This window comes from Quercus lobata, chromosome 8, assembly GCF_001633185.2.
Source record: "Quercus lobata isolate SW786 chromosome 8, ValleyOak3.0 Primary Assembly, whole genome shotgun sequence".
In the NCBI taxonomy this organism is placed as follows: Eukaryota; Viridiplantae; Streptophyta; class Magnoliopsida; order Fagales; family Fagaceae; genus Quercus; species Quercus lobata.
In genome coordinates, this window is record NC_044911.1 from 2,918,829 (window position 1) to 2,990,917 (window position 72,089).

At 34.3% G+C, this 72,089-nt stretch overlaps 2 protein-coding genes across 5 annotated transcripts; both read left to right on the top strand.

Annotated features, from left to right (window-relative positions):
- Nucleotides 1–18,104: 18,104 nt before the first annotated feature.
- Nucleotides 18,105–22,569, top strand: LOC115955126 (disease resistance protein RPM1-like). Of its 3 annotated transcripts, none has more exons than XR_004084038.1 (4): nucleotides 18,105–18,218; nucleotides 18,549–21,648; nucleotides 22,121–22,168; nucleotides 22,274–22,569. XR_004084038.1 is itself a non-coding variant. In XM_031073176.1 (3 exons), exon 2 carries the CDS (start codon nucleotides 18,787–18,789, stop codon nucleotides 21,601–21,603), a length of 2,817 nt encoding a protein of 938 aa, XP_030929036.1. In that variant the 5' UTR covers nucleotides 18,105–18,218; nucleotides 18,549–18,786; the 3' UTR covers nucleotides 21,604–21,648; nucleotides 22,274–22,569. The 3 variants fall into 3 exon arrangements, 1 of the variants encoding a protein (XP_030929036.1); XR_004084039.1 differs by having other exon boundaries at nucleotides 22,126–22,168; XM_031073176.1 differs by lacking the exon at nucleotides 22,121–22,168.
- Nucleotides 22,570–61,820: 39,251 nt separating this feature from the next.
- On the top strand, nucleotides 61,821–71,704 carry LOC115957968 (disease resistance protein RPM1-like). Of its 2 annotated transcripts, XR_004084428.1 has the most exons (7): nucleotides 61,821–62,988; nucleotides 63,075–63,183; nucleotides 66,864–67,017; nucleotides 67,201–67,257; nucleotides 67,402–70,293; nucleotides 70,752–70,799; nucleotides 71,299–71,704. XR_004084428.1 is itself a non-coding variant. In XM_031076328.1 (6 exons), the coding sequence occupies exons 4-5, from the start codon at nucleotides 67,216–67,218 to the stop codon at nucleotides 70,246–70,248; spliced, it is 2,889 nt and encodes a 962-aa protein (XP_030932188.1). In that variant the 5' UTR covers nucleotides 61,821–62,988; nucleotides 63,075–63,183; nucleotides 66,864–67,017; nucleotides 67,201–67,215; the 3' UTR covers nucleotides 70,249–70,293; nucleotides 71,299–71,704. The 2 variants fall into 2 exon arrangements, 1 of the variants encoding a protein (XP_030932188.1); XM_031076328.1 differs by lacking the exon at nucleotides 70,752–70,799.
- Nucleotides 71,705–72,089: the final 385 nt, after the last annotated feature.

Here is a 72,089-nt window from a genome sequence, read left to right on the forward strand (position 1 = left end):
TTGAAAAATCAGAAAAATACAAAAACAATGTGTGTGTTGTGCACATTGGTACTTGTGTACCTTGGATGGCCATTAAAACAAAGTCTTCTAAACTTTGTATCATTTGTAGCTTAGATGAGCATCCTATGCATAACTAAGCAAGTGAGTTTTGTGGCTCGTGTTTGTGATGAGTACGATTAAGTTGTCTCTTAAACTTAACACTCATATCACTCTTTTTGACGGGAAGGACTAAAAAATCCTGAGAGAAAGGCATAAATAACTATCTCACCATTGTTGCCCGCCAATCATAATATGACATCTGTATGCTTCGGCATCGTAAAAGTGCAGTGTCAATGACATTTGTGTGCTTAGGCATAGCAAAATTAGAATGTCAAATATCATTGAGTATTTCTTTTCTCTCTCTAATATGCCCATGCATGATATGTTTAAAAGAAAAAATATGCAAAGAAAAATCAAAAGCAAAAAGATCAAAAATGCTTTAAATATGATTGCAAGCATGTATTCTAGGAGATGTGAGAGTTATAGGATGTACCTCAACGGTGATAGTCCCCATCAAGCAGTTATGATTGTGTGTGAGTTAAAGTGATTTTCTCATATCTCAAATCGTCATAACATGTATACACTTATGCAATCTTGCGATATTTTTCATACACAACACGTAATATTCTTTGCTATTCTTGATACATGTGCAGGCATAATGTGATTTGGCCATCACGAGGTTTTACATGTGTTAATGTATGCTCACTAAACTGTCTTCACTTGTTTTTGAAATATAAAATTGGTTAGACTTGTTGTGTGTGTGTGTGTTTTTGAAGATCCACGTGCTTAAATTTTATTTGAGAGATGATTTTGAGAGCTTAATATGTTGATTGGATCATTGGTTGAGTTGCATGTTGGATTGCATTCATGTCTGTGTTTTTCACATCTCGAAAAACTACTTTTAAAAACTAGCTCGACACCTCCTCGATAGCTGGCTATTTGTTAAGCTTCCTAAGCTTTTTCTTATCGCAATCTCGCCAGCACCTCGATACCTGGTGGATAGATCGAGATTGGGTCTGTATCCTTGATAGCTTCTCGACACCTGGTGGATCGATCGAGCTTCTGTTCTTGATTCTGATGTGTTGTTCCTCGATACCACCTCAATACCTCAACTATCGACGAGCATTTTCTTGACACCTTCTCGACAGATACCTCGATACCTCTTGATACCTGCATCTGTCAAGATTTATTGGTTGTCCTATATAAGCCTCCTATGCGATCCGGTTCTCATTTCCTTCGATCCCTCTCTCGATACTTCTCTATTTTCCCTCCCAAAACACTCTCATCTCACTCCAACTTGGTTCCTCAAGGATTCCTCAAGCTTTTTCAAGTTTTTCTTCACTTGATAAGCTTTTAATCCTCCCACATTCATGCATTTCATGTTTTGAAACCTAGGTTTTGGGGTTTTTTGAAAATTTTTGGGGTTTTTCAAAATTGATGAGTTTTTATTAAAATTTTGGGATGGGTTTTCACTTAAATGAGTTTAAAACCTCATACATTGCATCACATTAGCATTATAATGATATTGTCATGCATTTAGATGTGTGCTATATGTTTGTGTGCTAATAGGTTTGGATTGGGCTGAGCCCATGATGCAATTTCTTTTGCATGTCACATGTTCATGCATTTCCCATGCATACGTACTTCTTTTCAATATACTTGATATATTTGAAACTGCTTGGGACTTTTCTAATTGTCATTCTTTCTCTCCCTCTCTATTAGTTTACGTTAGTCGTGTCTATGGCACCTAAGCATAAATCCACTCCAGCCCGGAACCCTCTTCATTCTGGTGCTTCTTCATCGTCCGATCCTACTTTATCTTATATCTGGTTCCATGATGATGATGCCTTTAAGGCATTTTCGGAGAGCTTTTCTAGACGAGGCATTCATTCGGAACGCCAAGTCATTCTGACGGATTTTGCCGACACCGACCTTCCCTTTGTCATTCACAATAGGGGATGGGAGTCACTGTGTGACGTCCCAGTCACCTGTCTTCTCGTGCTTATCCAGGAGTTTTACTCTAACATGCACAGGATTGATCGTTCAGTACCTCTTTTCTTCACTCGCGTTCAAGGTACGTGCATTCCTATCACACCACAGCTTGTTGCGGATGTGCTTTGAGTCCCTAGGACAAAGTTTCCTAACTATCCTAGTTGTGAGCGTCTGAGGACTATGTCCAGGGATGAGCTCATGTCTGCTTTTTGTGAGCGTTCTTTTGCTTGGGGTGAGCGTCTTTTTACACTATGTTGACCTTTTGCTAAAGGTCCTAGATTCATGAACATGGTAATGACTTTTGTTTTTCATCCACTCTCTCACTATAACTCCATCACAGAGCCTCGTGCTCGATTTTTGTTATCACTTCTTGAGCATCTTACCATGGACTTTCCTTCTCATTTCATTTTGTCTATTATAGATGTTCATCTAGATTCGGCGTCCCGTGATAAGCTCATCTTTCCTTTCGCTATCACAAGGATCTTACACCATTTTTCCATTCCTTTTCCCTCTTCCAACTGTTTTACAGTCATGTGTGCCATAGATTATGCTACCGTTAAACATAGTGAGGCCCAACTTCGGTCGTAGCAGTTGGATCCAGTAGCTCCTCCCTCTCGTTCAGCTTCATCTCGTTCTGCTCCATCCACATCCGCTCCTCACTCTTCTTCGGGCGATGTGACTTTGGGAGACATCATGGCGCAACTGTAGCGCATGGATGCTCGCCTAGATACTCTCTCTACAGAGTTGTATCAGGTGAATGTTCGTGTCGATCGTATTGCATGGCGATAGGCGTCCATGGGTGGTTTTGCTCCTGAGGCTACTCCTTCACCACCTTCTCCCGTGGCTTCTGATTCTGAGGATGAGGATGATGATGATGATGATGACGATGATGCTTCGAATGATGCTGATGGAGATGCTAGCTTTACCAATGAGATGTCTACTTGACACTTTTACCCTTTGTCACTCGTGACAAAAAGGGGGAGTAGTTTTGGTATGAGAGTAGTCTATCTTAGGGGGACAGTTAGTATAGGACCATTTTGATAGGGGGAGTGTTGATACATTTTGAGGGATGTAGTGAGGATAGTATGTATCTTTTCTTTTCTTTCTTTTCAGATACATTACTCTTGTACATGAGGTCTTGTGACCATTTATAGACATACATTGTACTTATCTCTTTCTTTATATTGATGTATGTTTTTCTTTCACCTACCGCTTCATGTGTTGTTTTTTTTCTCCCTTTATACACATGTTTCTTGTACTTGTATGCAATCTATTATTTCTGTTCCACACAAAGATGCCTTGATAAGTTTTGTTTAAAGTGTTTCAGAAATACAGGTTGTCAAAGTCTACTTGCCATAAACTCTCTTCTTGCAAAGTTTTTCAAGAGTTTGTGTTAGGATAGATTTTATTGTATTCAACAAGTGAATATGAGTTGAGTGATTTATGACTTCTCTCATATGTTCATTTGTTTGTTGTGATTTTGTCACGGATTGCCAAAGGGGGAGATTGTTAGGACATATGTGTTTCACATGTTAAGAACATATGTCATGATTTTATATAATTGGCTTATCCTTTGACAAAATGCACTTTACTTGTATTTGGGTAAATTTAGGATGTCTTTAATTACTTCAAGAAACCATGTTTCAAGATCAAGTATTGAAACCTTCAAGTCTGTTCAAGTAAACAAGTTCAGAGTGCAAAATCATTAAAGCTCGATAGCTGTCTCGACTGCTGCATCGATCGAGCTTAAGGAAGCTGTTCTACATTCGGTGTTCTCGACACCTTCTCGACAGCTGCTTGACACCTTCTATCTGTTGAGGCTTAAGATTTCAGAATTTCAATATGATTTTCTTGGGATCCGTGAATGTGTCTTTGGGCTTTCTTTTCTCCTGACCCTAGACATATAAAAGGATCAGTTTAAGAGCCGTCAAAGTGTTCACAAGTTGCACAAGCTTTGAGCAAACTCTCTTCAAGCAAATTGTGACCGGAGACGAAGTTCTTGCCCTAGTTCATCTCTTTCTCTTGAAAACGTTGCTGTGTATGTGCACCGTAGGGTTTTGTGAGCAAGCATCTTCTTGATCTTCATCGTGTGGATGAATTGAAGAACTTTGCAACCAACAACCTTCTTAGTTGGTGATTGAAGTCGCATACTGGGATCCGTGCAATTGGTTAGTCACGTACTTGGGAGTCGTGCATCGAAAATGGAACTGTCACTATAGAATAAGTCCAATTGGGTATTGGGGTAAGGGTTCAACTGTAGGTTGGTAAGGTACTTGGATTCCTTTACTTGTAACCGCTTGTTGTGATAATAGTGGAGTTTCGGGAGTGGTGACTTGAAAATCACCCGATGGGGTTTTTGCCGTTAGGTTTTTCCTATTTGTAAACAAATCACCGTGTTATTTATTTTTCGCTGCATATTTAGTTTATTGGTGATTTGTTTGTGCTATCACGCGTTTGCATAATAAATTGATTAATTAATAATTTGGCTAATTAATTAATTAATTTCTATCACAAGGGGTCATTCAGTTTGTGGCCTATCACATTTCATCCCAGGTTTTAATGGACCCAGGTCTCGGCGTGGTGTACCAAGTATATGCTCTATCCACTAAGGATTTAGCAAATTTTCTTAGACATAGTTCTCTATCTCCTACGTAGGGGCCCATAATGTGAATGAACCTACTCACATGTTCCACAGCTCTTCCATTTCTTCCGTCAAAAGGATGGAACTTTGGGGGTTCATACCCTTTGGGGTATGGCTTGCCAAGAAGTTCTGGAGGAAATGCGGGATCTCTAGAGAATTGCTTAGGGATCCTCAAAATTTTTTTCTCTTTCTTGCTCTAAGAGGGCATTGACATCTGCCAGTGTTAGATACTGGGGGTTGGTTCTCCTCCCACTGCTAAGCCTCCTTTTGGTTGAGTTCTGTCTTGGTTTCCAACAGGGGGAACATTGTCTCTGATTTCCTGTGTTCTGCCTTCTTTGAGAAGGCGAACTTCTTGCTTCAAATCCTTCAACATCGCTGTCATCTGAGCCATGGGGTCTGATTCCTGCCTTGTGTGCCTTTGTTCTGACACAACCTCCTGCTCTATTAGGGGTACCTCGCCCCTCTGTCTAGAAGCTATCTCGTTTTCTCTCACGGGCTTAGAGGCCGCAGGTGGCATATTAGTACCTTTGTTGTTCCTTTGTCTTGGAGGCATGCTCTGCGAAGGGGTTGCTTCTTCCCTCTTCTTTACCCAGTCCCCAGTGAAGTCGCCAAAATGTGAGAGTGCTTTTTTCTTTTTTTAGCACACAGGCCCAAGGATCCTGGGCCAAATAATTATAGTTTGGTGGACTGGGCTTTAGTTCACTGCAGCTAAAGGGCTATTTAAGAACTAAGTGCACAGGGTATACTTCCTACAATACACATAAACTAGCAAACGAGGATATTTGTATTGAACAATAATCAAAACAACAAAAGTAATGCAAAGCAATCAGGAAATATACAAAGAAATGGTTAGGGATCCTCAAATTAATAAGAAATACTTCAATAAATTTTCTTTATTATGATTACAGTGTGCTCACTAAGAGGTGATACAAGATTCAAGTAAGCTAAAAAGTTACAGACTTAGACGGTTATTCAAGCCTCTAAGACTTGCAAAGTTTGAATATTTTGAATCGGAGTATGTGCTATAGTGGCTGTTTCTGGGATACTAGGGGATAGTTTACTAATTTCTCTGAGTTTTTCTCGACAGAACTTTCTCAATGATTCTGTTGTAATTTTCTATTGCTTTTTTCACAATCCTCCTCTACTTTTCTAGCTGCCTTCCCCCCTTTTTATAGTGTTATTTTAAGGTCTTGGGGAACTATTGATTCCCTTGTTTTGCCCCCTGGGTACCAGAGCCCGTTTTGTGCCCATTGCCCAGAAGGTTGAGCTTTCCCTGTTTCTCATTTTTTTTCTTCCTTTTGGTGCTGTTTCCTCGAAAGCCCTTGGCTGATTATCTATTTCGGAGTGTACTTGTTTCTGATGTCACGTTCCTTATGGTTCAGCTTTTGGTCATCCTTCCTCTTTATCTTTTTTTTCAAATGGGCAAAATCCCATTCTGCTGGTTTGAAAGTTCTTTGCTGCTACTTCCTTTTTTATAGACCTTTATTCTGGTTCCCCAAGGTACCTTTCATTTGAGCTGTAAGAGGTCACTCTAGGCTTTCTTCTTTTTCTTGTTGGATCTCTGTTATCTGAGAAAGACGTATCTACCCTCTGTTTCTTATGTTCTTTTGGCTTTTCCTTCGAGCTGTCTTAATCCTCTCTTGGTTGTGCTACACGCTTCGGGGATCCCGAGCCTTTGGTAGCCTCTGGGGATCCCGACTCAGCTTTCTTTTTACGATGGTTCTTCTCCAATCTTCTGATTTGGGCTTCTTTTCTTTTTCTTCTTTCTTTTCTCATAGGCTTTCGGGATTGTCTTTTTTATGGTTTTTTGGGCTTCAAGCCTTTTGGACTTACCATCTCTTTTCATTTCTATGGCCCCTTGTGTTTATTTCTTTGGTCCTGAGTGCTGTGATTTTTTGGACCTCAACAACCATCCACTGTGCTATTCTCCCCATTAGGAGAGGCTGGTGAAGGAGTGCTTTTATGGGATGAGACTTGGTCACTAGGAGGATCTGGTGGGCTGAGAAGTACTAGACATGCTCTTTCCATCCTAGGGTACCTAGTCTCTGTGTCTTTTAGCGTCCTGCTCACATAATAAATGGGTTGCCCATTTCCATCATCATCTTCCTATGCTAGTAGGACTCCTATAGCCTAGGAATTTGATGCTAAATATAACAACAATGGTCGCCCCCGTACTAGTGCCTGTAGGGTAGTCAAATGATTCATGATCTGCTAGATTCTCTGAAAGGCTTCCTGCTATTCAGTTCCCTAAGTGAACTCAACCCCCTTTTTCTAAAATTTGGATAATGCGCTTGTTACTGAAGCTAATCCTAGCACAAACCTCCTGATGTAGGAGACCCTTCCTAAGAAACTTTTGAACTCTTTAACCATTGCTGGCCTCCTCATTGTTGCGATGGCTATGGCCGTAGTTGGACCCACACTTATGCCTCTGTGATGTACTAGGAACCCGAGAAATTTTCCAGCAGATACTCCAAAGGCACACTTCATGGGGTTCATGCATAATTTGTACTTCCTGCACCTTTCAAAAACTTGCCCAAATACCTTGAAGTGTCTTGTCTTGGTCTTTGACTTTACCACAATGTCATCAACATAATCTTCCATTTCCTTATGGATCATGTCATGGAAGATGTCTATCATGTTTCGTTGGTACATGGCCCCTATATTTTTAAGGCCAAAGGGCATCACAGTGTAATAAAAATTTCCAATTGGGGTTTTAAATGTTGTCTCCTCTGCATCTTTAGCAACCATGCAAATTTGGTTATATCTACTATATCCATCCATAAATGAAAACATGGAGTTTCCTGTGGCTGAATCTACAAGGAGATCAATATTAGGCAGGGAAAATTCATCTTTTAGACATGCCTTATTCAAATTGTGAAAGTCCACACAACACTAGATTTAGCTATTCTTTTTCTTTACGGGTACTATGTTGGAGAGCTATTTAGGATGCTAGATTGGCTTGATGAATCCAGCTGCCAGTAGCTTCTTGACTTCTCGAGTTATTTGAGCCTTTATGTTAGTGTGAAAGACTTTAGTTGGCTGAACTACTGGCTTGACTCCTGGGTCCACGTTGAGAGAATGGACCACTAGTCCTGGGTCCAGGTCAAGCATCTCATCGTACGTCTATGCGAATACATCCATATACCTCTTGAGTAATGCTACTAACTACTCCTTTTCTTGTGCTATTAACTAACTACTAATGAAGATAGGCTTTAGGGATCCCAGACCAGCCCTCAAGTTTACTTCTTCCAATTCCTCTCTGGGCTGAATTTATGCTTCCTTGTCTGGATCCTCTAGGATTTTTCCTTGAGCCATCGTACAGTCTGATGGTTCGAGACTTTCCTTCACAATGTGTTTAGGTCTCGTGTACCTTCATAAACAGTATATTAGCCTCTTTTCGGGCTCCCATACTAGCACACATTTCGGGGACCCTGAGGTGCTGGTCTCCTTCTTTTGCCTTTTCTGTCTAGGAGGTGCCTTAGGTCATGGGTACCTCCTTCTTCTTCATCTTCCAAGATAGGTGCCCTCGGTGTCTCTAGCATGGGACTCTCATCATCTGATTCTAACTCGTCATAAAATATTGTTTCTATAAAGTTCACTTTTCTTTGGCTGAAAGGGTTTGGGTTGGCAAGGATTATTATGAGTCTCCCATTCAATCTCCCTTTAACACATTGATGATACGTGGAGGGAATAAGGCGATGTTTATGAAGCTAAGGGCGTCCAAATGGCACATGGTAAGAAACTTCTGAGTTAATCACATGGAATCTAGTTAGGGCTACTATTAGGCCTACCCGTAAGGCCAGCTGCACATATCCCTCAGTCAATTGTGCTACTCCTCCAAATCCTATTATTTCCATAGAAGTCCCAAGATCCTTCTACTAGTCAGGCCTACAGCTTCTAGGGTACTTAGGGCTATGAGGTTAAGTGATGCCACTGTGTCTACCAATGCTCTCCTAATTTGGATACCGTTTATGATGGCCATTAAATAAAGGGGTCTGCGATGGTCTGGATGTTCAACCTCCATGTTTTCATCCGTGAAGGTTATTGCATTGGTTATTTCCAAGTAAGCTTTGCTAGCATGGGATTCTATTGTGAAACATTCTACCTCGAGTCTATGGCTATACTCATGAGGGACTCTGTGGCGATCCTCCTTGCTTCTAGCCCAAACCCCAGTTGATTGAACAATGATCTAAACTTGGGGTTTTTCTGAAGGGTCCTAACTCTGCTTGGATGGATGGATCCTCTAGATTCTTCTGTTTCTGTCGGGTTCCTATAGATTACCATAGCCATCACCCCTTTTCTTTTGTGATTGGGTAAGGGGTTCCTTTACACCTCGGGTTCCCACTGAGTGAGCTCTAGGGTCCCCTCCCTAAGTTTCTTGTGAAAAAGCCTATGGAGGGTCCAACAATTCTTAGTAGAGTGCTTGACATAATTATGAATTCTGCAAAACAAAGGATTCTTTCTTTCTTCCTTAGTAGGTGGTCTGGAAACAGTGAACGGCCTAATGATTCCATCTCCAATCCATTTATCCAAAACATTCAATTCTTTTGCAGTACATGGGATCACAGGTAGTTCCTTGGCCACTTTTCCTTTAGGTCTCCTTCTTTTTTCTCCTACTAAAGTCGTCATGGCTTGGAGACTAGTACGCTTTTTGTTTATATTGTTAACACTGTCCTCCTGGTCCTCTATAATAAGTTAGCAAACTGAGTTATGCACAGATTTTCGAGGATAAGCCCATAATCAAATAGCATGTTGGATATACAGGTCTCTACGAGTTCCTTTTCTTCTTGGTCTCCATAGCAATCTAGAGAGACGTCTTCAAACCTTTTGATGAACTGGACAGGGTCCTTTCCAGGCCCCTGCCTTACATTTGAAGGCTTTGATAGGTGACCTTGTCTTCACCTAGATAATACTTTGCACAAAACCTCTGCACCATTTCATCCTAGGTCTTGATGGACCTAGGCCTCGAGATGGTGTACCATGTGTATGCTCTGTCTACTAGGGACTTAGCAAATTCTTTTAGACACAGTTCCTTGTCCCCTACGTAAGGACCCATGGTGTGAATGAACCTACTCAGGTGCTCTACAGTACTTCCGTTCCTTCCATCAAAATGGTGGAACTTTGGGGGTTCATATCCCTTGGGATAGGGCTTGCCAAGGAGTTCTAGTGGGAATGGGGGATCCTAAGAGAATTGCTTGGGGATCCTCAAGAGCTTTTCCCTTTTTTGTTCCAAAAGGGCATTGACATATGCTAATGTGAGATATTAGGGGTTAGCTCCCCCTCTTATTGCTGACCCTCCTTCTGGTAGGGCTCTCTCTTGGTTGACCACAAGGGGAGCATTATCCTTGATCTCCTGGGTCCTTCCTTCTTTGAGGAGACAAATCTCCTATTACAAATCCTTCATCATTTCTACCATTTGAGCCATGGGGTCCGATTCCTGCACCCCACGCCTCTGTCCTAAGACAACCTTCTACTCCACCAAAGGTACTTCATTCCTTTGTTTGGAAGCTACCTCATTTTCTCCCACAGGCTTAGATGTCGCAGGTGGCATGTTGGTACCTTTACTATTCCTTGGTCTAGGAGCCATGCTCAGCAAAGGGATTGCTTCTTCCTAGTCCTTTGCCTGGTCTCCAGTAGAGTCGCCTTAATGTGTGGATTCTTTCTTTTTAGCACGTAAGCCCAAGTAGAAACAAGGACCCTGGGCCAAGCACTTATTGTTTTAAGGGACTAGGCTTGGTTCACCGCAACTAAATTAGGCTGATTCCGAACCAACTGGTGCACTGAACATGAATCCTACAACATATACATACTAACATACAGGAAATAATACGCATTGAACAGCAAGAAATAGCAATGGAACGAAATGATAAAGAAGGAACATAAAATAAAACGTTAGGGATCCTTAAAATAATGCTAAATACTTCATTACTTTCTTGATTACGTAATACACTGTGCTTACTAGGACGTGTTACAAGGTCCAAATAAGTTCAAAAATTATAGACTTAGATGGCTCTTCAGGCCTCTAAGAGTTGCAAAGTTTGAATCCCTTTGAATCCAAGTGTGTTCTCTAGTGGCTGTTTGAGGATACTGGATGGTATTTTCCTCCCTTTTTCTCTCTTTTTTAAATTCTGGCAGAGCTTTCTCAATGATTTTTATTCTCGTTTACTATTGCTGGATGCCTTTCATTGTTGGGTGCTTCCCTTTTTATAGTTCCTTCTTAAGGTTCCTAGGGTACCACTGATTTCCTCCATTTGCTCCCATGGGTACTAGAAACAATGTTGTGCTAGCAACATTGGTGGCTGGTCCCTCCCTCATTCCTCATTACTTTCTTCTTTTGAAGCTCCTTCTTCAAAAGGTCACTTGCTAACTTTCCCGTTCTAGGGGGTCCTAAAAGGCTGGCTTTTGTTCCTTCCTTCTCCAAAGCTTTTAGATTCCACTTTTTTAGACCCACCTTTTGGCCTCTTTTCCTTTTGTCATTTTTCCCAGGTGAGCTGATTCCTTTCTGCCAGGTTGAAAGTTTCCCAACTACTTTCCTTTATGGTTCTTCTTTCTGGATTCCCCGAGGTACTAGCCCCTTGTTCATGAATTATTGGTTCCCAAGCTCCTTGATCCCTTTTCCGCATCATTATGTGGTTGATAGGGATAAATCTATTCTTATTCTTTGTGTTTCTTGGCATACCTCCTTGAATTGTCTCAACCCCAACTTAGCTTTGCTGCATGTCCCAAGGATCCCAAGCACTTGGGAATCCCCAGGTATCTTGGTCCAGTTAATTTTCCTGGGCTCCCCAGTGATTTTTTGGCCTTTAAGGGCTGGCCTGGGCCTTTTTCCTTCCATTATTTCATGGGGCCTGAAACTTGCTCATTCATGGATTTGGGTCCTCCTTATGGACCCTTGATGGGTTTGGACCTCTCTTTTTTTATTAGAAGCCCAAATGCTTTATTTTTCATAGGCTTCAATCCTTTGCTTTGTTTTGGGCCTTGGTATAACATTGTGATTTTTTTGACCTCAACATACATAAACAATAGAAGTTTGGACAAAAAAACGACATGGGAAAATGGTCCCAACAACACAAAAGGGGCCAATATCTTACACACCAAAACAAAACTATGCAACTAACTCTAGCTATACATAGTAATGGACCAGGGAGCGAATTACATGACTAGCATAGAGACAGCAGAACAGTTAAAACCAAGACACATATAAGGCATATTACAAGTGTGAAACAACAAATTTTTGACATTGCACAGAGTTTAGTCAGGGCTTAACTAAGGATTTCTGCAAAATTCATTCCCCATTTGTAACAGAAAAAGCTTAGTGAACTTACTGTCAATAAAATAATGGCCTAGAAGATTCAATGTCGGTTGCTTGACCAACTTACAGACATTATAAATAGGAACCAAGGGGTTCCACTTGAGTGTGTGTCATAAGTACCAAGAGTGAGTAGAGTGGTGTGAAGAAAAGTTTGAAGGAAAAGTCTTCTAGTGTCTGTAGGTGTCTAAAGAAGTGAGGTGTGTGCAAGGATATTTATGTAAGTTTATGTGTGTCTTGTAAAAGGTCAAGTGGTGGAGAAGTGTAAAGGCAAAAATAAAGTTTCTATGTGTCTAAGTGACTTGTGTCTTGCATAGTATATTGTCAACTTGTCAATATTTTGAAATAAAAGTTTTCTGTTAATATCTTTAGCATGTGTTGTCCTCTTTTTTGTTCAACAATTTGGTATTAGAGCTTCCGCTAGTTCAACAGACAATTTAGATTCTTCTAGCAAAATTGCAAGCAAAGAATAGGTGGTCTTTGCTCTCAATGCAGCTCTTACAGAATACACACAAAGTATCACCAGTATATCCCTATTTAGCTAGCTTGTCTCTAATTGTTAATTTGTTTTTAATTGCCAACCATCCTATGAAAGTATGTCTAGGAATAGCTAATTGAAACCAAAGAAACTTCCACTAATCCACCTCCACCTCCAACTCTTTTACTCTAATTTCATTATAAGCAGCAGCACAAGAGTAGCAACCAGAGCTTGTTATTGTCCACTATGTTGCATCTTTATATTTGAGATTCACAAGATCTAGCTGACTTTGGTAGGCTTCTAAATCCAAACTTTGTCCCTCAAAACAGACTCTACTTTTGCTTCAGACTTGTTGGTTGCATCATAAAACACCCGTTTGTTTTTAGACCCCTTAAAACACAACCAGATTAACCTAGTTAATTAGCCAAGTGATTACTTAGTCAAATTATCAAATCTAGGTTAACACAAAACAATCATATCATTGACAAGTGCGGAAAATAAAGAACACAAAGATATAATAACCCAGGAAAACCAAATCGGTAAAAAACTTGGGGAGGATTTAATCTAACTATCCTCAAGGTAAAACTGAATCCACTATGAAAGAATTGAAGTTTACACAATAGTGACTTAGACCACTAACATCCTATTGCTACCTCGAGTAGGAAACTTACTACCACAATCACATGACAGCTCTAAGTCCATGGACTACTTCTTTCTTGAATTCCCAGCAAGCACAACCACACCCGCTTGTGTATCTTTAAGCTCTTGAATGCAGCAACTGAATCGATCACCAAGTTCTTAACATAATCTTGAAACTTGGAAACCCTAAGTATGTGTGAAGGCAACCACCTCTTGATCTCACAAAAGATTCACACACACAGCATATGGAGAAACCTAAAACATGGCTAGGGTTTTCTCTTTTATACTTAAGACAAAACATAAAACTTTACATGTCAAATGGGCTTAGGCTGAGTTGGAAAATTTTGCAGAAAAACAATCTGCATGAGCTTCGATTGATCGAGTCTAATTTTCGATTGATCGAGCCAGGCAGATTTACACAGTAAATCCTAAAGAACACTCAATTCCAACTTTACATATAAATACACTTTGAGCAAGTCTAAAACAAAGACTAAAACGTTTTGATCATGGTTTTTCAACATTACAAATTGAAGTTCTAATACATTTAAATTTAAAGTCTTAAAACCCAACATCACCCTATATCCAAATTCTAATGAAAGGGCACCAATAGGATGCCAATTGTCATGCCATAAGAATATGGTCTTCCCATCCCCTACTTCAAATTTAATGAAGCTTATAGCTAGATCCCTTAATTTTAGGATGGCTCTCCAATCTAGGTGCACACTTGTGGGACTTTAACAGTCCATGGACACCTGCCTTTCAGCAAGTTGGAATGGACCAAGGCTACCCAAAGAGAGCCAGCTTTTGTGTAAACATTCTAGCTTTTGTTCCAATCTTTCTTCTCTCTTGGGAAAGTAAACTTTTTCCCTGGATACTTTGATGCCCCCTTTACTAGTGCTTTGGCATGACCAAAAAGAAATGGTTGAAATACGTCTGTAAGTAAATTGTAATTATAATAATTTTGGCAAGCTTCCTCTAAAGTCTTAATAATCTTTTTTGGCAAGATTCCATAGATGTGTACATGACAATTGACATGACACATTGCATTAATAATTAAATTGTTATGTTCTCAACATTATCACTAAAATAGTTATTACTTTCTACCCTTGACCCTTAAGTAAGCCACCCCCAAAAACCTAGGAACCTAGTACATAGTGATAGAGAGAGAAGAAAATATTTATTTAAAAAAAAAAAAAAAAAAACCTTCATGGAATTAACATAATAAGCCCATAAAGCTTTTAACAGAATAGAGAAATAGAGAGAGAAATTTACCTTCTTTAAAAGCATCGCTTTTATTGGCCTCAGCCGTGGCTCTGTGCGTAGAGAGCCCTAAGAACTAGGAATTGGTTGGAACTTAAAACTTACCTCAACAAAAAAACAAACCCTAATACTTGAAAGGATGAGAAAAATGTAAGAAACAAATTTTTGGGTTCGTTTTTCTCATTAACCAAGCTGGGAATGAGAAGATGATATTTTATTTTTTATTACTTTTATCTTATTGGGATATTGACCTTGTAAAGGCTGAGTTTCAAGTTGGGTTGAGTCTTTTTTTCTTTTCTTTTTTCTGAGAAAGCTTGAGCTCAATTAAGTCTCAACTTTTTTTTTTCAAGATTTTTTAAATTATTTTTTAATTTTAGATGAGAAAAACTTATATCTTTATACCTATTGAATTTGTAATTCATATTGGTGTTACATTTTTTTTAATTAATTAGCATGATTATAACATACACCTATTTATTATAATTTATATTTAAGTAAGGTTCATGAAAGTTGAACAAGTTACTTACTCCAAGTTGGTATCTTATTTGTACTCTTTTATATGCTTATTATTTTTCATATATATACAAACAGTTTGTTCAGGGGCTTGATTTTAATATCTTACATATAACTACTTATCATCAATATATATATATATATATATATATATATATCTTACATAAACTACATTATTATTTATCTATTTTTGTTACAATAAAAATAAATATGATTAGAACTAAATTGACATATATATAAACATATCATGAATAACCTAACCTGATTGCAAAATTAAGATGCAGTAGCATAATCCTAAAGTCTTAGATAAGCTCTACCGTTGAAAGTATCAAAGAGACTGTGTTCAGAAAATTTCCAAACCAGCGGGTTAGTAACTGATTCTAAGACAACTCTTAAGTGAGACAAAAATTGAAAAATTCAAGCACATAATAATCCCTAGAAAGCTCTGAAACTTTGGCTCACCTCAAAAGGGCTGTAAGGGGCATTACCTTCATGCAAAAGGTAGGTCAAAGTATCACTGATGCATGTTAGAAAATGCCAAATCATGATATAAAGGTAACTATTTTCACATTCTAATAAATGTAAAATTTGTAGATTTTACGTTGAACAGATACTTGATACTAATCTACCACAGTATGAGACACAAAAGACATTGATGACACGTAATTGGAGATATGAAAGAAAATTTACCAGAGTGGAATGACATATATCAGAAGCAAACTGCGTTCGGCTAGAATGTAAGATAAGTCTTTTTTTATTAATAGTAAAAAATTGGCCACCAAGCCCTAGCGGTCCAGCTTCCGCAATCTTAAGTAACCTTCTATCTAAGAAAAATCCAACTAATATTTCCTATTCATCCTACGTTTTAGGAAAAAAAAAAAAAAAAAAAAACAAAACAAACAAACAAACGTTCTATTTTGCACCTTTAGCAGCTAAAGAACACAAACTAAATCACTGTACTTAACTGTGGAGCAACAACCTGCTAAAATAGCAGTCTGCTAGAGCAGAATTAACGTAAACAATGGGAAAAAGAAACATAATTGACATTATGATAAATCTTAATTAAATTAGTTATCCTGTAGATTTGCATCTGGAATTAGATGATCCAAAATAATAGACTTATATTCCAACTACAACAATCAGACAAAAAAAACAAATTTACATTTCCTAACATTGCTTGTGATATGAAAAAAAAAAAAAAACGATAGTATAAAATTCATATAAAATTGAATTAAAAGCATTCCAATTTTTTTTTAAAAAGGGGGAAGCAAAGGTCATTTATAAATAGGAACAATTATTGTCCTGTGCCCTTATACAATACTAATCCCATCAAGTTTTGGATTAAACTGTAAAGGCGTATTTCAAAGATAATGTTATAATAAAAACTCAGATTAAGAAGAATACCCATTTTCTTGTTGAGAACTAATAATTAGATAGAACTAAAGTGTTTCACTGCTCTTGTAGCAAAAGAGTTAAAAGCGCCTAGCCAAGGGTCATCATACCTAATGGAAAGAAGAAAAACACTGCCAATGAGTTCTAAGCCAATGGTGCATCGTATTGCCTTCCGATAGTCAAAACACTCTAAAAATTCTCAACGTTTGCATATTCTATATTCAACCAAAAGAAATCCATGTAGTTGTGTGGAAAGCATAGCAAGCAATAAAAATCAATTCCTGAGGTGTTGTGAGACCTGTAAATCACACAATTCAACTAAACAAAATCTCATCCTACCTAAATTAGTCCAATTATTTTCCTCCAAGTTTTTATGAATTTTCCTATGTTTGAACTGCCTAGTGCCAATGTGCCAATGTATCTCATATCTCTGTGTTTCCAAAAGATCACTCACAACATATCAATAAGAGAAACCCCTTGCAGTTTTTTGAGATAATTATTGAATAAATAAAAAAATCTCTCAGACCCAAAAATAAAAACCAATCACACAATTAGGTCAATACATAAGCTCAACATCAATAACCCATTTCAAAATAATTACAAAACACCCTGATACATTACTTACCAGACATATATCAAAACATAAACAATGAATAAAGATGAAAATCTTCAAGCACAAAGAACAAAATTTTCAAATTCAAAACGTTTTGATAATGCTGCGTTTGAAGACTGTACATAGAACTACGAAATGAATGGAACTTAAAACTCAGCTCAAGGTTCAAGACCTCATATTGGGAGATTTATTTCTTCTTCACTAACCAAACAGAGATTCATACGTTAAACGGCGGTGATGACTGATTTTCATTTTTATTTTATTTTATTTTATTTATTTACTTAATTGGGCTGAATTCAAAGTTGGGTTGGGCTATGGAGTAGGAGTATAATGTCTCTGGTTGAGCCCAATTATGTCCATACCTTAAATGGACAGTGTTGGCCCACTCTACTTAATTTTTTTTTTTTTTTTTTTTAAGAGAACTCTTTCTTTAATATTCTTCTATGATTGAAAGATTTATTTTGAGAAGAATATGATTGAAATATTAAAGGTCTCATACCCTTTTTTCTTTAAGGATAATTGAAATTTCAATAAGAAAGACTAGGCAAGATCAATTTAAAGGTCTCATACCCTCATATGTGTGTTTTTTTTTTTTTTCCCTTATCATAAAGTGTTAGAGGTGGTTATCTTTATTCAATCTTTTTTTTAACCATCTCAAATATTTGTCAATATTTATTTTTTATTTTTGGTAAAAGATATTTACCATTACTGCTTGATGTTTCTGGAGCAAATAGTTATACAAGTTTAATCAGAGATTTAAATAATTCCAAACAACTTATTAACAATACGATTTTCAAAGACAAATTACCTGCATATATGGGCCCCAAGGCATCATAGCAATGGTCGCTGCTAAAGACCAAATAATATGATAATTTCAAAAGTCCATACCAAGTTGAAACTCATTGATAGAATTCATATTAGTACGTTCACTCCCACCTACCAATTGGTTTTGTATAAAAGACTAAGAGCAGTAGGTCCATTTTTTGTCTCTCACATATTTTAGATTTGTGTTTACAGATTGCTATTGACCAATTGACTGAGGAAATACTTTAGATCATTTCTTTTTCCACAAACCAATGTCACAACCTGGCTCTCATCTTTTTTTCTTTTTTTTTTTTTCCCTGCATCATCTTTGGCCATAGATGTGATAACTTGTGAAACAAAATACATTTATGGGGCTCTCCGTTCCTAAGCCCCTAGCATAGTTAGAAATTCCATTAAGTGTATTTTGTAATGTAACATATGCCTTTCTCCAAGATTAGCTTATCTTAGACATTTATGTCAGGTTGAAGTTGCTGCTTTGTCTACTTGAGAAGAAAAACAGGTTCAATATAAAGATAAGGTACTTGTTTGTTTCTGATGCCTTTCATTGGGTCTACGCAAAAAAGAGTTTATTATTCCGTTTTATTTATTCTTAGCAGGAGAAAGAGACTATTTTGTATTGTAAAATTTATTCTACTTGTCTGATTTAGAAATTATCAGAAACACCATGATGATGATTTTGTTTTCCTTGCATCTTTTGCCTTATTGTATCATTTGTCGTTGCATTCAAAATTCTTCCTTAATCAATTTAGAAACTAAATCCAAACAATTCTAAGCATATAGCTTGGCCATTTGGCTTAATGAATTTATCTGACATATACTTTCATGTGTTTGTGTTTGCTTTTTATAGAAGAATATTGCTGTCATGAACCAAGGATTCTTTTATTCTATTGCACATGGTGGGCTGGTAAGGATTGATGGGGGAGTGACTCCAACTTCCTGGGTTTTTTTTTTTAGTACACAACTAATTTGTGAAGTTATAAAGGAGAGAAAGTACCTTGTCCTTCAGTAGTATTTTTGCTACATTTGGCATTGAGTTGATTCATTTACAATTTTAGTGTGGCCACTTATTTAAGAAGGGAGGAGAAATGGCAGAGACAGCAGTTAGCCTAGTTATTGAAAATTTGGTCCAATTGTTATTCCAAGAAGTGAGATTACTCAAGGGTGTCCACGACAAAGTTGCAAGCATCAAAGATGAATTAGAGATTATTCAATCTTTCCTTAAGGATGCAGATGCAAGGGTCGAGCAAGAGAATATGAGCAATGTTGAGAAAACATGGGTGAAACAGATAAGGGAAGAAGCTTACCACATTGAAGACATCATTGATGAATACATACTTCATTTAGCAAAAGGTCCTCTTTGGCCAAGGCAACAGTTCCATTTCCTCCGAAAGTTTTTTCAATTTACCAAAAAGTTGAAAGCTAAACATGTCATAGCCTCCAAAATTCAAGACATCAACGTCAATCTCAAGGAAAAGAGAGAGTTGGCTATAAAATATCGTTTCAACACTATTGAGCAAGGGGGATTAAGCAACAATGCTAGAAGTGTTACATGGTATGACCCTCGAGTGGCATCTCTTTTCATTGAGGAAGCTGAGGTTGTGGGCATTGAGTTGCATAGAGACAAATTGATAAACTGGCTGGTAGAAGAACCATCTAATCGCACTATGATTTCAGTGGTTGGCATTGGTGGTGTTGGCAAGACCACTCTTGTGAAGAAAGTGTATGACAACAAGAAAGTGGTAGCACACTTTAATTGTCGTGCTTGGATCACTGTGTCTCAATCATACAAGAAGGAAGACCTATTTAGGGACATGATAAAGCAGTTCTATAAGGCAAGAAAGGAGTTTGCTCCTAAAGAAATTGACAAAATGGAAGAGATAAATCTTATTACAATATTAAGGCAGTATTTGCATGAGCAAAGATATGTAATTGTTGCTGATGATTTATGGGATACAGATTTTCTAGAATGTTTAAAATTTGTCTTACCTAATAATGACAAAGGTAGTGGAATTGTAATCACAACTCGAAATGAGGATGTTGCTCCCTCTCACAATGAATCTTCATCTTGTTATGTGCACAAGCAACTACCTTTACCGTCAAATAAAGCTTTGGAATTGTTCTACAAGAGGGTGTTTCAACATGAAGAGGACAACTGTCCACATGAACTAGTTGAGTTGTCGTGCAAAATAGTTGAGAAATGTGAAGGTTTGCCACTTGCAATTGTGGTTATAGGTGGCCTTTTGTCAAGCAAGGACAAGGTTGTCTCTGAGTGGTGTAAATTGCATGATAGTCTTAGTTTGGAATTAAACACTAATTCACGTCTAAGAAGTATCCCTAAAATTCTATCTCTTAGTTATCATGCTTTACCCTACTACCTTAAAGCTTGTTTCCTATATTTAGGCATGTTTCCAGAAAATTACCCCATAAATTGTGCAAGACTAATTCGGCTTTGGATAGCTGAGGGTTTTGTAAAAGAAAAACAAGGAATAACATTGGAAGAACTTGCACAAGGCTACTTGAACCAACTCATTCATAGAAGCTTGGTTCAAGTGGCAAGGTTTGATCAAGTTGGCAAAAAAAGATTTTGTCGAGTTCATGATATGTTACGTGAGGTCATTCTTTCAAGATCAAATGAGTTGAATTTTTGCTTAGTCTCAATTCAGAACTACACAAGTTTTGACAAAATTGCTCGACGTCTCTCAATTATGAACAATGTAAACACTCCACTGCAGAGTATTTATAATTCTCAAACTCGTTCTGTTCTTATTTTTGGGATAGATGAAGTACCCAATTCTTTTTTTATTGCTTGTTTTGCAAGTTTCAAGCTCATGAGAACAATGGATTTTGAAGGTGCTCCAATTGATTACATTCCTAAAGAAGTTGGGAACCTACTACATCTAAGATATTTAAGCCTTAGAGATACAAAAGTGAAAATGCTTCCTAAATCGATAGGTAAACTGCACTACCTAGAGACTTTGGATTTGAAACGTTCCCTTGTGTCTGAACTACCACCAGAGATCAGTAGGCTCCATAAGCTACAATATCTTGCGGCGTACATTGTAGACAATAATGTAGAATACAATATTGACTTTAGACAAGCCGTAAAGATACCCAGTGGCATAGGGCGTTTAAAATCCTTACAAAAGCTTTCTAAGATTGAAGCCAACAACAATGCCCTTATAACAGAATTGGGGAGTTTGGGACAGTTAAGGAAGTTGGAAATCACTAAATTGAAGAGAGAAAATGGGATAGCTTTGTGCACCGTGCTAGAGACAATGTGCCAACTTCAGTCATTGAGAATCAGGGCAACAAGTGAGGAAGAAGTTCTTGAATTACAATCAATGTCTTCTCCTCCACCCCTACTACAAACTCTTGGCCTATTTGGGCGGCTAGAAAAGTTTCCAGAATGGATTCTAAAACTCCATAGTATAGTTAGAATTGTTTTGAACTGGTCAAAATTAATGGAAGATTCATTAAAGGTCCTTCAAGCTCTGCCTAATTTGATGCGACTTCAGCTTCACGATGGATACAGAGGTGAGCAATTACATATTGAGGGAGGAGGCTTCCAGAAACTCAAGACTCTAGGGCTTCGAAATTTGAGAGGATTGAATAGGTTGATAATAGATGAAGGTGCCCTGCCTCTTCTTCAAAATCTTGATATCGGAGAATGCCGACAGCTGAAGGAGATGCCCTCTAGCATCCACCATCTGAAAAGCCTAAAAAATCTGCAATTGTGGGAAATGCCGACCGAATTCGTTCTTAGTCTGCAACCAGATGAAGGCCCTGATTTTGGAAAAGTCAAGCATATTCCCTCTGTCACTTTCCGATATAGGACTCATGGAGAATACTTCAATAGCTACAAGATTGGTGATTCAGAATTGTTGAAGCGTCTAGAAAGGTGATTCATGGGGGACCAAAGTGCCCACACCACTTTCAGAAAATTATAGGTACGTCCCCAACCAATTTTCCGTTAGACTATTACATATATGGTAAATTACCAAAGTCTCTCACACAAACAATTACAGCCACCATTTTGTGTTACCAAACAGCTTCAACCCAGTATCTTTTAGCTTGTGATTGAGATAAGTTAACCATAAAATATTACGTTACAAAGAAAGATCAAAAACATCGTTTCTGTTTGGCATCACAATGAAAATTTTAGATAAAAGAAAACAGCCCAAATAGTTACTGTAATCTTTCAATCTTCCCTGTTTTTTCCTCTTTCTTATGCTACTACTATTTCTAACTAAACTGTTTCTATTGTACCAATTAGCTTGAAACTAATAAATAATTTTACAAATATCATTGTGAGTAGAATGAAGTAATAATTGGACAACAAACATTACTCAAATTTCTAAATTTGTAGAAATTTTTTTTACTAATATTATAATTCACATTACCAAGTTTTTATTGTGATAGGAAAGACATTTGAGCTATCAAGTTTTACTAGCTTGTGAATTACAGTTGGTAAGCCTGCATTTCCCCCTTTCACATATTATATACCATTTTCCTTTTTGCATTTTTATATTAAATTTTATTTATTATTTATATTGCTATTGTTCTTACTGTTAGGCTTCAAATGCCAATGTTTCAAGGATTTTCAAGTGCTCAACCAACCAGAACATCAGTAGTTGTTTCTACCCTGCATTGCTACCTTTGTTATTGTATTGTTGTAATTGTGTTATCTTTTCAGTATAAAGCATACAAACCTCTTGAACTCATGCTACTCAAAGAGTGATTTTTATTTGAATTGTATTTGTTGTCATTAGAGTGGTTTAAGTACGCCAAGTGTTTCATTGGTATGCTCACATGTAATGGTTTTGATGTGGCTAAAAAATCTATATAATGACATTAGAGTATAATTTGTAAAAGAGTAAACTATATGTAACTGTGTAAAACATCTGACCTATCAAAAAACATATGTATGCATTTTCTTTATTCATGCAAAGAAAAAACAAAATAGAAAATTGTTATGAAGAAGGATTCTTTGTTCGGATTGGGGAGTGTCCTCTATTCCCTTTAAAGACTAAGATGTTGTATCTGCCGGTGCTGCCATTTCTGTTTTGTGTTGTTTTTGCTGTTGTTGTGTTGCTGCCTAGTTCATTGCAGGTTCTGTTTTTGATGTTTGGTAAGTATTTGCTGTGTTGATTCTGTTTTAGCTTCTTATTTTGAACCTCTTGTATTGTGATTCTTGTTTCAATAAATCTAACTCACCCATCTAAATAAAAAACAAACTATAAAATTTTGCCATATGCACTATTCATAATGATATAAACTTTAGTCCACATCTAATCAATAAATTCAACACAAGTTCAATTAGTATCAAACACTACGGATTCAGATATAATGTGTCTCCCGTAAGGCCTTAATATCTTACAACCTGATTTTTGGCAATGGAATCTGAATCTTCCGCTCCAAATCCTGGAGCCTGATAAACTATATCTTCCTTATTTCTTTCTCAAAACTTGTCAATGGATGAGTTCAGAAATTAGCTTGTCATTGCCACTGCAGGGTCCTAATTGAAAATTATTTTTTATCCTTACCAAAAAAGTGAAATTTGTTGTTGTGCTGAAATTTACTTAATGCAGTGAACATCTTGACAGCTAACGGTATCTTTGCAAATTTCTTATCCATGTTGTATCCTTTCATGAGGTATTACCAAATGATCAAATTTTGGATGTTTTCCTTTGTTCCAATATATATATGGGTGCCTTTTAAACCCCATTTGATGCTGAAAAACAATTTGGCAGGTTGGATGTCCCATACTTTTCCCCAGTACAATAATTTGAGACTTTTGTGAATTTTTTTGCTTCTGCAAGTGTTTCCATTTTTAGGGCCTGTGTCTGCTATCCGATGCTTAGATTTAATTGAATAACTGCCACAGCTGACAGCTATGAGGTGTGGGGCTCATAACAATTTATCCTGAGTAATGAAGAGCGAGGTGAATTCTCCTAATAGTTCGAACTATTTGAGGATCAAAGAGATTTGTTCATTTTTAAAAATCCCATTACCACTTGTCAGGAAATCCAAACCTTACATTACAAATCCTAGAGGATAATAATCTATATCTTTCTTATTTCTTTCTCAAAACATGTCAATGTGTGAGTTATAAATTATCTTCACTTGTCGTAGGGTACTACATGAAATTTATCTTTTGTCGTTTCAAAAGATGTGAAGCCTAAAATAGTTCTGCCTGCTGAAATTTATTTTTTGCAGTGAACATCTTGACAGCTGACAGTTTCTATGCAATTTTCTAATCAAAGTTGAGGCCTTTTTTATTTTGCTAGTATTTACCCAACAGATCAATTTTTGGATGTTCTCCTTTGACCATGAAAGTGTAAATGCTAATAGATAGCAGGGTGTCATTGAATATATATAGCATTATAATAGTGTTAAGGCACAATGTGGTTTTCATACAAGAGAAAAATCAATATTAACAGTAATGAGAGAGTTGCATGCAAGTACATTCTCATAGTAAAAATAGGATAACTGAATATAAAACCACTATGCCAATGGTTTTATCCCCATGATAAATGGAGAGCTACTAAGCTTGGAGTGAGTCACTGATGGGTCCCGACTTAGCAGCCAATGTAGAGAGGTTGGAACCAATGGAACCTTTAGAGTGTCGACACCTTACCCCACATGTTGTCGGGGTGCAAAGATAGTTCTTCCACCTTGAACTTTGTTTACCTGAGCCCCCTTGATATGTTGGTGACACAAGTAAATGAGACTGCTTAAATCATCCAAACTAACTGCTGTCTTTATCTTCTGGTCCATCTACTCCAGGTTGATCTTTTGGATGCTTTTGCTCCACATTTTCATCCATATGTTGTCTATTACAACCTTGAGAATAATATAAAACTTTACCAATCAAATGAACAATCACAGAAGCTGTTAATATGAATCCCTATGTTACATTTATACGGCATGTCACAAGCTGCAATTTTATAAGATTACCACAAATTATATTTTTTGGCAAGACTATTGCTAATTTGAAACGTAGAAGAAACAGAAAAGATATGTTTTGATTGATTTGGTGAAGGGTGGTTCAGATGAAAATTTTATTTTAAGTTCTCTGTAATAATTATGCATTCTATTGGAACTTTTCCAACAAGCACAAGTACAGAGAAAAGCGCTTAAATAGTGAGCTTAATTCTTACAAGAATCCCAGTGACAGAAATAGGAAGAAAAAAATCAAATGAATTCTAGTTTAGGAGCATTTAACATAGCCAACGTTTAGAGTAACTAGCTTACCTGAAATTTACGAGTTCTCTCTTGGCTGCTGCCAATTGCTCTCATGGGGAGAAGGGAAACATTCGCCTCAATTGTTTTTTTCTCCCCCAAAATACAACAGGAAACTTCCATATTAGATAAATGGAACAAAATTTAACAACATTGTATGCGAAGGTTCTTAGAGACCATCTTGCTTGACTGATAAAAGAGAGAGTCATGTCTCTAGCAGTAGAGGCTATTGTGATGTATTTGGTTTCCCGATCCCAAAAAAAAACAATTGAGGACATTACCCATCTGTACAAAGAACCTTGTCCGTATCAGCAATCGAATTTGTAATATATATATATATATATATATATGTGTGTGTGTGTGAGTGCGCGTAGGTTTTCTAGGGGGACTATTACTGATGATAACTTCCAATCATTCTTTCATCTTCTCTTCTTATAACTTTAAGGCCCCTGACTACCATCAACATCATAATAATCACTGGGTGGTAATCTAGACCCACCATGATCGAGTTGTGGCCAAATTCCTTCCCTGAAATTTCAATTCACCATTATATACCATTTGAAATATCGAATCTCACAGAATTTTAAAAGTAAAGCAAAAGTCAATCTGGATTTATATGTATCAACAAGTGAAAATGAAAAAATGTATATAACCACCCCATATATAAACCTGTAAAAAGGTTTACACAAATTAGGAAATACAATGCTTTAATTAATCGATTGACAACAGACGTTGGTTGTCAAGAACAGGACAAATTATGACTCAGTTCATCTTATGCCGCGATGACAGGTTTGATGTTATCTGAAGCTCAGCCTAATGATATAGTGATTGTCCCAGCCCAAAGGAAGGAGGAGCTTCGACTCTCAAACGGGCAGTCCTTTGATGGATTGGATAGGTCCTGGGGCAATTCTAGAGATTGGGTCCTTGAATTGAGGGATGGGAGACATGTGGTGATTCCACCTTCCCTTTATCGATCAATGGAGAGCCTCACAGATTTCACAGGCTCAAAGGATGACTTAAACATTAAATATGGGCAAGTGACTTACTCAGGGAGGTGCCTTCTTTGGATTGGGCTGATGAATCTGAAAGTGGTGTAGCTTGAGATGCATTATCTTTCAATGGGGGATCGGAGGGTGAATTGTGGGAAAATTTAAGATAAAAAACCACAACCACGATTTGATGATGTAAACACAAATTTCCCAATTGCAGAAAATCAAACAATTGAAAACAAATATGATTCACAAATATAAATTTGTATGGATGAATAATGAGTATAATCTCTATTTCAATTCTTTTACAAAAGAATGCCCTTTGATTCTATCTTCTTTGAACTTGACTCGAATAAGAGATCTTCTTGACTTTGATTGGAGGATGGATTGAACGATCTTCACAACAAATCGCTAGCTTTGAGTTTATTAGAGATTTATTGTTCTTCAAGTCTTTGAATGTGAAGGCTCTTAGGTTGAAGTTCTTCGAGACTTTAGAGGCTTGATCCGTTGAGCTTCAAAGATTTGGGTTTGTTGAGATTTATGGAGGTTGTTTAGCTTAATTCCAATAGAACTTCAAAGAACTCGAACAAGAGATCTTCTTGACTTTGGTTGGAAGATGGATTGAACGGTCTTCACAATGAATCTCTAACCTTGAGCTTGTTAGAGATTTGTTGTCCTTCAAGTTCTTCAAGCCCTTTGAATGTTCTTCAAGTTCTTCAAAGATTCTTGAGACAGAATTTCTCTAGAGCTTGAGCCTCCTAAAAACTTGGTCCTGAAAATGAGAAGGGATGTCCTCTATTTATAGTGATTTCAGAGGATAAGTTCTACTTTGAATTGATATGTTTGAAAGTATGTAGTAGACTTTTGATTGATCCAAATTTTTCTTAGAGATAATTATCTCTACTTATTTATTTTGATAAAGATAATAATCAACAAAGATAAATAATTATTTCTATTTAATTTATTTAGTTTAATAAAGATAATTATCTATCAAATTTTGAATAGAAAATATATCTTTATCTTATTTATTTATTTATTTTAATAAAGATAATTATTCATAAATTTTAAATATGAAGTTTATTTTTATTTTGTGGGCCAAATGACACGTGGTAAATTTTGATATGTCAATGTGATGTCAATTTAGATGACAAATGTCATCATCTAATTTGATTAATTTAATGACATTAATTTAGAATTTGCCTCTAAATTTTGATATGACATTTTATAATTGGCTTAAAATTTTACCTCCTACAGATGAATCCCACAAAGGATCCTTGAAGCAACATTTATACCAAGGAGCCGAGACAAAGAACTATGACGAATACCAAGATTCCATTTTAGAAAATAGAAAACCAGAAAAGGAGTCAACTTTGAAAGTTGGACTGAATGAATTCAGAGCAACCAATGATACAGCCATACAGGGTATTTCTATGCCACTTCAGACAAGCTACTCACACCCACCAATGACTTGCAGTTCTGGGTCTGGCTAGCCAAAGCAATTTCTCTAATACATTAAATGTAGTTTGACTAATGATTCATACTCGGAAATAGCTATTACTAGAAATGTGAGTAATTGGAGTCTTGCGCGTAACAGTTTGAGTTTGCTCAAAATAGCATTTTGCATTCTTCAGAAGAAACCAAATATAGGCAGAGACAAAAGGTTTTAACCAAAAAAAAAAAAGATCATATCAAGAAGCTATAGAATCCCTTGTTTTCTAACCTCAATTTCCATGCATCTATGTAGATTCATATACCATAACTTCATTTATAATCTGAATATCAGGATTTTCTGACTATTGTTCTATCCTTTTCATTGGAGGGTGATGCATAACATAACCAGATTGCAAAAAAATGAAGCAGTAGCATAATCCTAAAGTCACAGATAAGCTCAACCATTGAAAGTATTAAGAGACCATGTTCAAAAAATTTCCAAATCAGTTCTTTAGTAACTGATTCTAAGACAACTCCTAAGTGAGACTGAAACTGAAAAACTCAAGCACATGGTTTGGCTCAACTCAAAAGGGCTTTAAAGGGCATTACCTTCATGCAAAAGGCCAAAGTATCACTATGCATGTTAGAAAATGCCAAATCATGATATAAAGATAATAATGAATCAAAGATAACACTTACTGTCCACTTTTTTTCACATTCTAACAAATGTAAGATATGTAGAATTTACGTCAAACACATAATTGATACTAGACGAGAAAAAATCTACCAAGAATATGACGGTGTTCTGCTATAAAGCAAGATACGTCCTCTTTCATTAATAGTCAAAAATTGGGCACCAAGTCCTAGTGGTCCAGCTTCAGCAAGCTTAGTGACCTCATTTTTCCATTGAAGTTCTGAAACAACATAAAAATTTTCACTAGATTAATTAGATCCAGTATGCATATTATGCCCCATGCATTGACCCTTTATTTTCACTGCATACAATATACACATACATAATGGTTACGTAGCATTATTAAAATCAAGACCTAAAAGCTCTCTTCAAAATACCAAATAAAATAGAACTCCAAAGAATGCACTTGTACATATTGTAAAACATGAAGTTCTTTCTTAAAAAATAAAATAAAATAAAATTGAAAGAGTAAAAATTTCCTGCCCAAATAATGACACCAAAGGGAATGATGAAATAAATCATAAATGAAACATATGTATTATATCTCTCTCTATCTCCATCTCTCACATCCTAATCTTCATCTTCAAAATTATATAACAAATAATTCAGGGGGCAAAAAGCATTAATTCCTTAAAAAGTAATAATCAAGTAAACAACCACCTTTAGTTGGGATTCAACTTGATTTGGTCCGAATGAGAACTTGGATCAAATTAAGCTAGAGGTTGTACCTGCTATATCTAACTCATATTTCATAGTCTTGTTATATCATCTTTGGGTTTATAAACCCAAAAAATAAAAATAAATAAGAGCCCTCTATTTTACAGTTTCAATTTGCACCTTTAGCAACCAAGGACTGCATGATAAATCATGCACTTAAATAGCTAGATTACATGAAGGTAGTCATCATGTATACCTAGTGGCAATTGAGGCAAGCAACAGCATTTGCAGTCAAAATCACCATCTTGATTGTTGTGGAAAAGCAACCTGAAAAAATAGCAGTATGCCAGAGCATAATTTACAAGAAGCAAATAAAATTTATTGAGTAAATGAAGAGTTACAATATTTGATGAAATTAATAATGGGAAAAAGGAACATAAAATACATTATGAAATATCTTAAATTAGGTATCCTGTAGATTTGCATCTAGAATAAGATGATCCAAAATAGTAGGCTTATATTCCAAAATGTTATACAACAAATAGACAAAAGAAATGTTACATTCCCTATCATTGCTTGTGATATTAAAAAAAAATAAAAAGATAATTATAATAAAATTCACATAAAAATTGAATTAAAAGCATTACAATTATAAAAAATTTAAAAATTAAAAATTAAAAGAAAGCAAAGGTCATACAGTAGCAAGAGTCATTTATAAATGGGAACATTTTTTTGTCCCCTTACAAATGACTAATGCTATCAAGCTCTGAATTTCAAAGATAAAGTTACAATAAAAACTCAAATTAAGAAGAATAATCCTTTTCTTTTTGACTGCAAGTCATCTCAAAACAGAGTGAATTAGATAGAACTACAATGTTTTCACTGCTCTTGTAGCAATATAGTTATTCATGGAAGTTCTCAAGTCCCACTGCTCTTGTAGCAAAAGAGTTATTCATGGAAGTTCTCAAGTCCCTAAAGTTAAAAGCGCCTAGCCAGGGATCTTCATTCCTAGTCGAAAGAAGAAAAACACTGCCGATGACTTCTAACCCAAGGGTGCGTGGGTTTTTTCAAAACGTCTTGATAATGCTGTGTTTGAAGACTATACATAGAACTACAAAATGAATGGAACTCAAAACTCAGCTCAAGTTTTAGAGGTCTCAAACGATAAGAGATCTAAAGACATGAAGTTAATGTTGCAAAATTTGTGACACTCAGAATGGGTGTGTATTCATTAGTCTCAAAATCAAACAAGATTCTCGCTAAAACAAAACACACATAGAGAGAGAGAGAGAGAGAGATTTAAAGTTGGGCTAGTAATTGGGCTGAATTTAAAGTTGAGTTATCCTAGAGTATAATGTCCCAGATTGAGCCCAATTATGTCTAGACCTTAAATGGATAGTATTGGCCCACACTATTCTTTATTATTCTTCTGTAATTGAAAATTTAAGGTGTCACACCCTCTCTCTTTTTTCTTTTCTTTTTTTTTTTTTTTAAATAAAACTAAAAATTTCAATAAGAAAAATTGGCCAACTTGAACTAGAGCTATAAGATGTGGAGAGATATCTTCCATCCACATTGATAGACCTATGACATAAATAGCATGTCCACACTAAAACAAAACATATAGAGAGAGAGAGAGAGATATAAAGTTGGGCTAGTAATTGGGCTGAATTTAAAGTTGATTTGGGCTAGGTATAATGTCCCAGGTTGAGCCCAATTATGTCCAAACCTTAAATGGATAGTATTGGCCCACACTATTCTTTATTATTCTTTTGTGATTGAAAATTTAAGGTGTGACACCCTCTCTCTTTTTATTTTTTTAATGAGAAGTAAAATTTTCAATAATAAAGATTGGCTAGCATGAACTAGAGTTATAAGATGTGGAGAGACATCTTCCATCCACATTGATAGATTTGTGACATGAATAACATTCTTAGCAAGGTTATAAGTTATAAAATTGCCTTGGTGACAAACATGTAAAATTGCTTATGCGAACAATTTTGCATATTGTATCAGACGATCAAAGCAAGTGTCAAATCCAATATAATGTAAAATATTGTTGTGTGATTTTTCTCTTCTTCTTCCCTCTCCTTCTTTTTTTTTTTTTTTTTTTTTTTTTTTTGAGAAAAATGGTAAGTAGTGTTTTGTGATTTCTCAAATATATGAGTGTGTTTTTTCTTATCATAAAGTGTTAGAGCACTGAGTGTATTTTTATTCATGATAGCTATTAAATCTACTACTCTACAGTGGAATTTGAATTCAAATTATATTTGTGGATAGTCATATGAATTTGGTGATGGTGCACTTTTTCTAAGCATTTCTTTAGTGGTTGTTTTGATTTATTTTAATGAATAGTAAAATGCATTCGGGAGAATGTAATTAGTATCCAAGACTAGGGTGCTTAAGTATGATTAAATAATTCCTCAATATGAAGTTTTTAGAAAAGCTTCATTTTTATTTCCCCAAAAGTTTCTTAGGAGATCAGATAAGGCTTTTGTGGGTCTTTCATGTGTTTTTCATGATGTGGTTGCGGGCATTTGTTGTCCCTTCGTGGTTGAACCAATGTTTTTATATATGAATCATTGTTATGACATTGAGCTGCAACGACTTTATATTTATGATAATAATATTGAAGTTTTTTGTATTTCAATGTCCTCCCCCATTTGTGTGTTACATTATGAATGACCTCTTTGCATATCAATGTACCCCAAATGATATAAATGTTTTGTTCCATAATTTTATCAAATACAACACTTATTCTTAGCTATAAATGTGTGTATATATATATATATATATATATTTTGAGTGAATTGTCAACCTTAAGGATTTGCTTTTGATTCTTTGGAAAAAGTAGATAATAATCATTTGATTCACAATGTTTTGTACTTGAAGTTTCATTATCTTGGGGGTTTTTTGCATCATCAAGTTTTACTTTATTGATATGTAGAATATAATGTTAGTAATGTGAGCTTGAACATTATTTGATGTTTTTTCAGCTCACACATACCCGTTAGATATTGGATTCAAACAGATTGCATATGGTATAAAGAGCATCCACTCAAATGGTTCCAAAACAAGAAGAGGATAGAAGCATTGGTTGCCTGCTGCTATCAGAAGTTATGTATGTGCCGATTGTTGGAATTTCTTTTAGAAAGAAGCAACCAGTAATGATGTCAGTTTTCAGGCATTGTCGCTACTTGTAGGCATGTTTCATCTAAAAATAGCAAGGAATGTTTTTGGAAGTGAACTTGAGGAACAATTCACTGTTAATTTGTTGAATGTGTTTATGTTATCACTGTTAAACATGTTTTTGATGTAGTGTCTCATTTGTGAAACTTGACTGTTATAACTTATAAGTTTAGATTTTTTGCTAAATAGAATGGCATGTTTATTTCCTTTTGTTTTTGTTTTTAATACAGTGGAGCTTCACTGATCCAACCAATAAGATAATGAAAACTTCAAAAGAAAAAATTACAAAAAAAATTTGTTAAAATCTATTATATGTTTGCCACTAGTTAAATATTGATTTCAAAAATAACACCAAAAGTATTGGTAGATAACTATTAAAGGATGTTATGTAAAGGGAGAATCCCAAAACAAAAAAATAGGGGGAAAATTAGACGAAAATTCTAGGTTAGGATCATTTAACTCCGTAAATGTTTAGAGTAAGTAGTTTACCTAAAAATTAGAAGTTCTCCCTTGGCTGCTACTAATCGCATTCAGGATGAGGGAGGAAAAGTTCACGTATATTGATTTCTTCTCTCTCTACCCCACAATGTAATAGAACAATTTTTCATGAGAAATGTGGAACAACATTTGACAACACTGTATGCTAAGGTTCTTAGAAAATATTTTGCTGTACTAATAAAAGAGAAAGTCTTATGTCTCTAGTGGTGGAGGCTCTTATGGATGATGTATCTGGTTTCCCAATCCCAATGAAGACCGTTGAGGACATTCCCCAATCCCAACAGAGAATTATGTAACAGTTTTCTAATTTCTTTTATATATTGTTTACAGAGGGACCATTAGTATAGGATGTACCTGGTTTACATGAGAAATAAAATGTTTACATTTTCTACTAAATAATTTCCAACCTTTTATTTCTGTGTACATCGTTCATGCATAAGGTATCTCTTAATTTTCATTGGTGGTACAATTTTGGAAAATAAATAAGCACTTTAGAATATACTAGGTTGTTACTCTGCTTTGTTCACTGCTCCATGAGGGAGAGAATTTGCAGTTGCAAGTGCTACTAATGAGAACCTAGTATTCCATTGAAACTTTGAAGTTCAATCTCTGTTTTCACTCTGATTCTCCTTCCTAAATTTTGTGGAACCTTCTCTAGGATTCAACATTGACCCATTCTAAGGTAAAGTTGGCAGCTATTCAATGGGTCTGTTTGGATTGAACTTATTGTTACTGAAACTGAAAACTGAAAACTGAAAACACTGTAGTAAAATAATTTTTAAATGTGTGAATAGTACTGTAGGACCCACTTTTAATTTTTTTTAATATGTAAACAGTGCTAAACAGTGTATAAACAGTGCTCAACAGTGCGTGAACAGTGACATGTCTCATGAACAGTAAAATCTGTCTCTCCTTAAACGCGTGAAAGCAAAAAAAAAAAAAAAAAAAAAAAAAAAACGCAATGAAGAAAATTGAAGCTTTCTTCTTGCAAGTTGCACAAACGTCTTCTTCGAAGTTTGTGGACTAAAATCAATGACAAACTTGTTTCGATGGTGTTATCCTTTTCTTGATTCATTCGTATTAGAAGACTTTTTTTCATGCAAAGTTGCACAAATATATCCTTATCATGATTTGATTATGCATTTGGAATTATAATTTTGAATGATTAAAGGTTTCACACCCGACCTAATGTATGAGTGCTTGTTTTTCCTTTATCATTAAGTGATAGACGTGGTTATTTATCTATGTTTAGTCCTTTTTTTTTTTTTTACCATCTCAAATATTTGTCATTATTTTTTTATAATGGTAAAATATATTTACCATTATTGTTTGATGTTTTGGGAGCAAAACATGGTTACATAATTAAATAGAGGCTTAAATAATTCTAGAGGTGTAGAGGTGTGTGTGTGCTGATGGTTCGACTTGCTGAGACTCTGTAAGAGTGGTGAAAGATATGGCTTTAATGCCATAGAGCAAGGAAGGCTCAGCGGTGACGCTATAAATGACACGTGGTACGATCCTTAAATGGCATCCCTTTTCATTGAGGTTGTGGGCATTGAGAGTCTCATAGACGCAAATTGATAAATTGGTTGATATAATCGAATGGTGTTTTCGGTTGTTGGCGTTGGTGGCCTTGCCAAGACCATTTTGAAAAGCCCTCAAAAGTCTGGAATTTTATGAAATGCCGACTGAATACGTATGATTCTCTCCAATCTGTATTTCTCTTTGTGGTTCTTCATCTTATTTCTTTTTATTTTCATTATTTTTTTGTAAAATTTTGGAGATTTTGTGTGTGGTTGTGACGTTTTGCTTTTTGTTGTTATTTTGCTTTTTGTTATTTGGGTTTTTCTTGTTTTGGCTGTTTTGTTATCTAGGAGTTCGGTTTTTTCTTCTTTTGGATCTTTGAATGTGAAAGTCCTTTTAAACCAAACTATTACTTTTGTTGTCTAGGTTGTTGCTGTTGTTCCTGTTTGATAAATATACTTGGTGGAGAAAGATTTGGATGTTTGACTAACAGTGATACGATGGAAGTGGTGTCTTTTTTTTTTTTTTTTTTTTTTTAAAAAAAAAAAAAAAAATAGAGAAATAGTGGGGGAGGGCGTTCAAACCACGGATATCCCAAATTGGAGTCTTTTGTATTGGAAGGAAATGATCCAAATCATTACTTTAAAGTTTCAATCATTCCTATTTTTTTTTTTTTTTTCTCTTCTCATACTGTGCCTTCTAACTAAAAAGTTTATGATGTAATTAACAACTAGCTTGAAACTAATTAGTAATTTTATAGATATAATGTGAGTATCAGGAAGTAATACTGGCCAATATTGGGAGCTAGTTTTAGTGAATCAATGTGCATTTTGGCCTAAGATTGCTATTGAAACATTATTGTAGGATAAACCTTAATTTTTACAATGGTATATTGTTCTTGTAAGAGAGCTTAAAATTTATAAGCTTTCAGAAAATTCTTTTATTAACATTATGGTTCGCATTACTAAGTTTGTTCATTATGATAGGTAAGACATTTGAGCCATAAAGCTTAGTTCCCTTGCTACAATCATCAAAGTCCACGTCTAAAAGGATTGTCAAGTGCCAGATCAGGCACTGTACTTGCTTTTTTTAGTTGATCAGCCATATCAACAGTGGTTGATTCTCCCCTGCATAGCTGCCTTTGTTACTGTGCAGCTGTAATAATGTTTTAATTTCACTGTATCAAGTATATGAACCTGTTGTAAACATGATAAGTAAACGGATGATTTTTTACTTAAATTGTATTTAATATTTAGTGTGATTAAGTATGCATGTATTTTACTGATATATTTGCATTTAATGGTTTTGATTTTAGCTAAAAATTCTATTTTTTGACATTTGCCTATAAATTTTGAAAGAGTAAACTATATGCATATGTTTTCTTTATTCATTCAAAGAATGAACAACCTAGGAAACTGTTCGAACTGGTTCTTTGTTCTAACTGGAGAGTTTCTCTAATTGTTTTTAAAGATTAAGATGTTGTATCTGTTGTGGTGCAGTCAAAACTATTTTATTTAGTTTTATGTGTTGCTGCAATATTGTTGCCTAGTTCATTGCAAGTTTTGTTTTGATGTTTGGTTGGTAACTGTTGTTGTTTTGGTGGGTTGAAGCAACTTTTGCTGCTTGTTCCAACCATTTCAATTAGAGATGTTTCATCAAATTAGTTCTGGATATATTACATTTTGTATAGATAAAGATGTGAGCATATACTCTTTTCATTGATGAATGGTAAAGATTGTTCTCATTTAGTTTACTAACAGCAAATGTACTGTGCTGTTTGTTTGGTTGCCTGATTACAAGAATGTTGCATTCTCAGTTAATGTGAAGGTGTTCATGCCTTGGGTGAGGATTTTACTAGTAGTGTCAGGCTATCAGCATCTGAGAAAGTAGAAAGCAGAAAGTAATAGTGGAAGGGAAAATATGAAATTGATCTTTTGGTTGGGGTTTGAGATGTTGCTTCGATAATGTTTACCTATTGCTTTAACAGTTTGGAACCAAGGGGTTTCTTTTTTCTAGCATCACTAACCTCCAGTTTCAAATGCTAAAATCTTCATTGGAGTATCTGACGTCGAATCTTAGGCTTATAGATAGTAATTCAATAATTTAAATAGAAACTTCAAAAGAGGTATTTTGGTGTTTCGATAGACATCTAAACAGACTAGGTTTTTTTTTTTTTTTTTTGGTGCATCATTCATAATGATAAAAATGTTAGTCCACTGCTAAACAGCAATTTCAACACTGGTTCAATTAGTATTAAACATTTATTTACTGATGAGATCTCTCCTAAAATACCTTTGATATCTTACACTCCCACAGACTGATAGATCATATCTTCCTTACTACTTTCTCAAAACTTGTCAATGGACGAGTTTCTAAATTAACTTGTTATTGCCTCTTGTTCTTACATGAAATTTATCTTTTTTCCATGCTATACATGTGAAATGCAGAGTGGTCTTTTCCGGAGATGTAAAATGTGAGTAATTATTTAGTACTCCAAGGGTAGAACAGTATGATAATCCCTCCTCTCACATAATAATGGATCTCACTAATTAAGTTCAAGGTGGGATCCACCATTTATGTTAGAGAATGAAGTATCACATCATTTTACTCTCAGGATACCTAATAATTTTCCATAAAATGTAAATTAGTTGGACAAAAATTTTCTTATCGTAATGAAAATCTTGACAACAGAGTTTCTAAACAATTTTCTAATTGAACTTGTCACTTTTTCTTTTATAAGTATTTACCAAATGATCAAATTTTGGATTTTTTTTTTCTTTGTTCTTTCGGCCATGAAGTGTTAATGATAACAGAAGGCTGCATTTAATCGTGCTGCATTTAATCGGCCATGAAGTGTTAATGATAAGTCTATGTTTGTTTATCTTTTTCATACCAATTTCTTAGCAACGAAACAAGGAATGGGTGATTCTATTTTTATTCTTTTTTAATTATTATTTTTTTTTTTTTCTTGTTCTAAACATGGCAATTAGGCTGAACCTCAAGAGAAGTTTGGTTCACAATAGAAGACGAAATTACGAAATCTTTAAGTTGTACTAAGTGATTCTTAATTTAGATATGGTTAATGTCATATGTACTTTTTTCAAAATTTGTTCTGAGAAAAAAGTTTTTATTGCAAGTTTGTTTTGTTCATTTGTACAATCATGTATGGATACTAAATTACTAATGAAAGGTGGATGTGATCTAGGAACCATGAGTCTCTCTATGTATTCAATTTTACCTGGCTTATTGTATCCCCCCTTTGGTTGTCTTGTTTATGAGTTTTGAGTCTTTTCCTTTTATTTGTGGTTTATGCTTTTAATATTTTGTTAACAAATGCGGTGCATACTGGTACTGCACATATAAGTTTACCAAGAAGATAGCATCCAATCAATCATTGTATAAAATTCCATTTGTAAATTTTTCTTGTGATATTTTTTTATCACTATTCAAAATCGAACTCTGGGAATCTATCCTGCGATGGAAAGACTTATTACTGAAAGGTCTACTCTGGCAGAGTGGAATAGAACAAACACTTCTATTTCTCGTTTGATTCCTAGTTGACTATTGACCCTATTTGCTAACACTTTGTTATGTGTACCATCTTTCGAGAGCAATAATTCATTTCCAAAACTTCTGTAATACTGAACAAGATCTCGTCTGCTTCACTTGAAATGACTGGAATTAATTTTTTGTTTTTCGAATTTGATAATGTATTGATTTTTCGTTATTTAAAATTTTTTAAGTATATGACATTGAAATACTGAAAATATACTTTTAAATTTATAATATTAATCTGAATAATTTTTTTTATGAAAAATATTAATCAGATTTATCTCACCCAAATACACTTCCAAATTTGAAATGGAAATATATTTCATTATTCAGATTAATTAATATTATTAATCTGAATAATGAAATATTTTTTTTTAATAAGATGGGCCTTGGTTATTAGAGCCTAGATACCTTCTGAGTTCTGAAGTCTAAGGCAAGGAAATTGTTCAAGGTTAATGGGTCGCACTCATGGATGAGCCTTAAACAAGGACAGCCCCTTTTTAATAAGGGATATTAAATGGGCAGTGAGGAATGGCTCTTTACTGAACTTTTGGGCTGACTCTCTGGGCTTTAGATCAGCCATAGAGAGTGTATTTTGCGTTCCCACTAAACATTGGCACATTGTTGAATATTCCTTTTTAAAGTGTGATGGTTCCAAGTTGGAGAATGACGTAGAGAAAGAGAAAGATATGCTTAAAAATAAGAGTGTCCCATGTTGATGAGAAGAAAGTGGAATAGTTATTTGAAGTGATTTGATCGTATTTAGAAGAAAACAATTAATTCACTAAAAAGAGTTGTGAGTTGATTTAAGTTAAGGAAACGAAAAATAGTAGAAGAAGATCAAAAATAACATCAATAGAAGCAATTAAAAAAGACATATCAATTAAGGAGGTAACAAAAACTATAACTTTGGATTTGGATAGAATGGAAGAGCAAAATTGAAAATTCATGTTTCTTTTGACTAATTTGTTGAGAATTCGTACCTGACTTCAAAGATATTTAGAAGATTTTATTGTTGTTTGGTTGTGGGAAGGTGTTTAACTATACAAAATGAAGGAGTAGGGGCCTTCTAGCAAGAGAAGAAAAAAAAGGAAAGAGCATCAAGATCATAATTTGATCATGGAATCTACAAATTTAAGGATGGTTTTGATTAAATTTAATTTGGGAGGTGGAGAACATAGTTTTAAAAGATTTAGTTTTAAAAGATTTAAACTCATTGGCAGAATTCATATTAGTGCGTTCACTCTCAAGTCTCAATCCCAGCTACCAATTGGCCTTGCCCATAGCTGGCGACGATGTGAAACAGCTCCCACTAACATTAAAATATTCTCTACTTTGAGTCAATGATAGATTGGAAGGCAGAGTAGCAAAAAGCTGTAGGCCCATTTTTTGTCTCCCCCTACTGTAGAAAGGAAGAAAGAGGCCATTTTTTTCACCCACTAAACCCAGAGGAATTAGTATTTAATAGAGCAATTGACTTAGAAATTACAGATTGCTAATTCCTTTTCCCCAAAGCAATCTGGATCTTTTTTTATTCATCATCTTTATCCATAGACGTGATCTTTTGTAGAGCAAAATAAATCTATGGCACTCTGTATCTAAACCCTGATAGTGACGGAACAAGGATCAAAATTTAGGAGGGGCCAGAACCTCAATAAAAAAAATTCTTTAAAATACAAATTAGCGTATATTTAATGTTAAGAAAATATCAACAAAAGAGAGGAGAATCAAAATAACTATTTATTAATACATTTTAAATTAATAATTTAAAAATAGAATTCAACATTCTTTTAAATAACAAAAATGATCTATAGTTGATTTTGTACTAAACTTTGCAACAATCTCCCTTTCCATTCTAATTTTCTTTAGATTAATGATACGTGAATTTATAAAATTTATATAATAAAATTTGTAATACTAATGACTGTACACCACACATTAGCACCAATTTATTAACACAACTATTCAATTCTATAATACCCCACATAAAATTAAACTAATTTACTAATAAACAACCAACTAGTAAGTAGTAAGTTAAAAAAAAAAAAAATTAAATATTTTAAGTTAAAAATTAATAGCCAAACACGCCTACCATCCCACCCCACACATTGATTAATGGCCACCCACGCACCCCACTCTCACTCACTACAAGTACATTAACTTGGTTTGTAATTTGTATTCATCTATTTTTCTTCTTTTTTTCTTTTGCAAAAATAGTCATATGTTTTTCATGAAAATTCAAATAATCAATCTTAACACTCATAAAAAAATAGTTTGGATCTAAGAAGAAAAAGTAAGAAACAGTCAACATAGTAACACAGATGTTGTAGTATAGTTGTTTGCTAGTTGGGTTTTATCATTTTCATGGGCCAATTTGTAACTTATTGGGAGGAGGGGGGCCAAAAATAATTATTTTGGGCTCAATTGTTAAACTATTCATTAAATGTGTATACTATTACTATTTTTTTTTTTAATTTTGTTTGTTGTGTGGGGGGGGGGGGGTGTGGTGGCAATGGCCCCCCTCTGCCCCTTACTAGTTCCGTCTCTGAACCCTGATCATTCAAGAAAGGTCCCAAATACATTTTTAAATTTATAATATTAATCTAATTTTTTTTTTTTTTTTACAAGATAGAATTCTACTCTAGTTTAATCTAAGTGTATACGTGTGTGAAGCTCTCTCCTGGAGACTTAAACCCCGACCCTTGTCCCCCACACCCCACAAGCACTTATACTTGTAAAGTGACCATCGCACCAAGGGCATGCAGTGGTTTGAATTTTATTTTATTTTTTTTATATCTATGCCTTGAGGCTTTTAAATTTATGGTACTTCGGGGCAATTATAGAATACTTCCGGACTACTATAAATGCATATTCCTCCGTCTCACATAATTGTGGATCCCATTTTATTATGGAAACTATAATTTATGTGAGTAGAGGGAGTATGTATTCATGGTATTCCTAAAGTATTCAATCATTTTCCTTTGTTTTGGGTAATTATAGAATACTTTCAAAGTATCATAAATGCATACTCCTTTCTGTCACATAATTGTGGGTCCTACAAATTAAATTCCTAGTGGGACTCACAATTTATGTGAAAAGGAGAGTATGCTTTCATGGTACTCCCGAAGTATTCAATAATTTTCCTTTCGTTTCACCCACTATGCTAGAGGGAATACGTTAGATCATTATTTACAAATTTCTATTGACGGAACAGTATTAAGTGTGATGGTTCCAAGTTGGACGATGATGTGGAGAGAGAGAGAGAAAGAGAGAGAGAGATGCTTAAAAATAGGAATATCTCATGTTGATGAGAAAATTAATATGAGAAAATAGGAATATCGCATTTATGGTACTCCGGGAGTACACAATAATTTTCCTATATTTCAAAAGTAAAAACTTATATTAGTTACTTTATATATATATATATATATATATATATATAGTTTCACATTTAACCTTAGTCCAACTCCAAGAGACGGACCACTTATATGATTAGTTATTTTTATGCATTCAATGGTTGTTGTCTTACCAATATTTGTACTAAATTATATTTATAATACTATTTTAGATTATTGTATAATGTATATAACATGGAAGTTGTACATATATAATAAAAAAAATTAATTATTTTATTTTTTTACTTGCCCCTCATGAAAATTCCTAGCTCTACCACTGTTGACCCCCTATAAAAAAAATCCTAAAATCGCCACTAATGAGCACTTGCTCTTTAAATTGCACTTCTACTCTTCTTAAATAGACAAAGCAGCAGCTTTGAAATGAACATAAATGTATGATAGTTATTTCACACATGAAATAGAAGTACATGTCTAAGCTAATCTTGCAAAAGAGCATAACATCTTACATTACCAAATTCACTTAATGGAGTTTTCTTGTATGCTAGGGGCTTAGAAACAGGGTCCCATATATGTATTTTGTTTTCACATCTATGGCTAAAGAAAAGGAATAGTAATATGTAATTTCTCCGTCGATAGCTCTGTTGAATTCTAGGCCCTGTTTGGTAATGTTATTTGAACAACAGTTTTTGTTGTTTAAACAACACAACATGTATTTCTGTTGGACATTTTTATAAAAAAAATATTATATTTATTTTAATACTCATTTATGTGTATCAATTATCCCTTAATGTCAGATACGTTGATTGCTAAATTTTAAAATTCAAATATTATTCAAAATTTGAATAGCTTTTGTCAATGATTTTAATCAGGAAATTTATGAACATTAACATGATATTAATACCATAATTGCCAGCATAGTTGGTTTTATTACAAATATTTACTTTCCATTCTAAATGTTTTGTATTCAAATGTTCTTAATTGAATATGACATAATAACATCATATATGGAAGATTTTTCAGCACATAAATGTATAGCTATTGCTGAATTATTTTATGTTACCACATCTACACAAGTATTTACTATTTGGTTTAATGGAAAGTGGTTAAAATAGCTAGCAATTTCTGTAATATATATTCAGAAACTTTCAAAAAGGTTTTGTAATAATGGGCCATTAAATTCATCGCATTATGCCCTTTCTTTTTGTTCTCAACATACAATAGTTTGGCAAAGACAACCCTTGAGTCTTGATATCAGGTCTATATTATATTATATTATATATTATATATATATATAGAAAGCTATTGATTATATATATTAATTTCAATAATTTTATGACTATTTAATTGATATCAAACGTTTTATTTTTTGGCTAAGGACAAGCAACCTGTCTGGCCCTATATATATGGAAAGAAATAAAAGTTTCAAATACACATATTTTTGTTTTTGAATTAAAAAGCTGTAGACTTTTTAAAAACAATTTTTTTATTGTCTTAAACACTTACCATCTATTGTTTCTTACTACTCACAAAAAATTTTATCTTTTACAGAATTTTCTAGGACAAGAAAGTACTATAGAGAGCTTATATCCTACAAGCAGTGTAGGCTCACAAGGATAATTAGCAAAGGTGGCTGAGCTGTTGTATCTTGGGGACAACTTGCAGAAACTATTTGTCTAACTACATCAGATATACCGTAGACGGCACTATTTGTCTCAAGACAGTGACTTGGTCCACACCTCATCTCTGCCACCTCTTTTTGGTAAAATCAAATCATGTAATTTCCAAGGAAAATTTAGGTATTATCTCTCCTTTATTTCCAACAATTTGAGACAAATCGATATGGAGAACACAAAATCATCTTTGGAAAATGGTAATGTTATGTCTAATTCCTCTGGAGCGGGTGATATTAATAAGCCATTCCGCATTCGTGTTGTTAACTTTAAGAGGTGGAGACAAAAGACTTTATTTTATCTTACTCTCTTGAATGTGGCTTATGTGTTAACTGAGAAAAAACCAAAGAAAAAGAAATCTGAACAATTGACTGAAGAAGAACTCTCTCAACATAAAAAAGATGTTAAGAAATGGGATAAGGATCATCTTTACTGTAGAAATTATTTACTTAATTGTTTTTCTGATGATTTGTATGATTATTATGATCAAGCTTACAAATCAACCAAAAAGATATGGAAGGCATTGAATCAAAAACATGATATAGAGGATGCTGGATCCAAGAAATATGCATGTAGACGATTTTTCAAGTTTCAGATGGTTGAAGGCAAGTCCATGGTGGAACAATCCTATGAACGCCAAATGATTTCACAAGATGTTCGATCTGAACGCATTCGAGTAGATGAACAAATGCAAGTTTCAGCCATCATTGACAAGCTACCTGAATCTTGGAAGGAGTTTGCCAAAGTCCTAAGGCACAAGCAAAAGGAACTCTTCATTGAATCCCTTATCACTCGTTTGAGAGTGGAGGAAGAGGCAAGGAACCAAGACAAAGCTGTTGAACTCCATGGAGCAAGTGGTCCGAAGGTAAATTTTATTTTTTCAAATGAAAACATGCCAAAAGCCAATGCAAAAAATAATGACTATGTAAGGCCTAAGAAAAGAAATTTCAAACATAGGCCAAATGGAAATCAGCCTCAACATAAGACCCACTCTAATCAAAGAAAGAACCAAGCACACCATCCTAAGCATGCTCCAAATAATGGCAGCCACACTAATAATAGCAATTATGCATGTTTTGTATGTGGAAAGCCTGGACATTTGGCTAGAAATTGTTGTTTTCAAAAACATGGGCCTATGGCTCAAGCCAATGTCATTGAAGAGCCTCTTGTGGCTATGGTTACCAAGATTAATATTCTCGAAGGCTTAGGAGCGTGGTGGATTGATTCTGGGGCAACCAGACATGTTTGTTATGATAAAACTTGGTTCAAGACCTATACCATCTTGGATGAGAAAAATAAAATTATGCTTAGTGATTCTCATACCATTGAAGTTGTGGGTATTGGAGAGGTGCTTCTCAAATTTACTTCTGGAAGAGAAGTCACTCTCAAAGATGTCTTTCATGTTCCTGACATTTGAAAGAATCTAGTTTCTAGTTTTTTTTGTAGAATAAGGCTGGTTTCAAACAATTCTTTGAGGCTGATCAATATGTACTCTCTAAAAAGGGCATGTTTGTTGGCAAAGGCTATGCTTGTGATGGCATGTTTAAACTTAATGTTGAGATGAATGAAAATTCAAATTTTGCTCATATTGTTTCTTGTGTGAATGTTTGTCATGGTAGATTATGTCATATCAATAATAAATATATGAAAAATATGAGTGGTTTAGGTTTAATTCCAAAACTTGAAAATGAACTTGAAAAATGTGAAATTTGTAGCATGACTAAAATTACTCAAAAGCCTCATAAATCAATTGAAAGAAATACTGAATTACTAGAGCTTATCCATAGTAATATTTGTGAATTTGAAGGACATTTGACATGTGGAGGTAATCGGTATTTTATAACATTTATAGATGATTTTTCAAAATATTCATGTCTATCTTATGAAAAATAAAAGTGATGCTTTTGAAAAATTATCAATTTTCTTAAGAGAATTTGAGAATACTTTTGATCAAAAGGTTAAAAGGTTTAGAATTGATAGAGGAAAAGAATATGATACTCTTGGTCTTAATAATTGTGGGGGCCTGTCAATCAACAGACCCATTAAGGTCAGGATCGTTGGGCCTGTGGCCCATCCGAGGATGCATATCCGTCCAAGGAGGCCATGTCAGGTCACAAGGCAATTGCCGAAGGGGGGTGGTAATCAATATCATGAGGGTAGAGTTCTGTATCCATCCGAGGACGCCATACTCCTCGGCAGTATGCATCCGAGGACGATCAGGACGCGGTCTTGTTGCATCCAGACCTCAGAACTAGGTCACCACTAAAGATAGAATAACCGACCAAGGGTGAAAGAGATAAGGCAAACAAATATCTATAACTACAGCTGCCTCCACATTAATGACCTATCAACCAACTCTCTGGCCGCATTAATGTGGAGGTGATACCTGAACAGTAAGGAAGCAGCCTTATAGCTACCCATAGGAAGTTCCAAGAGGGGCTAGATGGGACAAAAAGAAATCCTCCAAACCCAACTTACACGTGTGCGGTGAGGATGGAACACAAAGGGTGGTATATAAACTGAAAGAAGAACATGCAAAAAAGGGATCGGAATAGAAAAGAAAAGAAAGAAAAACACAGACAAAAGAAGAAGAGCAAAAAGAGAGAAAAAGAACTGTATCGATTACCAAAGAAAACGATAGTTGTGCCAACTCTAGACTTTCAATATATGTGAGGGTGAATCTTTTTATTATACAAAAGTTAACCTAGTTCTTTACACCCATGCTCTACAAATCATATTGTTTGGGCCTATTTACGTGCGAGCCCAGTATCGTGTTGGGTCGTTAAAAATCGTGTCCTTACAATAATTATATTCAATCTCTTGGTGTTGTTCATGAGACTACTGCCCCTTATTCTCCATCTTCAAATGGAGTAGCTGAACGTAAAAATAGGACTCTTATAAATTTAACTAATGCTATGCTTGTTAGTTCTGGGTCTCCTAAATATTTTTGGGGTGAAGCTGTTTTAAATGCAAATTTTGTTTTGAATAGAGTACCTCATAAAAAGACTTTTTTAACTCCTTTTGAATTAAGGAAAAAATATAAATCAAATCTGAATTTTTTCAAAGTTTGGGGTTGCTTAGCATATGTGAGGCTACCTGATCCCAAAAGACCTAAACTTGGGGTAAATGCTTCTACATGTGTATTTTTGGGTTATTCTTTATATAGCACAACTTATAGATTTTATGATATTGATAATAATACAATAATTGAACCTAGAGATGCAATTTTTCATGAAAATAAATTTCCATTTAAATATAAAAATAGTGGGGGTTTTGAACAACAAGAGAATTTTGAATGTTCAACATCTAAGTCAAAAGATGTTAATGAATATGAGATTGAACCTAGGAGGAGTAAAAGACCTAGAATTGAAAAGGTTTTTGGTCCTGAATATTATGTGTATAATTTACAAGGTGATACTACTTCTTTAGAAGAAGCTTTATCTTCTCCTGATTCCATCTTTTGGAAAGAAGCCATCAATGATGAGATGGATTCTATTATATCTAATAATACTTGGAAACTTGTAGATTTACCTCCAAGTTGTAAAACAATTGGATGTAAATGGGTACTTAGAAGAAAGTTAAAACCTGATGGATCTATTGAAAAATTCAAAGCAAGGCTTGTAGCTAAAGGTTTTAAACAAAAAGAAGATATTGATTTTTTTGATACTTTTTCTCCTATTACTAAAGTTACGTCTATTAGATTATTGATTGCTATAGCAGCTATTCATAATTTGATGATACATCAAATGGATGTAAAGATGGAATTTCTAAATGGAGATTTAGAAGAAGAAATCTACATGGACCAACCAAAAGGTTTTACAATGTCAGGTAATGAGCACAAGGTATGTAAGTTATTAAAATCTTTATATGGTTTAAAACAAACACCTAGACAGTGGCATGAGAAATTTGATCAATGTTTGCTTTCTAATGGTTTTAAAACAAATGAAAATGACAAATGTATATATTATAAATCTTTAGATTATGCTCATGTTATAATTTGTTTATATGTTGACGATCTTCTAATTTTTGATCCTAATATGGATAATATAAATGCTGCCAAAATGCTTCTTAAAAATAACTTTGATATGAAAGATTTAGGAGAAGCTAATATGATTCTTGGCATGAAAATTTCTAGAACTTCAAACGGCATATTTCTAGATCAATCTCATTATATAGAAAAAATTTTGAAAAATATATAATTACTTTGATTGTAAACCTGCAAGTACTCCTTTTGACTCTAATGTGCATCTTTTTCCTACTAAAGATGAAAATGATATTTTCAATCAAAAGGAATATGCTAGTATTATTGGTAGTCTTAGATATGCTACTGATTGTACTAGGCCTGATATTGCTTATGCCGTAGGAGTTTTAGCAAGATTTACTAGCAAACCTAATTTTGAGCACTGGAATGCCATGAATCAATTAATGAGGTATTTAAAAAGAACTGCGCACTATGGTTTGCTATATCAAAGATATCCTGCTGTTCTTGAAGGATATAGTGATGCTAGTTGGAACACCTTATCAAGTGATTCTTTGTCTACCACTGGCTATGTATTTACAATAGGTGGTGGAGCAATAAATTGGAAATTTAAAAAACAACAAATTATTGCTAAATCCACCATGGAGGCAGAATTAATTGCCTTATCTTCAAATAGTGAAGAAGCGGGTTGAATATGAGATTTATTATCTAAAATTCCCATGTGGGAGAAACCTATTTCACATGTCTTAATTCATTGTGATAGTACTGCCACTATTGGTCGAGTGTGCAATAAATACTATAATGGAAAATCCAAATCTATTAGAAGAAAACACAGTATTGTGAGATCATACATAAACAATGGTACCATAATTATTGATTATATTACTACAAATGATAATATTGCGGATCCATTAACTAAAGCTCTAGCAAGAGAAAAGATCTGGATAGCATCGAGGGGGATTGGACTTAAGCCCAAAGAAGAATAAACTACCTATGAGGATACCCTACCTAGGGACTGGAAATCCCAAGAACTAGGTTCAAAGGGAAAAACTAATCATAGAGTAGTTTGATTAACATGCACTAAATATATGTATGAGTAATAATACTCATGTCCCACCCTATGGTGTGCGTGCATGTATCTTGTAACGTTATATAGGATGAGTTTTTATTTATTAAAAAAAAAAACACTTAATGTGGACTATAGCTCTTATGAGTGAGATGTTAGAGTTACAAGAACATCCTTGATAGCCACACCTAAGTGAGCATGGAAGTGAGGCCGCTTCCTTTGAGAATGGGGCTAGTTATCTAAATAGCTCATGGATGCTAGGATAAAGTACAAGGCCGTAATGTGTTGGCTTAGAAGCTCGTAGTAGAGTACTAGAATATTATGTGTGTGATGTAATATTTTGTATCCATAGAAAAAGTTATAGTTCAAGACTTAGATCACTATTAACTTTGGAACAATGTTGCTGAAATACTAAATGAGGGTTCAAGCCATTGGCACTCCCATTATGCATAATGTTCTACTTATCCTAGAAAATTTTCTTATATATATATATATATATTTACTTATTTATTTTTTATAAAAATAAGTGGGGGATTGTTGGATATTTTTATTAAAAAAATATTATATTTATTTAGTTACTCATTTATGTGTATCAATTATCCCTTAATGTCAGATACGTTGATTGCTAAATTTTGAAATTCAAATATAATTCAAAATTTGAATAGCTTTTGTCAATGGTTTTAATCAGGAAATTTATGAACATTAACGTGATATTAATACCGTAATTGCCAGCATATTTGGTTTTATTACAAATATATACTTTCTATTCTAAATGTTTTGTATTCAAACATTCTTAATTGAATATGACATAATAACGTCATATATGGAAGATTTGTTAGCACTTAAATGTATAGCTATTACTGAATTATTTTATGTTACCATATATACACAAGTATTTACTATTTGATTTAATGGAAAGTGGTCAAAACAGCTAGCAATTTTTGTAATATATATTCAGAAACTTTCAAAAAGGTTTGTAATAATGGGCCATTAAATTCATAGCATTATGCCCTTTCTTTTTGTTCTCAACATACAAAAGTTTGGCAAAGACAACCCTTGAGTCTTGATATCCAGTCTATATTATATTATATTATATTTTATGTGTGTGTGTGTATATATATATAGAAAGCTATTGATTATATATATTAATTTCAATAACTTTATGACTATTTAATTGATATCAAACGTTTTATTTTTTGGCTAAGGACAAGTAACATGTCTGGCCCTATATATATGGAAAGAAATAAATGTTTCAAATATACACATTTTTGTTTTTGAATTAAAAAGCTGTAGACTTTTCAAAAACAATTTTTTTATTGTGTTAAACACTTACCATCTATTGTTTCTTACTACTCACAAAAAATTCTATCTTTTACAAAATTTTCTAGGAAAAGAAAGTACTATAGAGAGCTTATATCCTACGAGTAGTGTAGGCTTGCAAAGATAATCAGCAAAGATGGCTAGGCTGTTATATCCTGGGGACAATGTGTAGAAACTATTTGTCTAACTACATCGGATATACCGTAGATGACACGATTTGTCTCAAGATAGTGACTTGGTCTATACCTCATCTCCACCACCTCTTTTTGGTAAAATCAAATTGTGTAATTTTTAAGGAAAATTCAGGTACTATCTCTCATTTATTTCCAACAATTTGAGACAAATTGATATGGAGAACACAAAATCATCTTTGGAAAATGGTAATGTTATGTCTAATTCCTCTGGCGCGGGTGATCTTAATAAGCCATTCCACAAAGGGGCCATCACATGTAAAAATATCAAATTAAAAAAAAAAAAAAAAATCACTTTACAACTTTCTTAATAACTAGTTGGAGTGATAATACGTGACTCGGAGGGTATGGTGATTGCTGCGCTCAGCCAGAAGCTTGTTCTTCCTTTAGGGGCATTGGAGATAGAGGCTAAGGCAATGGAGGTTGGGGTTCAGTTTGCTCTGGATGTCAGGGTAAGGGATGTAACGTTGGAGGGAGACTCTGAGTGCATCTGCAACGCGCTTCATGGACTAGGCGAGACGTCATCTTCAGTGCAAAACGTTGTTGCTGGAATGATCCACCTTGCACAAGCTTTTAGAACTATTGCTTTTTCTCATTCAAAAAGGCAAGCAAATGTGCCGGCCCACTTGTTGGCTCAATATGCAGCCAATATAGATAACTACGTTGCATGGCTAGAGGATTGTCCTAGTCATGTAGGGCTTGCATGTAATCATGATGTTTCCTCCTTTTCAATCTATATATATATAAAACCAAAGTTTCTGAAACTTTCACAATTTTTCACATCATTATTATCATTATTATTTTTAAAATTTTGCTTTTTTATTTGGGTTTTTGCCCTATAAATCTCCAACGATGGACTTCTTTCTTTTTCTCCTGTTCGACAAAATTTGAATTATGCTTCCCCAAAGCCTAAACCTGACGCACAAGTGTCCACTCTCTCATTGCACATCATTTTAGCAATGGATATCCAATTTCACCGTTTCAAAGTGAATTATTTGCAACCACCCGTGCTTACTTCCTATGGACACCTAATAGAGGAAGCAAGAGAAGTAATTTCCAAGTTCTAAGATGTGAGGTGGCATGCTGTATCAGTTAAAGAAACAAAGGAGCAAAACAGATGGCAACATATACATACTCTATTCAGAACACATGTGGCAAAGGGAACTTCCTCCCATTCTTAGCAATACCTTGTAAGACATGTTTATTATCAATAAACTTTTTTCTATTGTTTATCAATAAACCTTTTTCTAAGATTTCCCCTGCATGTTTCTATGTTGTTATAGTGAGTTTTTTTAAAAAATAATTATATGATTTATTGAATAGTGATTAAATATTTAGAGTGTGGGGATCATTCGGTTGATAGGCCCATAGGATTCAGAATTGGTTGAGGATTGTTGGGCCAGTGGCCCATCCGAGGCCGTGTACCCGTCCGAGGACGTCATGCTCCTCGGCAGTATGCGTCCGAGGACGATCGCGTCCGAGGACGATCAGGACGTGGTCTCACCGCGATCAGATCTCAGAATTAGGTCATCTCAAAGGGTAGAGTAGCCGACTAAAGATGAAAGAGATAAGGCAAACAAATATCTGAAACTATAGCTGCCTCCGCATTAATGACCTCTCAACCAAATCTCTGGCCGCATTAATGTGGAGGTGATACCTGAACAGTAGGGAAGCAGCCTTACAGCTGCCCATAGGAAGTTCCAGGAGGTGCCAGATGGGACAGAAAGAAATCCCCCGGACACAACCTACACGTGTTCGGCGAGGATGGATAGCAAAGGGGAGTATATAAACTAAAAGAAGAACATGAAGAGGGGGATCGAGGAAAAAGAAGAACACACATAAAACTGGAGAGAAAGAAGTAAGAGGGAAGAGAGAGAGTTACACTAGGGACTTAAGAAAAAACATTCATTATACCAACGGAAAGGAAGGAAAACCTTGTATGGGCTTGAGAGAAAATCTTGGAGGTAGATACCACAGTTAACCTAGTTCTTTACACCCACGCTCTACAAATCATATTGTCTGGGCCTTTTACGTACGAACCCAATACTGTTTAGGTTCGTCACCAAATCGTGTCCTTACATAGAGAAATATACTATATTAGTTACTATAGCATTATAATTCTTATTTTTAGCTCACATTAAAAGAAAATACTTGTGATGTCTATACTTTGGAGCTCAAAATAGGTGAGAAACAAAAGAATATTATATTTGATTCAGGAACAATTTTGTTTCATTTAGTAATTAGTAGGTTGTGCATTTTTGGGTTTCTAAGGTTTTGCTCTTATTGACAAAAAAATAGTTTTGAAAATTCGGAGTTATAGTGTTATGATCTATGTAAAGTAGTATAACCGTTGATTTTCATATAAATATTTTGTGGTCTTTGGTGAATATAAGTTTGAATTTGTAGAGAAGTGAAATCAAATTAATTAAGACTATTTGGTGTCAAAGCATATGTGATAGTGATTGTTGGTACATGAATGCATTTATAGATTATTGAGAAATAAAAAGGCATAAATTAAACCTTTATGCAAAGATTTGAAGTTACAAAATTAGGAAAGGCTAGTAGAAGTGCAATAAGATATCCAAATTTTTTATTTGATAGACTTGCAATAGGATATCCAAATTTTTTATTTGCTAGACTTATATCAAATTGGCATTTTTGGGACAATGCTTTGAGAGAATCTTTTATACAGTATTATAAAAGGTTGACTTTTTGATGAAGAAGTATAATGCTTTGGTTTGTGGTAAATGAGTTTCCACAACTTAAAGGGTAATTTTTGGTTTGCTTTTATTGTTAGAATATGCTCATAAACTTTGAGTTTTTTGTGTGCTAAGTAATGGAACTTTGTTAATGAAGTTTAAGGATAACAAAAAAAACCTTCTTAGTGCACAGGAATCAATAGAAAGTACAAAAATATGAACATTATCTAAATTTTCAGAAAATTAAAGATCAATAATTATATCATCAATCAAATATTTAGATTTTAAGTTTTTTATATTTTAAAATTACGCATAAAAAATAAGTTTATGGATTTAATCGTAAATAATATCCAATTAGTATGGAATTTGACATGTGTGTTAAGAACATAAAAAACTTGCAATCAACAATTAGATTTTTAAAATATGTAATCATGTTAAACTTTGTCCTATAATAAATTTTCAAACTATTACAATAGAAAACATTGTTAATAGCAAAAACAAATTAATAAAAATATTTTTTAAAATTATATTTAATAGTTTTCTCGTCCATTGCACGAGTTAGCGACTAGTAGTGAATAAAAGTCAAGTCTTCTCAAAAAAAAAAAAAAAAAAAAAAAAAAAAAAAAAAAAAAAAAAAAACCTAGTTGAAGGCCGTACATTGCACGGTTCTGGGGATGAATATATATATATATAAAAAATAATTAAAAGAATGATAATTACTCAATTTCAAAATTAAATTCACTTAATGGAGTTTTCTTGAATGATCAGACTAGAAATAGAATGTAATTTACTTTAGAAGAGATCACGTCTATGGATAAAGATGATGAAGGGAGAAAAAGAAAAAAAGAAAAAAGAAGATAAGAGCATTCCCATCAGCTCTCTAAAAAAAATGTCATTTTGACACACCAAAAACCCACTTTATCATTTTAACACATCATTTTACAACATACCATTTATCAGATGTTCTATACTTCAATTCTATATATTAAAATAATATTTCCTAACCATTAAAATAATATATTTACCCAAAACCCAGCAAATATACAAATGTACAACCCAGTCGCCACCGGTTCCAACAGCCACTGCTACAACCACCGCCACAACAACAACCACCGCTACAACCACCGCCACAAACTACAACCACAATCTCCGGATCCTCCAACAAATTCCAAATCCAAAAACCTCAACCAAAAAATAAATAAATAAATAAAACTCAAAATCTTCAACAAAACCCCAACCCAACAGATCAATCAATGACCAAACTCAACCAACCATCGGCGACGAGATCGGCGGTGAGAGTTGTGGAGGACGACGAGCAAAGAACGGCGACTGTGGAGGACGACGAGCAAAGAACGGCAACTGTAGAGGACAACGAGCAAAGATCGGCGACTGTGGAGGGCGACGAGCAAAGATCGACGACTACCCCTGGGCGAGCAGAGCTTCAAATCAACGAGCAGAGGTTCAGATTGGCGAGCTTCAATTGGCGAGCTTTGCTTCAGGTCAGAATCGCCTTCTCAGGAAAAAAAAAGAGAGAGAGAAAGAGGCGCAGAGACCGAGAGATGGAGAGATAAAAAAATGAAACTGAGAAAGAAATAGGGAGCAACGGAGAGATGGAGACCAGAAAGGAGAGAGAGAGAGAGAGCTGTGTTGCAGACGGAGAGAGATGTGTTGGAAGGAGAGAGAAAAGTGAATAAAATAAGAAAAAAATTATAACATTGATGTCCGTACCATCTCATATTTGAGACGGTACTATAGCGGTGTGCCAAATTTTTTTAACATTTGACATACCTCATGAGGGTCTATTTTTTATGTTTGGTGTGCCAAATGCCAAATATGGCATTTGGCACACCTGACTAGAGTGCTCTAAGACCCAGATTGTGCCATTGCTTTTGGGAAAATGAACAGCAATCCGTAATTTCTCAGTCAATTGCTCTTTTAAATACTAATTCCTCTGGCTTTAGTGGTTGAAAAGATGGCCTCTTTCTTCCTTTCTACTGTAGGGGAGACAAAAAATGGACCTACAGCTTTTTACTGCTCTTCTTCTCAATTCTTTTTTTTTTTTTTTTTTTAAGAGAAAGTGTGAAACCTTTTATCTGTCATAGACTCATAGTAGAAATTTAGAATATATAGTATATTTTAATGTTAATGGGAGCTGTTTCACATTGTCGGCGGCTATGGACAAGGCCAATAAATTGGTAGCTGGGACTGGGAGTAATATGAATTCTGCCAATGAGTTTAAACCTGCTGTAGACTTTTAACACCATGTTCCCCAGCTGTTAAATTCTTAATCAAAACCAAATCTTACACTAATAGATTTTTTCATAAAGTTCCTTCACTGTGTCAGTTGGTGATCCTTTAATCTAATAATGAAAACAATCAAACTATGACCTTGATGCTCTTTCCTTTTTTCTTCCTTAACTACCCACGGAGATTATTCTTCCCTTACGAGAAGGCTCCTAATCCTTCATTTTGTATAGTTAAATACCTTCCCCAACCAAACAACGACCATAAAATTTTAGTCCTAAATATTGTTAAAAGTAAGTTATGAATTCTTAACAAATTAGTTAAGGAATCATGTATTTTCAATTTTGCTGTTTCATTCTATTCCATCCAAAGTTATAGTTTTTATTACTTATTTAATTGATATGTCTTTTTTTTAATTGCTTTTATTAATATTATTTTTGGTCTTCTCCTACCATTTTTTGTTCCTTTGACTTAAATCAACTCACTTTTTTTGTTGTATTAATTGCTTTCTTCTAAATATGATCAAATCACCTCAACTAACTATTACTAATATTTTCCTCAAAAAAAAAAAAAAAAAAAAACTATTACTAATTTCCTTAATATCATGTTAATGTTCATAAATTTCCTGATTAAAACCATTGACAAAAGCTATTCAAATTTTGAATTATATTTGAATTTCAAAATTTAGCAATCAACGTATCTGACATTAAAGGATAATTGATACACATAAATGAGTATTAAAATAAATATAATATTTTTTATAAAAATGTCCAACAGAAATACATGTTATGTTGTTTAAATAACGAAAACTGTTGTTCAAATAACATTACCAAACAGGGCCTAGAATTCAACAGAGCTATCGATGGAGAAATTACATATTACTATTCCTTTTCTTTAGCCATAGATGTGAAAGCAAAATACATATATGGGACCCTGTTTCTAAGCCCCTAGCATACAAGAAAACTCCATTAAGTGAATTTGGTAATGTAAGATGTTATGCTCTTTTGCAAGATTAGCTTAGACATGTACTTCTATTTCATGTGTGAAATAACTATCATACATTTATGTTCAGGTCAAAGCTGCTACTTTGTCTATTTAACAAGAGCAGAAGTGCAATTTAAAGAGCAAGTGCTCATTAGTGGCGGTTTTAGGATTTTTTTTATAAGGGGTTAGTAGTGGTAGAGCTAAGAATTTTCATGAGGGGCAAGTAAAAAAAAAAAAAAATTAATTTTTTTTTATTTTTATATATATGTACAACTTCCATGTTATATACATTATACAATAATCTAAAATAGTATTATAAATATAATTTAGTATAAATATTGGTAAGACAGCGACCATTGAATGCATAAAAATAACTAATTATATAAGTGGTCAGTCTCTTGGAGTTGGACTAAGGTTAAATGTGAAACTATAAAAAAAAATAAAATAGTAACTGATATAAGTTTTTACTTTTGAAATATATGACTTCTTAACCATACCCGTAGTTAGTATCTTGGAATTGGAAAGAGTTATTGGATTTGGAAATCTATAGAGTATTTATCAAACTACTCAATCAAATAGAGAGTAAAACTAAGAAAACATAGAAGAGAAAAAGAAAGATAGAGGGAATGATGAAAGAATCACAGATATAGATACAGATTTGTTGGTTGTAACAGTGGTGTATTTTTTTTGTTGATGAAAAGGAAAAGTGCAGAGAAAAACAACTTTATTCTACTGTCAATGGAAAAGTAAGCCAAATTCCCAGATTTTTTTTTTTTTTTTTTTTTAACGAATGAGCAAAATTTTGAAATTTTTTTTTCTTTTTTATAAAATAAATATTTTAGGAGTAGTGCTATTGACACAATACTTTCACAATAAAGCCTAGGTGGCAAGTTGTTAAAGGTAAGGAAAAAGTGATGTTAGTTGTGGGTTTGATAAAAAACAGTTACAACTTGCCACTCAACCTTTATTGTTAAATTATTGTGAAAATATTATGAAAGTTGTATTAAGATGATCATATTCAAACTTATATCATTGAGTTTAAACAAAATTTAGGGTTGAGGGTTCAAAATTTTATTTTAAGGGCTCAAATTTTTTTTTTTTATCAAAAATCATATAATAATAATAATAATAATAATAATAAAACATTGGCCAGGTTAGGGGGTTCATTTGAACCTCCTAACATTATTAACGTAACGCTGCCCCTGGTGCTCATGTTTCTGATGCCTTTTATTGGAACTACCCTGAAATGAGTTTATTCTTTCTTAGCATGGGAATCGAGCCCATTTCTTACTAATTTTTCTAGAATTTTAAGTAAAGAACTTGGCACGAAATAGCAGAATTTCTTCTAATAATCTGATTTACAAATTAACCCAAGCACCATGACGATTAATTTTAATTCTTTTGCATCTTTGGGCTTATTTCTCAAATACACGAGTGTTTATTTCTTATCATGAAGTGTTGGAGGTGGTTATCTATATTCAATCTTTTCTTCTTCTTTCTTAACCAACATAAAGGTTTGCCTTTTTTTTAAAAGAAATTATAAAGTTAAAGATATTTACCATTATTGCTTGATGTTTCTGGAGCAAACATTGTACAAGATTAATCGGAGATTCAAATAATTCTAAAGAACTTATTAACAGTATGATTTTCGAAACCTACTTAAATGGTCCAAAAGGCAGCATGGCTAGCAATAATTGCTAAAGAACAAATAATCGTAGCAACAGTACATGTGGGTGTGGCCAAGAAGTGTATAATTGGTGTGGCCCTCATGGCACTGGCAGCATAGCCAGCAATAATTGCTAAGAAAAAAGAGCACGTACGGCCCTGACAGCACAGGGAATCATTATTCCAAAAGAAAGACTTGTATTGACTCTTGAAAGTTTCCATTTAGGCATTTCTTTGACAGTGAAGAGAAATGGTTTTAATTCCTTAAAATTTTTTTTTTTTTTTTTGTTTTTGTTAGCTCTGAATCTAAACCTAGTACACGGGGCTTAATTTCATGTTTAAGTTGGATTATGGAACCGAGAGTATAACTTAGTAAGTTTTTTTTGATGGGGTATAACTTAGTAAGTTGAGCTTGGATTAACGGTTAATCTAATCTAATAAAATCCAAACTTGAAAGGCTAAAGCAAAAAGTTACCTAGTATACTCTGAGTGAGTTTGATTTAGCTTTTTGAAATAAAGTTTTTTGAAAAAATAGGGTTTTCAAAAAGTACGGTAAGAAATTGGACTTTTTGAAAAAACTGAGTGTTATTAAAAATTGTTTAAAAGTACTTTTTGAAAAAGTTGAGTGTTTCGCTAGCATTTATAAAAGTGGTGGTTCGAGTGGTAAATTACTAAAAATGACAAAATGTGTGTGTGTATATATATACACACACACAGATCAAAGACCCGGAAGAAAAAGTTCAAAGACTTAGTGAGTTCCATAAAACCCTAGTCAAGGAAGCCAGTACATCCAAACCTAGGTTTCAGGAACCCAAAGTTGATTTGGAGAAAATCTACAATAGGTTTACCAAATCCAAGAAAGAGATAACCATCCAAGATCTCCAGAAAGAGATCAAAGATAACAAAACAGAGATGAGAAACCTTAAGCAGGAATTAACCATCCTTAGGGTCGATCATGGTCTCATGGACCTAAGAGTGAAAAATCTGGAATTTACTTCTCATCAAAGCAATGAGGACAGAATCTCATTACAGAACCCTTCTGATGACGAAGTCTATGAAACAGTCAACCCTACTGCAGAAATGGAACCAGAACCATCCAATGGATCATTCTTGCAAACCATCAGTAGAATTAACTTCCAGAAATGGCATTCCAAAGTTAGGATTGTCATAAGTAAGGATTTTCAATTCGAGGTAGTTGCCTTAATAGATTCAGGTGCTGACCTTAACTGCATTCAAGAAGGAATCATCCCCTCTAAATACTTTCGGAAAACCAAAGAGCGGTTAACTTCCGCAAGTGGAGGAAAAATGCAGATTGAATTCAAAATCCCAAAAGCACATATTTGCCAAGACAATGGGTGTTTCAAAACCACCTTTGTTCTTGTCAAAAATATGACAGATAGGGTCATCTTAGGAAACCCGTTCATGTGTCTGTTATATCCTTTCACCACGGATAGTGAAGGTATCACTACCCATCCTTTTGGTCAACCAGTTAAGTTTAAGTTTCTTAGAAATCCAGAACCTAAAGAGATTGAGTGCCTCCAAAAAGTTTTTGTTTCTAAAAATCTTAACCTTATTAATACCAAAACCGTTTCATTCGGTCCAAATCAAGCCAAGAACCTTGATCAATTTGCACCATCCATCATATTTAATAATTCTTTGAGTCCAGATGAACCTCATAAATTATCATCTCATCACATTGCATATAAAATAATTTGTTCCATGACATCTCATGATTTTAACAAAAATGTTTTTGAAAACAACCATTTTGTTACTACAGGAATGTCTTCTTCAAATTCTAAAAGAAACAAAGGAAAGGCACCTATACAAGGATTTCCTCAGAACCCTTCTGATGACGAAGTCTATGAAACAATCAACCCTACTGCAGAAATGGAACCAGAACCATCCAATGGATCATTCTTGCAAACCATCAGTAGAATTAACTTCCAGAAATGGCATTCCAAAGTTAGGATTGTCATAAGTAAGGATTTTCAATTCGAGGTAGTTGCCTTAATAGATTCAGGTGCTGACCTTAACTGCATTCAAGAAGGAATCATCCCCTCTAAATACTTTCGGAAAACCAAAGAGCGGTTAACTTCCGCAAGTGGAGGAAAAATGCAGATTGAATTCAAAATCCCAAAAGCACATATTTGCCAAGACAATGGGTGTTTCAAAACCACCTTTGTTCTTGTCAAAAATATGACAGATAGGGTCATCTTAGGAAACCTGTTCATGTGTCTGTTATATCCTTTCACCACGGATAGTGAAGGTATCACTACCCATCCTTTTGGTCAACCAGTTAAGTTTAAGTTTCTTAGAAATCCAGAACCTAAAGAGATTGAGTGCCTCCAAAAAGTTTTTGTTTCTAAAAATCTTAACCTTATTAATACCAAAACCGTTTCATTCGGTCCAAATCAAGCCAAGAACCTTGATCAATTTGCACCATCCATCATATTTGATAATTCTTTGAGTCCAGATGAACCTCATAAATTATCATCTCATCACATTGCATATAAAATAATTTGTTCCATGACATCTCATGATTTTAACAAAAATGTTTTTGAAAACAACCATTTTGTTACTACAGGAATGTCTTCTTCAAATTCTAAAAGAAACAAAGGAAAGGCACCTATACAAGGATTTCCTCAGAAAATGCATGAAGGCGCTTCTTCTGGACAAGAACCCAGAAAGGCAACATCCCTTCAAACTATGTATCCAACAACAGTTACATATTCTAGTGGTTATATGGCTATCACTCTTCAAGAAGTTAAAAACAAGGCCTTGCAGTTTAGCAATGGAGTGTATACAAATCTTCCACCCTCCATCAAATTCATCCTTGATAACCTACAGAGAGCCTTTACCCAAAATCACTATAACCTTTTCCAGAGAACCCTTAAAGCACTAGAATTACACCTAGTTGAGCTTGAGGCAGGAAATGCAATTCTCACTAGTCAACTCTTTGGCAAAGAGGATATCCATTCCATGGATAGAACGACTATCATGGGCACCGATTATGCTAGGATAAGTCTTAAGACTCAAAACCAGCTAAGAAGTGTTGTTGCCAACTTGCCTTCTGATATACAAGAACGTATATTTAGAAGCAAGGCTATGTCTGAATCATGTGACCTATGGTCCAAACATTTCAAAATTATGGTCATCACTCATTTTCCGATTTACGATGAAGAGTCAGAAGATGCTGATACTGCCTTCATCCTATCCACCTGGGAAAAATAGTTTGGAAGCAGCCACAGGGTCTATGAAAAGAAACATCCCTTCCCCGGCCTAATAATCAATTATGAAGATTGGTCCGTTGAAGAAGATCCAAGCTGGCTTTCACAAATGTTTGAATATGGCTTTATCCGACTCATCAAGCTAACAAGCCATGACCAAATCAATTAGTTCCCACTGATCATCCGCCAGGTTGTCTCAAAAATCAAAATTCCTTTTGTCTCCACCAGATGCTGGAGTACTCTCCCACAATGGGACAGAAACAACTGGATGGATGTCCAACCTGCGCATCATCTTGTACTCGTCAACGGGTACACCCATAATGGCCCTTGGTATGAAGGAGACTCTTATCTCCATAATGAAGACCCCAAAGCTCTTGCAAACTGCTGGAGAGGTTACTTCAACAATGAGATTATAGATGTCACCAGCGAGCTATGGCAGAATTACCATTTTGTTGGAAATACTGACAGAATTTCAGTATTCACCACCAGGCCATACTCCGAAGCCCTCCATACCGAAAGAATTGATTACATTGAACCCGGACAGTTAGTTCTGCAGCAAGCAGATTATGAACCTATCCTGTACTGTGGTTTCTGTGACAAATTTGCCAAATATCATGAGCACAATTGTGATTACGACCCTCCTTGGGATCCTTATGATGGGTACCCATCTGGCCATAATACTGATTAGGCACTTCCAAAACGGCTCCCGGACGCTCCAGAACAGCTCCAGAAGCCCAGAAAAGCTCAAGAACCACCTTTGCAAATCCGGTTACTATTCAAAACAGTATCCGCACCAGTAAAGTTGGCCGACAGAGTACTATTCACTGCACAGTCCAGAACACTATGCAGAGTTATTATTTAGAAAAGCAAGGGGACAAAACACTATTCATAAATAGTGACCAGTTACTGTTCACTCAACAGTGCCCTGACAGAATCATTTGGATTTACTATTGCTTTCGGCTAAAAAATATTCACCTGAAGGTAAAAGTATTTCACCTTCCGTGATTCCCGCAGTCTCCTGATCTGATCCAAGGCTCCCTCCAGCTATATAAGGCAGCCTCCTCTTCAGTCTTCGGCAGGCTCGATTCTAGGCTTAATTTTAGAATTACCTTAGAGCTCTTCTTACTTTGTAAATCAGAATGGCTCCCTTCTTCTCCCCTCTCCTAGTTTACACTTGTACTAGAACTACACTTGTAACTTATTTATGCTTCCGCACCCAGTGCCCTCTGAACGACACCCTTTACTTGTAACTTACCCCCAAGTGGTATATATATATATATAAAAAGGAGTTTATTTCATACTTAGTATCAACTTCTTTTTAATAATAATAATAATAATTACTTCACGTTAATAATAAATGACTCTTTTAATAAAAGATTTTGTAAAAATTTATTTGGCTTTAACATTTCTCTTTTCAAAAAGTGTTATGTTCACAATATTTTTATAATAAATTTTCATAATATTATGAACTGGCGTTACTCAAATATATTCTATTCTTTTAATATATTTATTGGCACCTTGCCCCACACCCAACCCAACCCATTTCCCTGTCAAAGGCCTTATAACTGAATTGGTACCTCTTCATGCATAAAGTGCTTAGGGTCTAGGGAGAAAAGGGTTCGAACTACAGAGTTAACAACATATTTATAATCATTTCTCAAAAAAAAAAAAAAAAAAAACCCATTTCCCTTTTTTTTTTTTTTTTCTTTACTTCTGTTTTTCCTCAGCCAACCCTACACCTTTTGTAACGCCCCGGCTCAATTCAAAAGAAAAAATATATATATATATATATATATATATATAAGTCAGATATTTTAAGGAGCCACACGTGTGACCCCACCTACCCCACTCCCCTCAACCACACATCTCACAAGAATCATCACTCTTGGCCGGCCACTTTTTTATTTTTTTTTATTATTTTTTTTTTTACAACAAACACTCCTCTCTATCACTCTCTCATTTCCTTCAACGGTACCCACTCCATAGCACCACCTCCACCATTATTTTCCGACAAGGATCACCGGAAAACTCCATAGAAAAAAGATAAGGCTTACTCATCTCTAAAGGAGTTTATTTCAGATCGGAAAGATTCACCTATTATTGTCTGTGTTTCTCATTTCACTGGAAAACTCCTCTCTATCACTCTCTCATCTCCTATTATTTTTTGTGTTTGTCATTTCAGTTTTTAGTGTATTTTGTGGTTAGTGGGATGACGGTAATTTGGGTTATTCCTTGCATTTCCAACGGTAATATTGATCAAAAGTGCTTTTGTGTTTGCAAAAGCTCAAGAAACCTGTTTGCATGTTTTGGATGAATTCTTTGCATTTCAAAACATAGCTTTTTTGAGAAAGCATGTTTTGAAACATTACCAAACACTTGATTTATTTTTTTTGGTTTCAAAAAGCGCTTTTTGCCATCTGAGAGCTGAAACAAACGGGCACAAACTATTAGTAGGTCTCAAAATCTATGTTAGAAAGGGAAGAAACAGAGCATCAAGGTTATAATTTGATTGTTTTCAATAATAGATATAAAAGGATCACTATCTGATACTATAAAGGAACTTTATAAAATCTACTATAGTAAGATTGGTTATAATTAAATTTAATTGGACAGGTGGAGAACATAGTTCTAAAAGTCCACAGGAAAGTTGACTCATTGGCAGAATTCATATTAGACTTATTTCACTCCCAACTACCAATTGGTTTTGTCCTTAACTGCCGACAATGTTAAAACGTTCCACTCTACTATGACCGAAAGATAAAAACGTTTCACACACTTTCTTAAGAGTAAAAAAAAAAAAAAAACAATTGAAAGGCAGAAAGGAAAGGAGTGGCCATTTTTTCACACACTAAGCCAGAGGGAAAACTTTAACATCATTATTTGTAGTCCTTTGGAAACTAGAATTCAACAGTGCAATCGACGGAGAAATTACAGATTGCTATTCCTTTTGCCCAAAGCAATTGCACAATCTGTCTCTTATCTTTTTTTCTTTTTCTCCTTTCATCATCTTTAGCCAAAGAAGTGATTTCTTGTAAAGCAAAATACATCTATGGGACTCTGTTTCTAAACTTCGAGCATACAGCAAAAATTCATTTGGTGAATATTGTAATGTAAGATGTCATGCTCTTTTGCAAGATTAGCTTAGACATGTACTTCTATTTTATGTGTGGAATAACTATCATACATTTATGTTCAGGTCAAAGTTGCTGCTTTGTCTATTTAAGAAGAAAAAGAGGAGCAATATAAAGAAGTAGAACTGCAATTTAAAGAGCAAGTACTCATACGTTTCTGATTCCTTTTCTCAAGTAAGGCCACCAAACTTGATAATTTGCTAATGATGGAACCACTTGCAACAATATTTGCATAGTTATATAGTTTCGGCTAAAGCAATTGTATATACTTTTAGTCTTCAAAAAACACACATCTACAAGTGGTTAAATGTTCATCTTAGGTAGTTTTAACTTTTCATATAATTTTATATTTACATATTCATCTATTTTAATTTAGATACTTTTTCAAAAATAAAAAAACTTTAATTTAGATATTTATAAGTAAACAATGAAATAATGATTCATGAATAATCAAAAAAAAAAATATATATATATATATATATATTATCTATACATATTTATCTTGTGCGGTTGTAACTTTACATATAATTTTGCATTTATATATTCATCTACTTTAATTTAGATGTTTATAACTTAATAATGAAATCTATAAACAAGGTAATTAAAACAATCATATTTCTACAATTCAAAAAGTTACAATTTCTTTTATCAAAAAAAGGCCTTTTACATTTCCGTGGAATCATTTTTTAATTTTTTTTATAAAACCTTTGACATACCACTAACCTAACCACTTCATACATTAATAAAAAATAAAAAATTTAAGGCTCATTATTACTTCTGTTAATATATTATGGATATCTTAATTGATTGAGATCAAACTAGAGAAATGTCTTTCATATTTCTTTGAAAAAAAAAAACCTTTGACATACCACTAACGTAACTACATCTATAACTATTTAAACCGTCCATGACATCTATTTCTTATTGATAACCATAAAATTTACAACTAGCAAGGGAACATGCAAAGTAATAAAGAATAAATGAAGAAAGAAAAAAAGAAATGAAATCAAACGTCAATTAATAACCATTATTTGGAAAATAAAAAGGTGGTCAAGAGGAGTAAGAAATAAAATAAAGATGGCTATACAGATGACATTGAAAACTTTATAATGCAATAAAATCAATCATTACATTCACTTAATTAAATAAACAATCAACAATTAAATATAACAGTACAAAATTTAAACTTAAAACTAATCAAACTCTAACTAGGGAAATTATATATATATATATATATATATATATATTTATATATAGATAATCATAATCTTCATATACCATGACTTAAAAAATTTAATGAATAGTTCTACCTCTTATTTAAAAATGTCTATGTTATGCAAATCATCAACCAATAGATATATGATAATGGTAAAAAAACATTACAGACAAGATTATGAAAAGTATGATAGAACTATTTTTTTGAAAAAAAAAAAAAAAAAAAAAAAAAAAACTCTTTATAAAATCTAGAGACTAAAATAGTATTTTATCTAAAAAATTATCACGCACAACGTGCAGGTCTGCGACTAGTTACATTAATAATTAAATTGTTATGTTCTCAACATTATCACTGAAATAGTTATTACTTTCTACCCTTGATCCTTAATTGAGCCAACCCAAAAACCCAGGAACCTAGTACACAGTGATAGAGAGAGAAGAAAATATTTTTTTTTTTTTAAAAAAAAAAACCTTCATGGAATTAACATAATAAGCCCATAAAGCATTTAACAGAATAGAGAAATTTACCTTCTTTAAAAGCATCACTTTTGTTGGCCTTAGCAGTGGCTCTGTGCATAGAGAGCCCTAAGTACAAGGAATTGGTTGGAACTTAAAACTCACCTCAACAAAAAACTAACCCCAATACTTGAAAGGATGAGAAAAATGTAAGAAACGAATTTTTGGGTTCATTTTTCTCGTTAACCAAACTTGAAATGAGAGGATGATATTTTATTTTTTAATACTTTTATCTAATTGGGATATTGACCTTGTAAAGGCTGAGTTTCAAGTTGGGTTGAGTCCTTTTTTTTTTTTTTTTTTTTTTTTTGTTTGAGAAAGCTTGAGCTCAATTAAGTCTAGACTTTTTTTTTCAAGATTTTTTAAATTATTTTTTAATTTTAGATGAGAAAAACTTATATTTTTACACCTATTAAAAAAATATGCTTAGCAATATATAGAAAATATAAATAAAAATATATTTAATAATTTATTAATAAACATATCCCACCACATTTGTATCCTACTTTTTCAAAAATTGCCATGTTGTCACACCGCACCCACACCCGCACCCAAACCCGAATCCGCACCCGTGCTTCCTAGTCTACCATTGAAAGTATCAAAGAGATTGTGTTCAGAAAAATTGAAAAATTCAAGCACATAATAATCCCTAGAATGCTCTGAAACTTTGGCTCACCTTAAAAAGGCTGACGGGGCATTACCTTCATGCAAAAGGTCAAAGCATCACTGATGCATTTTAGAAAATGCCAAATCATGATATAAAGGTAACTATTTTCACATTCTAACAGATGTAAAATTTGTAGATTTTACGTTTAACACATACTTGATACTAATCTACCACAGTATGAGACATAGAAGACATAGATAACACGTAATTGGAGATACGAAAGAAAACTTACCAAAGCCGAATGACATATTTCAGAAGCAGAATGCGTTCGGCTAGAATGCAAGATAAGTCTTCTTTAATTAATGGTAAAAAATTGGCCACCAAGCCCTAGCGGTCCAGCTTTCACAATCTTAAGTGACCTTCTGTCTAAGAAAAATCTAACTAATATTTCCTAGCAATTTGTTATATCATCCAAGGTTTTAGGAAAAAAAAAAAACCTTCTATTTTGCACTTTTAGCAACTAAAGAACACAAACTAGCAGTATGCTAGAGCAGAATTCATGTTAACGATGGGAAAAAGAAACATAAAAGACATTATGATAAATCTTAATTAAATTAGTTATCCTGTAGATTTGCATCTGGAATTAGATGATCCAAAATAGTAGACTTATATTCCAACAACAACAAACAGACCAAAAAAAAAATTACATTTCCTAACATTGCTTGTGATATGAAACAAAAAGATAGTTATTATAAAATTCATATAAATTTGAATTAAAAGCATTCCAATTTTTTTTTAAAAAGAGGGAAGCAAAGGTCATACATCAGAAAGAGTCATTTATAAATAGGAACAATTTTTGTCCTGTGCCCTTATACGGTACTAATCCCATCAAGTTTTGGATTAAACTGTAAAGGTGTATTTCAAAGATAATGTTACAATAAAAAATCAAATTAAGAAGAACACCCCTTTTCTTGTTGAGAACTAATCATCTTGGAACTACAGTGTTTCACTGCTCTTTAGCATAAGAGTTGTTGATGGAAGTTCTCGAGTCCCTAAAGTTAAAAGCACCTAGCCAAGGGTCATCTTTTCTACTCGAAAGAAGAAAAACACTGACAATGAGTTCTAACCCAATGGTGCGTCGTAAATCAACCAATTAAAAAGAGAGAAGAAATGGAAAACATCATTACTCAATTGTCATAAAACCATTACCTTCCAACAGTCAAACACTCTAAAACTTCTCAACTTTTGCATATTCCGTATTCAACCCAAAAAAAAAAAAAAAAAAATGTAGTTGTGTGAAAAGCATAGCAAGCACAATAAAAATCAATTCTTGAGGTGTTGTGAGACCTCTGAATCACACAACTCAACTAAACAAAACCACATCCTAGCTAAACAGGGTGTTAAGTTATGATTTTTATCATAACATTATTGTTGGCTTATTCCATGACAAAAAGTGTTGTAATTGCATTAATTTATTTCCTTGTATTTTTGTGGGATTTTACTGTATTGTGTTTAGTATTAAGTTGGTAAAGAATCGAGCATGAATTGAAGAACAAGTGGATTTTGCGAGAAGCTCACGAGAAGCTAACCCACGAAAGAGCCATGTGAAAAGCACATGCTAGAAGTTGAAGAGTCATGCCAGCTTGGAGGATTTTGTGAGTGTCTTGCGGGTAAGGCCTTTTTCCCTAAAGCAATGTCACAATCTAGCTCTCATCATTTATCCTTACATTCAAAATTCTTCTTTAATCAATTTAGATACTAAATCCAAATAATTCTAAGCATATAGCTTGGCCATTTGGCTTAATGAATTTATCTGACATATACTTTCATGTCTTTGTGTTTACTTTTTATAGAAGAATGTTGCTATCATGAACCAAGGATTCTTTCACTCTATTGCACATGGTGGGCTGGTAAGGATCGATGGGGGAGTGACTCCTACTTCTGGTTTTTCTTTGAGTACACTAATTTGTGAAGTTATAAAGGAGGGAAAGTACCTTGTCCTTCAGTAGTATTTTTGCTTCATCTGACATTGAGTTGATTCATTTACTATTTAGTGTGGCAACTTATTTAAGAAGGGAGGAGAAATGTCAGAGATAGCAGTTAGCCTAGTTATTGAAAATTTGGTACCATTGTTATTCCAAGAAGTGAGATTACTCAAGGGTGTCCATGACAAAGTTGCAAGCATCAAAGGTGAATTAGAGATTATTCAATCTTTCCTTAAGGATGCAGATGTGAGGGTCGAGCAAGAGAATATGAGCAATGTTGAGAAAACATGGGTGAAACAGATAAGGGAAGAAGCTTACCACATTGAAGACATCATTGATGAATACATACTTCATATAGAAAAAGGTCCTCTTGGGCCAAGGCAACACTTCCATTTCCTTCGAAAGTTTTTTCAGTTTATCAAAAAGTTGAAAGCTAAACATGTCATAGCCTCAAAGATTCAAGATATCAACATCAATCTCAAGGAAAAGAGAGAGTTGGCTGTAAACTATCGTTTCAACACTATTGAGCAAGGGGGATTGAGCAACAATACTAGAAATGTTACATGGTATGACCCTCGAGTGGCATCTCTTTTCATTGAGGAAGATGAGGTTGTGGGCATTGAGTCACATAGAGACAAATTGATAAACTGGTTGGTAGAAGGACCATCTAATCGCACTATGATATCAGTGGTTGGCATTGGGGGTGTTGGCAAGACCACTCTTGTGAAGAAAGTGTATGACAACAAGAAAGTGGTAGCACACTTTGATTGTCATGCTTGGATCACTGTGTCTCAATCATACAAGAAGGAAGACCTATTCAGGGACATGATAAAGCAGTTCTATGAGGCAAGAAAGGAGTTTGCTCCTAAAGAAATTGACAAAATGGAAGAGATAAATCTTATTACAGTATTAAGGCAATATTTGCATCAGCAAAGATATGTAATTGTTGCTGATGATTTATGGGATACAGATTTTATGGAATGTTTAAAATTTGCCTTACCTAATAATGACAAAGGTAGTGGAATTGTAATCACAACTCGAAATGAGGATGTTGCTCCCTCTCACAATGAATCTTCATCCTATTATGTGCACAAGCAACTACCTTTACCGACAAATAAAGCTTTGGAATTGTTCTACAAGAAGGTGTTCCAACATGAAGAGTATAATTGTCCACATGAACTAGTTGAGTTGTCATGCAAAATAGTTGAGAGATGTGAAGGTTTGCCACTTGCAATTGTGGTTATAGGCGGCCTTTTGTCAAGAAAGGACAAGGTTGTTTATGAGTGGGGTAAATTGCATAACAGTCTTAGTTTGGAATTAGACACTAATTCACGACTAAGAAGTATCCCTAAAATTCTATCTCTTAGTTATCATGATTTACCTTATTACCTCAAAGCTTGTTTCCTTTATTTAGGCATGTTTCCAGAGGATTACTCCATAAATTGTGCAAGAGTAATTCGACTTTGGATAGCTGAGGGCTTTGTAAAAGAAAAGCAAGGATTAACATTGGAAGAACTTGCACAAGACTACTTGAACCAGCTTATTCGAAGAAGCTTGGTTCAAGTGGCACGAATTGATTTTGCTGGTAGAACTAGAAGTTGTCGAGTTCATGATATGTTACGTGAGGTCATTCTTTCAAGATCAGAGGAGTTGAATTTTTGTTTAGTCTCAATTCAAAACTACTCAAGTTTTGACAAAATTGCTCGACGTCTCTCAATTACAAACAATGTAAATACTCCATTGCAAAGTATTTCTAATTCCCAAACTCGTTCTATTCTCATTTTTGGGTTAGACGAAGTACCCAATTCTTTTTTTACTACTTGTTTTACAAATTTCAAGCTCATGAGAACAATGGATTTTGAAGGTGCTCCAATTGATTACATTCCTAAAGAAGTTGGAAACCTATTACATCTGAGATATTTAAGCCTTAGAGATACAAAAGTGAAAATGCTTCCTAAGTCAATGGGTAAATTGCACTACCTAGAGACTTTGGATTTGAAATGTTCCCTTGTGTCTGAACTACCACCAGAGATCACTAGGCTCCATAAGCTACGATATCTTGCAGCGTACATTGTAGACAATAATGTAGTATACCATATTAACTTTAGACAAGCTGTAAAGATACCCAGTGGCATTGGGTGTTTAAAATCTTTACAAAAGCTTTGTAAGATTGAAGCCAACAACAATGCCCTTATAACAGAATTGGGGAGTTTGGGACAGTTAAGGAAGTTGGAGATCACAAGATTGAAGAGAGAAAATGGGATAGCTTTGTGCGCCGTGCTAGAGACAATGAGCCAACTTCAATCATTGAAAATCAGGGCAACAAATGAGGAAGAAGTTCTTGAATTACAATCAATGTCTTCTCCTCCACCCCTCCTACAAACTCTTTTCATATCTGGACGGCTAGAAAAGTTTCCAGAATGGATTCTAAAACTCAACAGTATAGTTAAAATTGCTTTAAACTGGTCAAAATTAATGGAAGATCCATTAAAGGTCCTTCAAGCTCTACCTAATTTGAGGCATCTTCATCTTCACGATGGATACGAAGGTGAGCAATTACATATTGAGGGAGGAGGCTTCCAGAAACTCAAGACGCTAGGGCTTTATAAGTTGGGAGGATTGAATAGGTTGATAATAGATGAAGGTGCCTTGCCTCTTCTAGAACATCTTTCAATCGGAGAATGCTCACAGTTAAAGGAGGTTCCCTCTGGCATCCACCATCTGAAAAGCCTTAACAATCTGCAACTTTCTGAAATGTCGACCGAACTCGTTCTTAGTCTGCAACCAAATGAAGGCCTTGATTTTGGAAAAGTCAAGCATATTCCCTTTGTCAATTTCTGGTATAGGACTCGTGGAGAATACTACAAAATCTACAAGCTTGGCGATTCAGAATTGTTGAAGCGTCTACAAATGTGATTCGTGGAGGACCAAAGTGCCCACACCACTTTCAGAAAATTACGGGTACGTCCTCACCCAATTTTCCGTTAGACTATAAAATATATGGTATATTACCAAAGTCTCTCACAGCCACCATTTTGCGTTACCAAACAGCTTCAACCCAGTATCTTTTAGCTTGTGATATAGATAAGATAACCATAAAATATTACGTTACAAAGAAAGATCAAAAACATGTTTCTGTTTGGTATAACAATTAAAATTTTAGATAAAGGAAAACAGCCCAAAGAGTTACTGAAATCTTTCAATCTTCCTGTTTTTTCCTCTTTCTTATACTACTACTATTTCTAACTAAACTGTTTCTATTGTACCAATTAGCTTGAAACTAATAAGTAATTTTAGAAATATCATTGTGAATAGAATGAAGTAATAATTGGACAACAAACATTACTCAAATTTCTAAATTTGTTGAAAATTCTTTTACTAATGTTATAATTCACATTACCAAGTTTTTATTGTGATAGGAAAAACATTTGAGCTATCAAGTTTTACTTGCCTGCGAATTACAGTTGGTAGAGCATTCTCATCAGCTCTCTCATAAAAAATGCCATTTTGACACACCAAAAACCTACTTTATCATTTTAGTACATCATTTTACAACATACCATTTATCAGATGTTCTATACTATAATTCTATACATTAAAATAATATTTACTACACATTAAAATAATATATTAAAATAATAGAGAGAGATATCTGATAGGAAGAGAGAGAAAAAACAAATTAAATAAGCTAAATAGTGTTTTGGCATGGCTGTTTGTACCGTCTCATATTTGAGATGGTACTGTAGCTATGTCTCAAATTTTTTGAGATTTGGAAGAGCTGATGAGGGATAGTTTTTGGTATTTGGTGTGCCAAATGCCAAATATTTGGCATTTGGCACACGTGATGAGAGTGCTCTAAGACTGCATTTCCCCCTTTCACATATTATATACCAATTTTTTTTTTTTTTTTACATTTTTATATTAAATTTTATTTATTAGTTATATTGCTATTGTTCTTACTGTCAGGTGTCAAATGCCTATGTTTCAAGGATTTTCAAGTTCTCAACCAACCAGAACATTAGCAATTGTTTCTACCCTACATTACTGCCTTTGTTATTGTATTGTTGTAATTGTGTTATCTTTTCAGTATAAAAGCATTTGAACCTCTCGAACTCATGCTACTCAAAGAGTGATGTTTTAGTTGAATTGTTTTTGTTGTCATTAGAGTGGTTTAAGTATGCCAAGTGTTTCATTGGTATGCTCACATGTAATGGTTTTGATGTGGCTAAAAAATCTATATAATGACATTTGTTATGCTTTGTGAAAGTAAAATTATGTAAATGTGTATGACATCTGACCTATCAAAAAACATATGTATGCATTTCCTTTATTCATGCAAAGAAAAAACAAAATAGAAAACTGTTATGAACGAGGTTCTTTATTCAGATTGGGGAGTCTCCTCTACTCCCTTTAATGGCTAAGATGTTGTATCTGGTTTGGTGCCGCCATTTCTGTTTTGTGTTGTTTTTGCTATTGTTTTGTTGCTGCCTAGTTCATTGTAGGTTCTTGTTTTGATGTTTGGTAAGTGTTTGCTGTGTTGATTCTGTTTTTGCTTCTTATTTTGAACCTCTTGTATTGTGATTCTTGTTTCAATAAATCCAACTTACCCATCTAAATTGTTAAGGCCATATTTTGTATAATTGGCTAATCCTTTTATAAAACGCACTTTACTTGTATTTGTGTAGATTTAAGATGTGTTTAATACTTCAAGAAACATGTTGTTTAATTCTAGTATTAAAGCCATGAGGACTGGACCA

Coding starts and splice junctions, on each gene's coding strand:
- LOC115955126 (XM_031073176.1), top strand. CDS start 18,787: ATGGCAGAGACAGCAGTTAGCCTAGTTATTGAAAATTTGGTCCAATTG.
- LOC115957968 (XM_031076328.1), top strand. CDS start 67,216: ATGAACCAAGGATTCTTTCACTCTATTGCACATGGTGGGCTG. Junction 67,258..67,401: donor CTATTGCACATGGTGGGCTG/GTAAGGATCGAT, acceptor TTTACTATTTAG/TGTGGCAACTTATTTAAGAA.